Here is a 72,089-nt window from a genome sequence, read left to right on the forward strand (position 1 = left end):
GACCCTCTCGGTTGTAAATGCATTCAATGATGGAATTACGGGTTTTGTGGCTCCTTGCAATCCATTACTATGGAATTACTTTGTGTACCACTGAACGATGTAAAACAGTTATCATGTGTATTTCTGTATTCCCTTCAAGCACCTATGGTGGTGGGGGGGGGGGCCTTCGAAATTGCAATATGGTAAATCCAACACGGAATGCATTAGTGCTTTATAATTTATTGCCTTATAAAGTAATTGTTTTGAGCAGTGTCAGAAATAAGCAATTCTTAGGCATATTTAGGCTAAAAATTTCATTTCCCCTGAATGCCATGTACACACTAGGAGAGGAGGTAAGAACAGGATAATAAACAAGAACCACTAAGGATCACATGACAGCAAATGCAATGCTGATGCCCTACATCCACAAAAGTAAGACCCTGGTGGATGTGAAACAGCTCTGAAATTTATCACACAAAGACAACTTTACATTAAATTTTAGTTTTTCAGATGAGCTTTTGGTAATACGTGTGACTGCAGCTGTAATACATGCGTAGCAATGACAACACACCGATTGTCCCAACTACGAGCAATTCTGACAAGCTTCCATCTATTGTTGGGGCACATGTATTCGACGTACTGCTCGTAGCAACTTTAAACAGCTGGTTTCCGATTCCGAGTCACAACTGACTACAACTGTAATTATGTCGAGGACTGCATACTAAGTGCCTAGCCTCCATTATTTTTTATACCGATAGATGGCAGCACCATCACCGGATCGAACAGTTAATGAGAATTTAGAACTAGACCAGGAGCTAATAGCTACCTGGTGCTAGCACCCCTAGAGGTATCGTTTCACTTGGAGGACATTGAGACCACGAGCATATTTAACGTCGCCCAGTCCCCTTTAATGACGACGGTGGATCTTCGACCATCGAGGTTCGAACTCAGGACCCTCCGGTCCCGAATCCGACACTCTACTGATTGGGCTACCACGGCCCAAACAGCTGGTTTAAACCTTTTTTAAAAAACAAAATGTTGTGTAAAATTGTCTTTGTGTGATAAATTTCAGAGCTGTTTCAAATACGCCAGGGTCTTACTTTGTGTGCATGTAAGACGTCGGCATGGCGTTTACCACTATATGTTCTTAAGTAAGTCCTGCATCTTATTGTGCTCTCTACAAGTCTAGCTTTACGTACCACTGTACTAAAGGGGCCCCTGGAGCAGAAATCCAGTAGGCAGTTAGGGGCCCTGCTGGTTTTTTGCAGGGAGGCCCAAAATTTATAGATCCGAGCAGGGTCCTCTACCTCTCCTCCAAGTTTGTACACAGCATTCAGGGACATCCTGTATTTTAAATTCCGGGTGCCTGATTTACACCATAACCTACAATTGACATGGGGGAAGAAAAAAAATTTATTTTTCATTTTAACATCCAGAAAACCTTTTCAGTTATCATGATGTCTAGATTTAAATTGTTATATCTAACACTGGTTTTACATTTTCCCTTTAAGAATGTAAATAGATATTCTTTATCCCATTAAAATTCTACCAACAGTTTTTAATCTCTCAGCAAGTGCTATCTATCTGTAGGGTACATCTGGGAGCTACACTAATTGAGTTTTATATCAGAATGTATTTACACTGAATTTTTTCAAACAAAGTGTTTTTATTAATTTTGCACTAAAACAACAATTTTACCAATTAAGTATTTTCACAATAGCATATTTTAGATTAAGAGATAGCTGAACTAAATACAATGTCTAATATGTTTGTACTAGCAAAAATACCCGGCGTTGCCCAAGTTAGAAATCATTGTGAGAAACAATCGCTACTTTCATTTGTTTTCTTTTTAACTGAAAGAACTTAAAACACACTGCTTTGAGGTAATTAAAAATCCAGATTCTTCCTTACCCATAAAAGTAAAATAGCAATAAGTATAAAGAATGAAATAGTATTTAGTTAGAAACGAAAGCACAACATTTGAGCATATAAAAAAATGGAAGAATTTCCAAAATATGGACTAACAAAAACAAAGATCACTAAAAAAACCATGGGCTTTATTTATTTAATTAAATAGTACATACACACACACACACAAAAAAAAAGTCTCTACTATGTTTCCCAAAGAGTACAAAATGTAAAGTTTCCAAATATTTTAAATGACTTTAAATTTATGTTTGCTCCAGAGAAGCCCTGATTCAAAATTTTCATTATGAATACTATTAAAATTGCTGTCGTAAGGCAACGAATTTATGTAACAATGATTTTTATGGAATACACCGCCAGCTCAGTCATTTCCAGCCGAGGACTGCAATTCCGTGCTTATTAGCACTCATCAACCCGGCATAGGAAAGTGACTGAGCTGGAGATGGAAAACCTCTTAAGGAAGCCAAGAGTGCGAAACAAACTGGTAGCTAATACAGGATTAGCAGACCAGACGAGTGACCGAAGCATTGGTTTGGTTCAACTCGAAGATTGAATTTGAGCCATGTATTTCTGCTTTAGCCCTGGCTAATGGGCGGTAATTTACTGAATGGTTTTTGTATTTAATCATTTAATTGGGAAATTATATGAAATTTATTGTTTTCCATCATAACTTTTTTTAACTAAGATTTTTAGAAATAAATTATAGCCTATGTTGCTTCCTGATAATGTAGCTATCTGTGGTAAAAAAATGGTTAAAATCGGTCCAGTAGTTTTGAAGCTTACCCCGGACATCCTTACATACAGAAGTAGCCCTTTATGTATATAGATGACACATAGTGGCTGTTTCCATTATTCAAGTTCTTACTATCAAATCAGCTGTCCGTTCGTAATACTTGAGTTTGGCCTAACACTGCAAATGGACAACAATTTTCTGTGCCACATTGGTTAAAAGGAAAAACGTTGCAACAATGCAATGTGTATTTGTTTTACTTAAAATTACTCTTTGCAATGCTGAAATGCAGTGAAATTGCACTTGAAAACCTGGAAAAATCAGAGAACTTGATCAAAATAGTTAAGAGTTTTAAGCTAGTCTGTTTAACACAAAAAGCCTGTAGTTTCTATGTTTAGAAGGTAATCTTGTACAGGAGTCATTTCTTCATCCATGTTGATCAATTTGTGTAGTTAAGCAGAAGGCTTCGAAATTGACTGTGGTCTAAGGGTCTGAAACCACAAAAACATAATTTGAACCAGCAGAAGATTTAGTAGCCCTTAAGGCCAGGCGCGGGTACAGACAATTATTTTAGAAAGGGGGGGGGGCATGCGGTGGAATCTCCCCAACCTCTTTTCCTATGGTCAAACCTACTGTATTGCAATGCAAAAAATTTCTGAAACTGCTCGAGTGTCAATAGAAAGCACCAAATCGGCCAGGAATAATGCACCTAATGTGGCAAAAACAAAACTAAATAATTTCTTTACCAATAAAAAGAAGTTTTATTTCAAATGTTTACTTTTAAAAAAGTTAATAAACTAAAAAGATTACTGCAATTGTATAATTTTTTTCCCCATAAATTGTTTGAACACAATGTTGATGTATTTAATGTATCAATTGTTTAGGGGGGGGGGGGGCATAACTCTTCCCCTGTATTTGCCTCTACTTTTGACCAGTGAAGTTTTATTTCTTTTTTCCTTTTAAAAATTTTGAACATTAAAATTTTTAAAAAATTTTAACCTGCTAAAAGTTTTTGCAAGAAAGGACAGCTTAAGAAATTTCTACAGCATTATAATTTATTATTTTTACCTTCCTTCCAAACTAGCTAAAACAATAAAATTTCATTGGTCCAATTCCTTTATCAGCGCTGGTGAATAAAAAAGATGCCTGTTGTTTCCTTCTCTTCCCCAGTTGCTCAGATATGTCCATTGAAAACTGTTAATGGACTCTATTTGTCATACTACTGTATTTTGTTTTACCTATTTTTGTCTTTTTTAAAAATTTTTTTGTTATTTTAAATTGGGGTACAAGAACATATGGACCACTGAAATTTTGTAGTTACTGGTCCGTTGGAATGTGACTCTTAATCTGATATATTCCCCCTCCCTTTTTTTCTCTTTATTTTTCATTTTAAAATAAAATTATGTCATATTATTGAACTTTAACATTACTCATTAAATGACCTCTCAAAATGTAGAATATTGCCTCAAAAATCAGGACAGATGGCCGCCGTCGACTCCTCCTTCCAATTTGGAGTTCTATTTTTATGAAATGAGTATGAGAAAAGCCCATTTATTTAGAATGCTTAGTTTCTATTTTTGTGAACTCAATACGCTGTAAAAATATTTTTCATTCAACCTTTAATTTTTAGCTGTGAAAATGGAGGGGTCAAGGAACCTTTACTTTTGAATGTGGGAGGGCAGCTGCACCCCCCCTTGTACATCCATTGTCCAGCTACCTATGAGGAATAGAGTTGCTTTGGAAATGAAATTTGACCCCGTCATTTAAAAATGACAGAGTCAAATCTCTTCAGAATCTCTGCTGAATTAAATAAAATTTACTAAACAATTTTAGCTCTGATTTTTTGTTATTTTTAATCAATAATGTTATGGAATTTCTTTAGGTATAATTATTATCTTTAGCTTGTAATAACATTTTATAAGACATGTAACTAATTCAGGATAATTTTTAATCTTTGTGGGTCAAACTTCCCTTAAGTAGGGAGGTTTGACCCAGCTTGGGCACGCTGAAAAATCACTAATAAAAAGATAAATCTGTAATTTAAATTAAATATAACGTAAAAAGTTGCCAAGCATTATTAGCAATAGAATAATATCGACTCGGATCTTTTCTTGAAGTTAGAAAAAAAATAGATTTTTTTCTTTTTTTGTCGAAATCAGGTCAAACCTCCCTAGTTTCCGTTACAAAACTTCATTATAGTCTTTTCTTTACCAAAAAACCTATTTTGCACTAACTGATGGGCTAAACCATTGCATGAAAATTCAGGTAAATTTAATAATGTTTAAGTTTTTTGATTAAATTAAGAATTCTTTAAAAAAATGTGCAAAAATTTATAATTTATATTTTTCTAGAATTAATTTAAATTTAATCTCACTTAAAAAAAAATTAAATAGTTGGTCAGCACTTTGATGTAATAGAGCATTTACAGGTATATTAAAAGACACAAAATATTTGAATTTAGTTTAAAACTTAAGTTAAAATGACCTTAAAACAGATTATCATTATGTATGAAATAAGCTGAAAGGCAATTAATCTTTACATAAAAAAATCTTATTTTATTCTGTGAGTTCTCACAAGTTTTTTCCCCTTTGTCTTCTTAGTATGATCAGATTATGCTGCGAAGCTTTAAACTGTGAGAAGAGATATATTTGAGAAAAGTTATTTTCTAATTGATTGTACAATTATAATGTACAATTTAAATTGACACCGTATTGTTCACAAATCCTTCAATAGAAATTAAGTTAAAAAAAGTAAAATAAATAAATAAATAAATAAATAGATTGCTAACCCCCTATGTGCCCTATGACATATCCATGCTGAAATGTAATAAGAATTTAGTTTACTTTTGGGGAAAAAAAAGGATTTTAAAGAAGACAAAAACGTTTTTTAAATCTAAAAAGAATGTGAACTATGTGCTATAACACTTCTGCATACATTTAAAACGTGGTTAAAAATAATTGGACCCGAAAAAGTTATTTCTATGATTTATTTAGGTTGCATTGTACTTATATAAAAGAATCTTTAAAAAAATTCCAACCTTAGTAACAGAGCATATAAAAGCTACATTTTATATAAAAATGTATTACATATACATTTGAAATAAAATTTAACAATACCATATTCAGTATTTTTTAAACAAAATACTCATGGCAGTAAATTAAAAATGCTTTTATAGAAATAATTTTTTACTAAAAGTATTTAGTATATATAATTTTTGCAAACATGATTTTTGTTTATGATGTACAAAGTCAGTTACATATTTATAAGACAAATGCTATGATTTAGCTTTTGAAATTGCATCAAATTTGTAAATAATGATTCTTCCATAAAAATCTGTGCTGCTGCCGAACATGACCCGTATACAATCTGAGAGATTTTCTTCCAGTGTGAATACTTGCTGAAGTTAAGGTTCAATCTGTTTGGTCAGTTGAAAAAAAAATAGTTATGTTATTGTGATGAAACCTCATTCACACACAAACAAAACTGCATTCTTTTTCCAGGAGCAGAAATAGGAATTTATTTCAAGAGGGGGCCCAGGTCAAATATTATGAGAATTTTAAAAATTTAAGTTTGAAAATATTGAAATTCTTATTCACAATGAATAGCTTTAAATTTCTCTTGGAAGAGACCTAGACCCTTGCCCTCCAAGTATGCCTTTTGTTTTTACTAGTAATTTTCTTTAGTTAATAAAAGAAACAAAATATCTTTTTAAAAATTATTTCAACAAATGATTTAATACAGAGCTGCCAACCTTTGAAAATCAAAAATCCTAGCTGCATTTTGCGATGGGGGGGGGGGGGGGGGGGCGTGGCCACTGCTTCAGAATCAAACATTGATCAATTGACAACAGTATAATGAACAAAATAATGATACTCAATGAATTTTAAATATGATACAGAAAATATAAATACAGAATAAAAGATTTTATACTGAATATTATAAGATGATAAATTAGCTGTACCTTTTACCCGGTCGTCATGTCTTTTTGAAGTAACACGCTTGCAGCAATCATCGCAATCACCATGTTCAACTAAAAAATTGCTATTGCAAATAGTACATCTTACATAACCAGGGGTGCTCACTTTGGGGGGGGGGGGTCATGGTGCAGACTGCGGCATTGGAATTTTTAGGGGGTGGGGTGTTTTGAGAGGTTTTCTTTCTTTTTTTTGGAGGGGGGAGGGGTTGTCCCGATATTTAGGGGGGTGCGCCCTTGTTCTTTGGGAGGATGGGCACCCCCCTGACATAACCTGTCTTTAAAGATGAAATAAGGAATGGCCAAGTGCTTTTATATTCTTCACGATATTTTTGGAAGTTTTTCTGCTTTTCTGCCGAAGAATCCATAAACTGCATGAAAACTAAACCAGCAGCAGAAGTGTACAAGTTCGATTTTCTGAACTTACCGGTTTAGTGTTCACGCAGATTATGATTTTTTTTTCGTTCTTGAGATTAAATTAAAAAACAGAAAATCATAGTTTTCGGACCCACTTTTGTAGCGTCGTAGTTTAAAGCTGTAATTTGTAAAAACTACGATTTTTTCGTAGCAGTTGGCAGCTCTGGTTTAATACCATAATCCTCTATTTAACATGAAAAAAAAAAAAAAATAAATGAATAAAAACCTTCAGGCACTAATTCTTTTTTTTTTTTTCTCAAAGAATATTTAGTAAGATATTACAAAAGATCAAGAATATTTAGTTTGGTCAACAACAGCTTTACTTTCATTCGGAATGAAATTATTTCAGAGCAAAATATGATACAAAAATACTAAAAATAGTTGAAGCATAAAAAACAGATTTTACCATAAATAGTATCAGCTGATATAGAATTTGGCCATAAAAAATTTTCAGCATACATAATTTTCCTAAAATAACGTTAATCAAGAATCAACTTGAGCTTAAGATAATATGAACTAAGTTTTAGTTTGCCAGAATACTCAAGAAGTTCACTGTCCAACGAAAATACTAAGTACTGTAAATACATTGTGTACATTAATTAAAAATATATTTTCTAAAATCAATCAGCAAAGTTTGATTTTTGAACTTATTTTGATACTTTCTTTTCAAGCAAAATATATGATAAAGGATATTTGCAAAGAATTATTGTCCGATGGATAAAGTGAATGAAGTTTTTCCATTTTATCCTCTTTTTTAACTTCAACCCAACAATTTTTTCCAGCAAAGCCACCTTGAAATTGAATATGTAATTCAGCTATAGATGTAGGCTTGGAAAACCTTAGCTCTATCCACTGAGGAGACCCCTGAAAAAGTTAATAGAATGTTATAAAAATTTATAGAAAACGTATATTAATGCAAAAATTCTGTAACTATTTTAAAGAAAATGCTATGTCCCCTGACTTTTTTTCTTCTATCTACTATGAAATCATAATCAAAACAGTAATAAGATGACAAAAGTCCACTTTTCTTATTATCAGAGGCCGATCCAGGATTTTTTTCTCATTACCTATTTTTGTAAAAGTATTGCATCAACATACTATTTTTGTGAAAGTTTTTCCTTTTTATTAGCATTGTTTTTCTGATTTTTTAAAGGCATATACTATTTTTTGAAACGAAAATTAAAGCAATTTGAATTTTAGTTTGAAAAGTGCATATATAATCTACTATTATTTCTAACAGGTTATTTTCTGTGTGTGTGGGGGGGGGGAGGTAAAACATCACAGGTACGAAAGAAACTCTCTTGATTCATTTTAACAGGCTTAGCACTATGTATAATTCAGGAAATCATCAGAATAACGGCTCCCCGAAAACAGATGCTTGAAAATGAAAAGAAAGCGATAAAATTGCATAAATTCAATTTGGCAAAATGCAGCTAAAAATGAGTTAAAAGACTACGGAAAAGTAGTTACTTTAGCGACTGTTCATATAAATCAGGTTAGCATTTTTATTTTACTAGTAAATTTGCTTTAAACAGAGAAATAAATTTCCGCTTTTAAAATGCAGATTTTTGTGAAGCTGATGATTTTATTACTTGTTTTTATGAATGTCAATTTTAAAATATGATTTTTGTAAAAAGTACTGAAAGACGGTAGTAAAATCAGCCTGTAATGGGCCATGAAGGCATACCACCCATTTTAGAAACATTAACAGTAGATTTCTGCTGTGGGCAGGTAAACGGTAGTGTCTGAAAATATGATTTTTTCGAGATATTTGAAGAAGAGACATGCCATGTCACTGACTTAATTTTTCAAATCCTCCCCGCTTGAGTATCTCTGAATTAGACCAAATGTTACAGAGGTGTAGAGATGCCTTTGAAACTAATACATGCACATTTTCAGCTTGCGAGATTCAATTCCTGAGGATCTGGATCTCCCAAAATCAACACCCTATAGGTTACAATAGAGAGGCACCGATCATTCGGTTGGAATTCGGTATACTGTATATTCGGCAGGCAAACCGAATATTCAGTTCCGCCGAATACTTCAGTATTCTGCAACCAAATAGAAAACAAATTTAGTTGTTCAATAATTTGGTAAACCAACAATTTTTTTTATACATTGGATGAAAGTTACAATATGGTACCACAGTACAAAATTAATTCAAATTGTTACTTATTAATTTTGAAAGTTACTATATAGTACCACAATACAAAGTTAGTTCAAATTATTACTTATTAATTTTATCCCATTAAAAGTAATATTCTCTTTATCTTTACTAATAATAAAGCTGAAAGTCTCTCTGTCCGGAGCATGTCTGGATCTCTGTGACGCACATAGCACCTAGACCTATTAATTAACTAAAGATTAGTTAATTAATAGACGAGAGAAAATGAATGAATAAATAAGTGAATTATTAAATGAAGGACTGTAAATGAATTAATAAAAATAAATGAATGCCTAAGTGATTTAATAAATTAGTGAAAAAGTAAACAAAATGAACTATATTTCCCTATTAACTATTATATATTAACTATTATCCACTTTGCCCCCCATGCACTTGACTAATTTTGCAAATCATTTAAAATAGAAATAAGCTTCATCTTTACTAATAATAAAGCTGAAAGTCTCTCTGTCTGTCAGGATCTCTGTGACGTGCATAGTCCCTAGACAGTTCGGCCGATTTTCATGAATTTGGCACAAAGTTAGTTTGTAGCATGGGGGTGTGCACCTCGAAGCGGTTTTTCGAAAATTCGATGTGGTTCTTTTTCTATTCCAATTTTAAGAACAAAAATGTAAGATGGACGAGCAAATTGCGAAATTATCATAACGTGGAACCGTAACATGGGCACAAGTCAAATGGCGAGATACAAAATTATCATAACGTGGAACCGTAACATGGGTACAAGCCAATTGGTGAGAATATTCACCATATATTATTTGTAAATGTACAGGTGAACCAAAATACCTTTTAATTTTTCTATTACGGGCAAAGCCGTGGGGGTATCACTAGTAGTAAATAAAAGTAAGGTTTCAAAGAAATTTTGGAAGGAAGTCTGTGGCGGACATGAGACCAGGACACCCCATAACACCTACAGCCTTAAAATTTTGTACAAAATTACTTCGAGCCCCGGGGGTGGGCACCTGGGTATTTTTTTTAAATTCAAATTAGTTTTTTTGTAATTAACTTTTTAGCTCAAATATCACGTAAATTGCCTAATAAAGGGGTGAAAAATTACTTGCACATATTACAGTAGAAGACCGTTATAACGCACACCTTGGGACCAGAGCTTTTGCGTTATACAGGTTTTTGCGTTATATAGATCATTTCACAAATTTTGAAACTAATATTCTGAATATATTTATATACTAGTGATACCGGCATGGCTTTGCCAGTAATAGAAAAATCAAAAGGTCTTTTGGTTCGCCTGTATATTTACAAATAATGTATGGTGATTTTTCTCGCCAGTTGGCTTGTACCCATCTTACAGTTCCACGTTATGATAATTTTGTATCTCACCAATTGGCTTGTGCCCATGTTACGGTTCCACGTTACGATAATTTCATAATTTACTCGTCCATCTTATGATATTTTTTTCTTGAAATTAGAATAGAAAATGAACAACATCGAATTTTCGAAAAATCGCTTCGAGGTGCACACCCCCATGCTACATACTAACTTTGTGCCGAATTTCAAATACAAATACAAAAGTGACGACCAGCAACAGGCTCTGGGCCCAGCTAGACTGGTCCTAGTCAATTTACAATCCCCAGTGAAGATCAATGGCCCTCTTAAAACTGTCTACTCCTTTGCTCGTTACCACCTCTTCCGGTAAGCTGTTCCAAGGTTCCACTACCCTGCTAAAATAATAATTTTTCCTAATATCCATGTTAGCCTGAGATTTAAATAGCTTAAAACAATGACCCCTTGTCCTGTTTTCAGTGCTAAACTTTAACCCCGTAACATCTTTCGTTTTAATAAATTTAAACAGCTGAATCATGTCCCCTCGGTCTCTTCTTTGCTCAAGACTGTACATTTTTAGCCTTCTAAGCTTGGAATCATAATCTAAGTGGGAAAGTCCACTTATTAGCCTTGTAGCCCGCCTTTGAACCCTTTCCAATACATTAATGTCTTTCTCAAGATAAGGAGACCAAAACTGAACAGCATACTCCAAATGGGGTCTTACCAAACTTCTATATAATGGCAGAAGAACTTCTTTAGATTTATTTGAAATAGATCTATTGATAAACCCAAGCATCTTATTGGCTTTGTTGCTAGCAATGCTGCACTGTTGGCTAAACTTTAAATCCTGACTTATTAAGACCCCCAGATCAGTAACTTTGTCTGCCTGACTAATGGCTGAACCTTGCAAATAACTTGTACACTTATTTCCATGCCCTAAATGTAGCACTTGACATTTCCCAACATTAACAGCCATACCCCATTTATCAGCCCACTCTGTAATATGATCTAGATCCTCTTGCAGCTGATTTGCTTGTTCTTCATTTTCTACAGTCCCCATAACTTTGACATCATCAGCAAAACAATTCATGTTCCCAGAAATATTTTTGTGAATTTCGTTCATAAAGACAATGAACAAAACAGGCCCTAACACTGATCCTTGAGGAACCCCACTTAAGACCTCACTCCAATTAGAATAATTTCCCCTTACAACTACTCTTTGTTTCCTTCCGGTCAGCCAGTTTTTTACCCAAATGAAAGTTTTCCCTCCTATTCCTATATCAGTTAATTTGCTAAGTAGAGCAACATGCGGTACCTTATCGAAAGCTTTTTGAAAATCAATGTAAACAACATCTACAGGCTTCTTATTGTCCAAAGCCATGGTAACTTTGTCATAGAAATGTAATAAATTAGTTGCACAAGATTTACCTTTCCTGAAACCGTACTGAAAACTAGTCAATAGATTATTAGTCTCTAGAAAATTTACTATCTTAATTTTCATCAATGTTTCAAAAATTTTGCAAACCACCGAAGTTAGACTCACACGATTTCATGAAAATCGACCGAACGGTCAAGGCGCTATGCACGTCACAGACATCCAGACATCCTCCGGACAGAGAGACTTTCAGCTTTATTATTAGTAAAGATTAGCACTTCAGAATGAGTTTTATCTGCAATGAGTATTAAAGCACCAATATTAAAATTTGTTATTCACAAATAAATATGTTTCACAATCAAAATCCTGCACTTCTGCTAGCTTCATGGTTTGCATAACAGCTGCATTTTAAAGAGCCATCTGGTATTTTCTGTTTACAATGAGCACTCATTTTCAATTTAAAAGCTTTGAAATAAGATGGAAAGATGAAAAACTTTCAAAATTTAATTTGCCTAACAATTTTTATTTTTGCAAAGCAAAACAGAGGGATTTTTTAAACTTCTAAACCTATTGTTTACTTCTGAAAAGTAGTGCGGTTTATAGAGAATTGCGTTATACAGGTCGGCGTTATAACGGTCTTCTACTGTAGTATTATACATCGTTGAAAAGGGTAGAATTTACCACATTCTACACAATTTGTTTCAATGCTCTAACTTAAATACGGAGGGAGTTATTTGTGTTTTTAGCTCAAACTTTTTTAGGCTTAGCTAAAATTTAGGCACTACTTTCTTCATTAAATTTATCAGTAAAAAAGGAAGGAATTGTCCCACAATTTTTCTTTTTGACACCACTGAAATGAGTGCTTTTTTTACTCCAGATCTAACTCGACCTATAATTGAAAAACAAAGTTTCTATCTCCAAGCGAAAAAAAGTTAGAAGCCTTTACAGAAAAACTTAGACTCAATTCAAGCCCCGAGCTAAAAAGCAAAATTTATTACTAGAGACCATGAATATGAAAGCGACTTTTCAAACCTACAAAACTGCAGTCTTGCAATCTTCAGGAGCTCCTTAGTCCTTACAGCTCTGCAAGTTGGTACAAGTTGTTTTTAAACCCGGGGAAAGGGTGCTTTCTGATCCAAAGGGAGCTCATACTGAGTTTTTAATCTGTTTCTTTCTAATTGACGATTTAATTGTTTGCGAATCAAATAAGATTGTGAAGCAATCTTCAGGGGTTGGTGAGCATTAGCGAGCAGGGGGGCAGAAACCCCCTAGTATTGTAAAAGAAAACACTCAGATGTTAAATTTAAATTTTAATGTTTCTGAATTTCTCTTCGATCTTATGACACATTTCATTTGGCTTACTATTACAAACTCATTTAAATATGACACAGTAACCAGAAAAATAAAAACCTCATGCTGTTAAGTAGTAATAAATATATTAAGCCAATTTATTACTACTTAACATTAACTGCTTTTTTTTTATTTATTAAGAAAAAAGTAAAACACTTGGATATAAAATTTCCCAGTACTTTAATTTATAAAATTTTATACCCTATAAATTATTTAATTCTGCTTAAAAACAACCTAATTAAAATTAATCATAAACAAAGTTTAATAATTCTTTGCAATGCTTGAATTTCGTTTCTCATTTTTTTAAACGGTAATACAATTAATAATCAATTACCGAAGAGATTAACATAGCAGAAAACCACTTGGATAATTTGTACTAATATTTTGAGCAACTTGGTTTGTATTTGTATGCAAGGTGAATGGAAAGTTCTTTATTTATGATACAGCATGTTTCACCATGTTTATCAGTTATCAAATCATGCCTTAGGAAAAAAATTGTTTATGTATTTATACAGAATTTCAGACAAACATGAACCAAATTATTATATTTATTGTATTAATTTATTTTTGCTTTTGGAAAGATTTAATTTAAATTAATAACTATACATAATGTAGATAAAATTACAATGTTAAATGGAAAATGTATTTATATTTTGTAAAATAGATGAATATTTTCTGTTTTAAATTGGCATAAAAATCAAATATTAGTTTAGAAAAATTAAACAAGTATTTTATATTCGTCGTAATACTCGGTTTGAGTTTAACCGAATATTTGGTATTTGGTGCATCTCTAGGTTAAAGAGTCTTATAATTCTATATAGATCAATATAGGTTAAATTAAAGTAAGAAAAAACAACGTCAAAAAAAGCACAAATTGCCAGTTACAGCAGACACCTGTTTCGGCGTTACAGGGAACGTCTTTTTCAATGCGAAAAGTGATGAGCTTATGAATGAAAAAGACATCCGACAAAAGCTTTTGTCGGATGTCTCATTAATTTTCGCATTGAAAAAGGCGTTCCATGTAACGCTGAAACAGGTGTCTGCTGTAACTGGCAATTTGTGCTCTTTTTGATGTTGTTTTTCTTAATTTACTGTTCAGCACAAAGGTATTTATTTATCTTATAGGTTAAATTACTTGTGCAGAGTTCCAGCATGTTTCTTCACAGTTATCAATCATATTTTTCTTTCCATATTCTTTTTGGTTCTTATCTAACACTGAACTGACACTGAAAATAATACAAATAAAATTAACAATGGAGAATGCTAAAAGATAAATTTGAATCCATATTTCTGACTAAACTACACGGAACAAATTCTATTTGTAACCGAATCTTTAATTTTGTCCAGATCACTCAACAATTTGAAGTAAATATAAAACATTTGTAGCAAAAAATACAAAACTAATTTCAAAATCTTAATTTGTTAGCAGTAGTGTTATTTTAAAAAAGTGAATGAGAAAAGACTTTTGGTAAGAGTACAATTAATCATAATACATACTTAATATCTCAATTTTATTGTTTCAAAGCATTTATCATATTTTTAATAGTAGCATTATGTGACATAAAAAACAACTAGCTTTTAAATTAATTTTTTTTTATTAAGTCCTTCAAATAGTTAAAAGAATAAAACACATAGGGGACCATATAGGGGGGTAAGTGGAGGTTGAAGCCCCCTCCCTTAGAAATTCTTTGCTTATGGTACTGTTTTCTTTGCAAAAATGTAAAAACGTTTCTTCTCCAGCCATTAATGAATAAGTTTTTAAAAATGTCAAACTTTAATAACTTGAATCTGTACTGAAATCGGTTTCTATGGAGAAATTATCCTGCCAAACCATAAGGAAAATATCTGAGCCCCCCCTTACAATTTTGCTTATGGGCGCCCTTGGTAAAACATTTAACTACTTGCTCTTTCGAGCATACAAAGTCTTACACACAGTCCAGTATAAAAATGAAAAATCTCCAGGAGGGGAAAGCGTCTTAAAAAAAAGGAATTGCGTTCCTTACGGAGTGCTGGGCAGTCGAAGAGGTGCCCGCCGTTCATATCAACTCCTTCGTCACACAAATGCAGTTAGGAGAGTCCACCAGTTTAAAATGATGTAGATGAGCCTGAAGGAGGTCATGTCCTGTCAGCAGGCGGAAAGAAGAGACCCCTATAGCTCCAGGCAGGTTCCTGGAAATGCAAGATGACAAAAGACTATCCCACGATTTGACAATTTTTTCCTTACTGGAGCCAGTGTGGTGTTCATGAATTTTCTACTTTTAAATTTAAAAATGCCTCTATAATGTCAAAAAAGAAAAAAACTTCAAAAAACATATTAACAAGTAAGAAAATTTTGTTACTAATCATCAAAAGAGAGAGAAAGTACTGATAAGACTTGCACTAATGAGTCCCATTTTGACTGGCAAATAAAATCTAGGTGGGAGTGGGAGAGAGAAAATGAATAAATAAAAATTCAAATACTTTCCCTAAATTTCAATTTACAATTACTGAAGAAATCATTTGTCAACATTTATATAGAAACAGAGCTAATTGATTTTTTAGCAATGTATTACGTTACTTTTAAAATCATTAATCAGCTCACTTTCTTTAAAAAAAAGGGGGGGGGGGGGGCTAAAAGTGTTCCCGAAAATTTTAATTAACAATTACTGAAGAAACTACAGTACAACTTCAATTTAACAATACATCTCGCAGGTCCGGATCCAGCTACTTGTCTATGCTCCTTGATTTAACGATAACGTTTCTAGTCCCTTGACAATGGTTAAATCAGGGCTATACTGTAGTTATCAACATTTATGTAAAAAAGAGATCGAGTTTTTTTAAAGCAATATATTAACACTACTTTTAACTTCATTGATCAACTCATTTTCAGGAGTAGGGTTTCTTTAAGTTACCAAAGAAAAAATTATATGGACTGGATCAGGAAGGAGGAGGCATTGATCCCCTCTCGCTTTGAGCTATTAATGTACTTACATATATAACTGGGGTTTTTTGGTATTATTGGCATTGAGTATCGACCCATTTGACCCCCTGGAAAATGTCAAAATGACGGGCTTGGTTCCCTTAAAGCCAAAAAAAAAAAAAAAAAACACCAACAAATTAAAACAAGCTCTCAACTAAAAATTAATTAAAACAAAGTTCACAACTAAATTAAGCATTGACTATCACAAAATGGCCAGGCCATCACGTTACCTTAACCCACCTCAGAATATCAATAAGAAAATCAGTGCTTGTCAAAGAAAATTTAGAGTAGATTTTGAGTAGGTGCTTAAACAAATAAATACATTACGAATGTGACGACCAGCAACAGGCTCTGGGCCTAGCTAGGCTAATCCTAGTCAGTTTATTAGTCCGGATTGAAGATCAATAGCCCTCTAAAAGTTATTCTCCCTCTTGCTCATTACCCCCTTTTCCGGTAAGCAGTTCCAAATGCCCATGACCAAACTAAAGTAGTCATTTTTCCTAATTTCCAGGTTAGCTTGAGATTTGAATATCTTAAAACCTCCCTGCTTTCCATGCAAAAATTTAACACATTAACATCTTTCATTTTGATAAATTCAAACAATTGAATCATGTCCTCTATGAATCTTCTCTGCTCCAGGCTCCTACATATTAAGCGTTTTAAGTCTATAGTATCATAATCTAAATCTGAAAGTCCCCTTACTAGTGTAGTAGCCCTCCTGTGACCTCTTACCAATACAGAAATATCTTTACTGAGATAAGGAGACCAAAACGAACAGCATAGTCCAAATGAGGTCTTACTAAACTCCTATACAAAGGCAGGAGAACCTTAGATTTGTTTGAAATAGATCTATTCATAAACTCAATCATTCTGTTGGCTTTGTTACTTGAGATTATGAAGAAAGTTTTCCAGGTTATAAGGGCATTTTTTCCAGACATAGAATAAAATATTTTTTCTTTTTTTGAGAAATCCCTGTGATTTAACATTACAAATTTTCTGAATATTCCAGGTTTTCCCTGAGGTATATGAATCTTGTTATTAATCTGACTTTTAGCCAAATAACTAAACTTTTAACTTGATTCCTTTCATTCAGAACTACGAAGAAAATATGGTAATAAATTCTTTTCAACTATACCGTAGTTCACAATCTGTATTAATAAGAGAAACACACATTTTCATCTAGTATTTAGAAATTATTGAATACGATCTTGAAATTTCATGCGGCACAACAAAACACGTAACTGATGGATGACTGCTGACAGTGACAAGTGACAACCACCAAAAACATTTTTTCCTAGAAGAAGTTAAATTGAAAATTCCACATTATGAGAAAATACAGATTGAGATTAAAAAATGGCATAACTTTACTTGTTTTCAGAAAAATGCTTTATCCTGAATGACGAATTTATGATGTTAACGAATGTTAAATATATTTTCACTGTAACCGTAATGTTATGAATCTTGCCGATTCATTTTTGTGATTTGTGTATTTCATTGCAAATAATATAACTTTTGTTAGCTTTTTCAAAAAAAAAGATCAACTTCCAATGTAAGTGTCACCTATTTAAATGATCTTTTCAATGTTTACAGTAGTTTTTTTACATTGTCAATTGCTTTTTTTCAGAAGTATGGCGACTGAAGGGTTCACCGATTCGGGTAGAATTTTGAAGATGGAAGTAGATTATAGTGCTACTGTTGATGAAAAAATACCAGTCTGCCAAAAGTTATGCCAGGTTGGTTTTAGCAAATCTTAAACTAATTATTTTCTTCATTTAATTTCTTATTTATTCATCTTTAAAACCTTGATACTATTGATCGAACTAATGACATTTGTGTGTATGTAAATCACCAGTTAAAATTCCGCTATCTATAAGTTTTGTTTTTTGCATTGTATTCAGTAGCGTACCAATGGGGTCTAGTGCCCCTGACGAATTTTAGGGATTGTGCCTCCCCTCCCCCCGAACTAAATTTATAGAAATTCAATATAATCAATAACATTAGTAATTCATTAAGAAACATTAATAGTGTTCATTCTTGAACCAAAGACAGAGTACAATTTTCAGTGCTGTTTATAACAATGCACGTTTTGGGCATTAATTTAGAAATTTTTATTTTAAAACACCAGAAGAATAAGTGTACAATAAACACAATTTACACATTTTACTAAACAAAAAAGAAAATTAAATAAAAACTCAAATTTTACTAAGAGTCAATTACGATTAGAAAATTAAAACAAGTAAAATAAATTAAAACTTAGGACCCAATTTCATGTAGAGTCGTCACGAGGACAAAAGACTTGATGTGTGTGTGGGGGGGGGGATGTGAAATTCGGAAACACCTTAATTTTTTCCAAACACAAACAAAGAGATAGAGAATGGATTCAGCTTCTGGTGTAGGAGGGACAAGGGAGCATCACTACAACTAGATAATAATATAAAAATAATTGCAAATTAAATATTCACACAGAAATGGGGGACCCAAGGGAACAAAGTTTTCCAAATCGTAGTTTTAGATGATCTTTGATAATGTTTAGTGTTTTGGGCAGGAGAGGTTTGGAGGCTCTTCCCTAGCAATTTTTCGCAATTAAAACTATATAAATGGAATTGTCTATTATCTTCTGCCATTTTTGAAAATAAAATAGCTTGGCAAATTGCCGCCCCTGTTGCTCTTGCGCCCCTGGCTAGAGCCACTCCTGCCAACCTATAGGTGCACTACTGTATTACGATTATTTTTTTATGTGCTGTATTCTTTCATTATAAGATATGCTTAACGTATGAATTACTGTTCCTACAGGAAGGAAAATTGACTGAAGCGCTTGATATTTTAATGTCTCTGGAGAAACAAACTAGGACAGTAAGTATTTCATTAGTTAAAGAAACTATTCTTGTTGTTAAAACTATTTATATTCACATTTTGTTTTGTTCAAAGTGATTAATTTTGAATTTATCTGGGCCAAACCACTAAAATATGTTTGAAATGTACCCTCACAGCACTTTACTTCAACAAATTAAGAATTTGTTTAGTAAAAAATTTTTAGAATGGCAATTTAATAGGATTACACAATAAATATCATTATTGCAAAATTGCGGAAAATTTGAGGAAAGAAAGCATAATGAATCATTACCATTTTTATTGCATAACAAAATACAGGAAGTTAGTGTATAATAGGACACAAACATCCCTCCACTAAGTAGGGTTGGCAAGGTTTTCAACTCTACGGTAAATACCATGGTTTTTGATGTCCTGTTCAAAACTCTTGAATCCAAAACTGCCCTAAATTTTTTTAGAGAAACTATTTTGTGAGAAAATATCAAAAACAGAATAAAATGTTAAAGTGACATTTTAAATTGAATATTTATTCAATGTGAAGATTCAAGTACAAATATATATGTAACTTATTTATACCGCTGAGTCTAATCTAGTTACTTAGAACTTGAATTCTTCATTAAAATTTTCAATTTGTACTCATGAGGTATTTTTTCATCATAATCATAACCAAATTTTTTGATATTTGTGCACATGTGCAAATGAAAGTGTTCCAAATGTAGTGCAATAAATGACTGAAATGCAAAAAATGGCAATTTTTTACCTGAAGGAAAAAAAATAAATATTTGATTCTTTTACAGCTTTGTCAAGATTATTACCACCAAACCATTTTGGGAAAATACCAATAATTTGTTTCTAAAAATTGTCAAGCTACTATAGTTTTTTGTTTATTGCAGTTACAGAATGCATTATATTAAAAATATGAATTAAAAATAGATTAGAGGTAATAAATTTTAAACAGACTTTTAAACTAGAAGTGCATATATTTCATCATCAATTTATTGTTCTTTAATCTATAATTTAAAAAGAACTTTCTTTGAAACATCATGCAAAACTTATATGCAGAAACCATTAAAAAAACTAAGCTTTTTTCTATTCCTTGTAGTTACAAATGGAACTAAAATTAGTTGTGTTGGTAATGTTGTGAATTTCCTTTCATAACTCTAAAAACTGTTACATTAGAAAGTTGATAGTTATTGGTAATTTACTATAAGTAAGGTATTTTTAAATAAACATTTGAGAAAAATATTGTCAAATACTTATTAATTAAAAATTATTATTTTTGTATATATGCATTACAAATAATGCAGTAAATACAGGCCTCGGAACTAGTATCTTTTCTAGCTATTTGTCTCTTTTTTATTTGAGTGTCTCTTAAGTCCTCTATTTTCATGATTTAGTCTCTAAAATCTCTTTTTTTTTTCCCCGCGAGTGCTCTGAAAATCTTATTTTTGACGCTTGTTGAAACGATTTCAGTTCGCGGAATTTCGTTTAGCAAACGTACGCAGCTTGACCAATCAGATCGCTTCTAATGATCAGAAAAATGGCGGCTTCTTTTTTTGCTTTTGTGAACTTAATTTCAGGGGGAAGTATCAAATTTGAAAGGGATAAACATTTGCTTTTCAATTACTTCTGAATTAAAATAGAATATTTGTTGAAAACCTGTTAAAAAAATCGAAGATTAAAACAATAAAAAAAGTGCAAACATGGAGCCACGTGCTTCGCGGAGAATTCGTTGCTGTGCATAAGATTTCAATCTTTTTGCATCTTTCAAATATTTAAATTATTTTTCAGTTTGTAAGCTATTATATGCTAATGAATGATAGCTTTTGTTTTTGTTATAATTTATTTTATTTTTGTGAACTTAATTTCAGGGAAACATTTGATCAGAAAGGAATAAGCATTTGGTTTTTAATTTGTTGTAAGCTAAAATAGAACATTTATTGAAAATATGTTAAAAATAAATAAAGTAATGGAAGAATAAAAACATGCAAAAATGGAACCACGTGCTTCGCGGAGAATTGGTCGCTGTGTATGAGATTTCAATCTCTTTGCATCCTTCAAATATTTCAATTATTTTTCAGTTTGGAAGCTATTATATGGGAATGTAGGACAGCTTTTTTTATTTAAATAATTTATTTTATCTTTATTATTATTTTTTTCTTTTTGTGAACTTAATTTCGGGAAAATATCGAATCGGAAAGGCGTAAGCATTAGATTTTTAATTTGTTGTGAGCTAAAATAGATCATTTATTGAAAAGCTGTTTAAAATAAATAAAGTAATGGAAAAATAAAAGTTTGCGAACACGGAGCCTCGTGCTTCGCCGAAAATTGATCGCTGTGTATTAGATTTCGATCTTTTTGCATCCTTCAAATATTTCATGTATTTTTTACTTTCGAAGCTATCATATTGAAGTATAGGTTAGCTTCTTGTACTGCAATAATGTATTTTAATTTTATTTTTATTATCTTTTTTTTCTTTTTGCAAACTTAATTTCCATGTAATATTTCATTCTTTTTGCATCTTTCAAATATTTTTTAGTTTTGGAGCAATCATATGCCAGTGTAGGATAGCTTTTTTTTTTATTGCAATATAATGTATTTCAATTTTATTTATTTTTTTATTACTTTATTTTTTTATAAACTTAGTTTTAGGGTCGGAAGAAATAAGCATTTAATTTTTAATTTGTTTAAAATTTAAATAAAACATTTTTTGAAAAGCATTGAAAAAACAGAACTGAAAATTATAATAATACTATGCCAACCTAACGTTGTTATTTCTTATTTTACTTTTCATGTACAAAGGTATTTATTTAACCAAGGGTGCCGATCAAGGTGGGGGGGGGGGGGGGGGGGTCATGGCACAGACTGCGCCATTGAAATTTTTAAGAAGGGTTGTTTTGAGAGTTTTTTTTTTTTTTTTTTCATTTTTAGGAAGGGAGGCTCTTGTTTTTTTTTTTTTTTTGTGGGGGTGGGGGTCTTTGCAAAATTTAGCGGTGGTGCGCCCTTTTTCTAAGGGGTAGGGGGCACCCCTGATTTAACTTGAGCTTCACAGAGAACTTATTATTGTATTTTAGACTTCAATCCTTTTGCATCCGAAAATAATACAATTATTAAGTTTTAAAACTATCACATCCTTGTATGAAATGGCTTTTTCATTGCAATAAACTTACTTTAAGGAAAGTACCATATTTGAAACAAATTAACATTTGATTTATTGTTTGAAATTAATTTAAAAATTATGAAGTAATAAAAAGAAGTATGCAAACTTAGCAACATGTGTTGCAGAAAATTGTTTGCTGTATTTCATATTTCAATCCTTTTGCATAATTTATTATTATTTTTGTTAGATATTTTGAGGAACTTTTCTTTTCAGTTTTGTTTCAAAACTGAAGTGAAACTTAGCTAAAAAAGTTTTTTCTTCTCAAAATTGAAATTATAATCCTTTTCTATCCTGCGAGTATTTCAATTAATTTTAAATGTGGAAGTTATTTTTATCATATCAGCTTAGAATACCTTTTTATTTTAATCTATTCTTAATGAATTATTGATAAATCTTTTTTGCAGACTGAACTTGAATGAAATTAGCACTTTTGTTTGATCATCATTTGGAAAAAGAGAATAAATTAAAATTAAATAGTTATTTCAAAATTTCTAATGGGATATTTGGATGCCTCATTTGACAAATTGACTAACTCCATTAAACAAAAGTAGATAATAGTTATGAAGAAGATGGTGTTATCCATAAGAGTAAATAGGCCCTCGTGTTACATTTTCTGCCATCACATGCTCAGAAAGATACTGAACTCAAATTTAATATAAATTCACATACTAAGCATTGATAAAAGACTATTAAAGCAGAAATGAGGATTTTTTTTTAAAAGTGGAGTTAATCGATTTGGCATTTGAGGCATCCATTAAAAAATATATATAAATAAATGAAAGGCTTTCAACTTTGTATGCTTTGCAGAAAATTGTTCGCTGTGTTAGAAGTTGCATCCTGCAGAGTGTAGAAATCTTTTTTTTGAAGTATTTTATCAAAGCCTGCACTACAGATCTCTAATTGCTAGTCAACAATTAGCCAAATTTTAAAAGTTTTAGCCTTATTCCAAAACTTTTAATAACTAAATTTAATAAATTTTTAACGGTGGAATTTTTTTTTTTTCACTTCAGTCAGAAAACTGGAATAATTTTATAAAATATGCATTGTAAATGCTTATTATTTTCATTATGCAGTTTACACTTAAGTTTAATAAACACTTAATAACAATGCATTAGACATTGAGTTCCTAATTTATTATTTTTTTATTACAGAATTTCTAATAATAGTTTTGAGGATTGAGGAAAAATCTTACTTCTGTTTTTTGTGGAAATTTCTAAGAATTTTATGTTAGACAATATTTTTGCCCAATTGAAGTTTTTTCGCTTTAATAGTTTTATAGCATTTGGCGTGGTGACAAATGCTTTGCGCAGGCTCTGTTTTATCATACCAAACCACTGTAGAAATCATGTTGCTATATTCCTGGCTTAGAATGAATTATTTTTAATAACTTTTCTTGTTTTGCTTATTAATGCTCACAGTATTTTAGATTTGAAAGACCGAGTTATTTGGTTGTTATTTGTTTTTAAGATAGTATTTTGAAACACAACTTATTTGTATGATATTTATTATCGCTGTTTTTCAAATGGAGAAAAAAAGAATATTTAAGAACTTTAAAAGATAAAGCGAAAAAAAAAAAAAAGAAATTAATGGTTTGCTCTTGATCTTTGATACAATAAATAAATTAATTTTAGTTTTTTAACTATTAATGAAGAATTTTTTTTAAATACTAGATTTAAAGTAAAATTTCAATTTTATATGTTATCAATACATTATCTTTTGCTTTTTTTTTTGCATTTTTTGAGAGAGAGGGAGGGGAGAACCCAAATTTATTCAAATTGTCATCATTCAAGTTATTTCTAAGGTTGTCATTGGGTTATACTTTTTTAAATTCATGTTAATTCAGTGTTAATCCTGTCCAGTGTTAATCTTAATAAATGAACCTATGGGTTTTTATTGAGTGTTTATAAGTTGTATTTCATGTGGCAGGGTTTCAGCCAAATATATTCTCTTGGGCATGTTTTTTGGAAAAACATTAACTAGACTACATATATTGAGCAATTATACATTATAGCATTTATTGTATAGAATAATGTTAAAACTTGAATTTAACAGCAAGTGTTCCTTTTTGTTTCTGAATCCATTATGCAGTTAAGATTACATTGGTACCATTTACCCATTATGTTATCTATTCAGTAAATTACCGCCCAATAGCCAGAGCTAAAGCAGAAATACATGAATTACACCGCCAGCTCAGTCGTTTCCAGCGGAGGACTGCAATTTCGTGCTTATTAGCACTCATCAGCCCGGCATAGGAAAGTGACTGAGCTGGAGAATCTCCAGCTCAGTCACTTTCCTATGCCGGGCTGATGAGTGCTAATAAGCACGAAACTGCAGTCCTCGGCTGAAAACGACTGAGCTGGCAGTGTATTTCCCATTATGTTATAGTTTTGCTGTTTATGTGCCATGTTTATTTCCTTTTTCCTTATAAGTTCAAATAGCAGTCCTCAATTCAAATTTGCATCCTGAAATAAATGCTAAGCACACAGGCACACACTCACCTTGTCATCTTACTGATCTTATCAGAGAAACGTCGGTGAATGAATTGAAATATAAAATTATTAAAATGCGCCTTGAATCTGAAGTGAACTAGTTATAAAGCAAAATGTATTCTTTTGTACAGATTCGAATATCACTCTTTTGGCATATAACACACAGTCAGTGCCTCGGCTGCGATTGTTGAGCAAACTTTTTTTTTTTTCAAATATAGTTTGATTTTTATACAATACTTATAAAGTTTTTTTTTCTTTCATACTATTAAAATATTTAATGGATTAGTCAAATTTATTCTACCCGAAAAGATGGAAGACACATACCCCTGAGCTACTGCAAAACAGGCCTGAGCTTGTCTACTTTTAGTCTCTTTTTCATGGTTTAAAGTATCTTTTCTCTACTTTTTTGGGTGCTTATTTTGTTCCTAGGCCTGTAAATACTAATTAATTAAATTACACCCCCTTAACTTTAGAATACTTTTGGACAGTTTAAGATACTTTCAGACAGTTTTGGACAGTAAAAACCACCTGTCCTGTCCTAAACCAGTTTCGGACAGTTGTCCTGTAATAAACCAGTTTCGGACAGTTGTCCTGTCCTAAACCAGTTTCGGACAGTCTAAAACCCAACCCTGCCAGTAAGCCTGATTTAGGTATTGAAACTGCTGAAATTGAATCCTATGTTACAATTATTCCCCCTTTTTGTCAACTGCAGTAAAGTTCTGTTGAAACAAACTTCAAAGGACTGAAAATTTTGTTCATTGTAACAGGATTTTCATTGTAATGAAATTTAGGCAACTAAATCAGAACTGAAAATTAATAAGGTGTGATTCATCATCATTTGAAATGTCTTTGATTTTTTTTTTCATATTTTTGTCACAAATAGAAATAGGAAAGATGTGAGTAACATTAAAGCAAGATATATCGGACAGCAATTTTTGTGTACTATCTCAAGAAAGACAAAATATATTTTTAGACTTTATTCAACTTTACTTGCATTATGTGAATACATTTATATGAGGAGAATTTTTCTACTCAAAACTTCTTTTTTGCAATTGAAAGTCTTCTGAACATGTTCTGTTCTTGGTTTTACTAAAAAGGAGTCAAATTTTCTTTTAGACAGTTTAGTTTTTTCCTTTCTCTCTGTCTCTTCATCTTCTTTTTTTTTTCTTTTTTGTTAACATAAATCCCCGAAACTTTTTGTTTGATATTGAAAACTTTTCAGTTATAATTTTGTGAAATTTTGAACATTTAGGCAATCTTTTAAATTACTGTATATTCCTAGTTACAGTAAAAAATTATCATTCTCATGATCAGGGTCCAAGAAATTCTGGGCACCAGGCCGCCCGGGCGACTAAAAATTTGTCTTGATGCCTTTTTTTCATTAGCTATGTTTTACTGAATATTTCTTTTAGCTCTGAATAATAATTTGTTGGTATCTAAAGATTTTTCCTGTCTCCTAAGTTATAAAAATATTTATTGGTCTCTGCTCATTGTCATAGAGAAATTATGTAAATTAAACTTTCAACTTTAAATAAAAATTTCAATTTAGGTTTGCATTACAAATTAGGCATCGCCATACATTAAGTATACAGAAAGCAAGACAACTATCTTTACTTTATAATTTAATAGTTCTCCTGCCTTTAATATAAATTGTAAATTTTGTTCTCAGGTTTGAAAAATTCAAGACAAAAATTTTGAAAACGTTCAATTCTTAACGTAAATTACAAATTTAAAATTGGAGAACAAATAAATCTAAACTGACATCTTTAATATTCATAAAATTGCTGAGGAATATTGTAAGAACTGCATCGGTAGATTGATATTTCGAATTCCATTTTTGCCACTTTGGTAAAAATTGGTAAAATCCTAGTTTTGCTGAGTGGGAAAAAGCCGTGATTTTTTATAGTTTTCTGTACCCACTGCAAAAACTCACCAACCCTGTACTAAACTAAAAGTGTTTACTGACTACTGGGGACTAACCAAAAATTAGAATTTCCAGATCTTTTTTCATATTTATTTTTATGAAAAAAGACCTGGCTTATTTACCCAACTTACAACATTTGTGTAAAACAGAAATGTACATTTCCATTTTTTCTATTACAGGGTGCAGATACTCATTCATGTGGCAGAGTTTTAGTAGCCATTGTTAAATTATGTTTTGAAACTAAAAACTATCCAGCTTTGAATGAACACATTGTTTTGTTAACAAAGAGACGCAGCCAAATCAAACAAGCAGTCACCAAGATGATTCAAGAATGCTGTACTTATGTTGATCAAATGCCAGATAAGAAAACAAAGCTGGAACTGATTGACACCCTTCGCACAGTCACTGCTGGAAAGGTAGTTATTATAATTTTTAATACTTACATTTTATCTAGTATTTATAAATATTCTAAATTTTTTTTTCTTTTCATTCACTTTTTGATATTTGATTAAATATTTTAGTGAGCAATAGTATCACTTTGTAGTGGTAGTTTACTGTTTCAGTTGATGTGGGGGGGGGGGGGAGGAGGAGATTTGAGACCCACCTCTCTGTCTCTCATCAATCACTGCAATTATCAAAATTCATGTCTCCTGAGAATTCTGCTCAACTTGCATCAGGAAATCTGCAGCAAATAATTCAGTCTCTGGTAATCCACAATGGAAGATAGAATTTTTTTTTTTGAAGCAAATTACAATGCTTTAATTTCTTTACAAAAAGGCTGAACATATGGGCATTGATAAAATACAAAAAGATAAATCTTTTTGTGAGAGAAAATTACAGTTTTTAATTGTAAAATTTTTCAGCGATTAGGTCAGAAATTTTGTTTGTCTAAACTTAAAACTTTCAGTTGAATGCCCACTGCACATATATTATACATGAGATTTTAATATAGTTAAATAGCAAATCAAATTAACAACAAGATGTTTGTTTCAGTCATAATTTTATATTAAACATGGTCCTATTAAGTGTTCATCTGTTCAATGGTGCAGTTAAATGATTTTATAATTGTTTCAAGAAAATTTGTACCTCAAATCAAGGGTCTCCAACTTACAGCTAGCCAAGAGATTTTGTCTGGTTCATGAGAAGCTTACAAACTGAAGAAAAATATCTTTTTATTTGATAATACCTTTCTTTTTAAGCCTATTTTAAGAAAACAACCCAGAAAATATAGCAAAACCATGTTTCATTAAAAAAAAAAAAAGTGGGTGTGTGTGTGGGGGGGGGGTGAACTCAATATTTTCAAACCATACCAGCAGTGGATTTTATGATACTTGAAGTTAGCCAAAAGTTTCTTTAAAGTTTTTGGTGCTATTTAATGGGGTAAACCAGTTTAATAGGCAGAACTTTTAGTGTTTTTCGTGAATTTTTTCAACAGGGAAGGAATAATCAGAATTTGTTCAAACCTGAAGGATATTTTATTCATATTTCGAAGTACAGTTTGTAATTTTTTCAAGTCATTTCTGCCAGAAATAGAGGAGTTAGAAGCTGATGTCCATGGAGGGTCGCCATCAGAGCTTGTTGCTGTTGTGCATTCCTGATGTCAATTTTATCTGTAACCATTACCATTTTTTTTTATCGTTAACAACATATTTTCAAAGAATATGAACCTAATTCTGGTTAAAAAAATAAAATATTTCATGCATTTGAGGTGTTTGATCACAAAATTCATGTTTTTTTTACCATTTTTGTTCACCTTTTTCTCATTAAAAAATATTTTTAATAATAATATCATCCTAGAATTAGGTTCATATAGAGTGTAATTGAATAAAGAATATTCACAAAAAATTTCAGAAAGATTGGCCTATAACATTTTGTGCTAGAATGCACACCAGTCGAAAAAAAGTAGTTTCGAGAAAAACTCGATTGAAAAAAACTGCTGTGAACATTTTTGAATCTTCAGTTTTTAAGTGCTCATAGCATTTGAACTAAACGGAATTTTGAATTGAAATTTTGGCAGCATATTCTAGAATAGTTTTACTAACATTTTATAATATTAAAAAAAAAAAAATTAATTTGAATTTTGATCCTTTGAATACAAATTATGTTTTTTCGCAATCGTGTGTGTGTGTATGTAGGCGTGTGTGTTTATGTGTGTGTGTGGAGGGGGATGTGTTTGTGTGTAGGGGGTATGTTTATGTGTGTATAGGCATGTGTGTTTATGTCTGTGTGCAGGTATGGGTGTGTGGGTAGTTGTGTGTATGAGTGTTTGTGTGTGTGGGGGGGGAGGAATGTGTATGTTTGTGTAGGCATATGTGTTTGTGTCTGTGTGCAAGCATGAGTGTGGATAGGTGTGTGTATGTGTAGGTGTCTGTATGCGTGTGTATGTGCGTGTGTGTAGACGTATGTATGTGTGTGTTTGTGTATGTGTGTGTACGCACACGTATGTATGCGTGTAAGTGTAGGATATTGACACAACCTGGAGACGATTTTCGCTAGAGGAGCAGCATCGTGAGGCGGGCCGCCGGTCGACGGTGATGCTGCAGAGGATGCTGGCGGGAAAATAAAATGATAGGACCTCAAAACAGTCAAAAGCAATAAGCAATCATGATTGCTTAAAAAAAGGGGTTTTTTGATCCGTCTAAACTCACTGGTTTCCATTAAGGCATAATTTTTATTACAGTCAATCTGTAATACAAATTATCCTTTATCGTGAAATACTTGTATGTTCCCATGAATTAACAATCAGTTAAAAATTTATCGAATTAAATGAAATCCGACTAACATGAAATAATTATAATGGTCTCTTGAATTTCAGCATTAACAAGGTTTGACTGTTTCTCTAAGCAAATGAAAACATAAAATTCACACAAAATCTATATCTAAGCAAATGAAAATGTACTTAGTAGTTTTTTTTTGTTCATTACTCTTTTGTAGTATTTTTTGGCTCTGCTTATAGTAGTATAATGATTTTGAAAGTTTTTCATGGCAGACTTATGCTATTGAGCATTTTCAGTGTTGTCAGTATTTTGAACAAATTTAACTTTGTTACTTCAAGGTTTCCTAAACTTTGTTTGACATTCTACACTTGTTGACATTGTAATTCTACACTTAATTAAATCACAGTGCATATTTTAATTCCCATATTACTATCGAGCATAATGCAAAAATAAAAATTAAAAACCCTTACAAAATGAATTTTCATAGTAATTAAATTATTTTGAAATATGTCGTAACCTAACAAACAATTCTTTGCAATTATTTGTTTCTTAAATAGCTTGGGTAAAGTTTCATAAACTGATGTGACAGTAGTTGAGAAATGTGTGCTCCCTTCATTTATTGTCCAAACTAGCACTTCAAATTGTAATTATATCTACCAGCATTAGGGTTGCACATCTGGTCAGGACCTAACAAGCATTTGGTATCTTTTATCGAAAAATTAAAACTTATAATGTTCCACTTCAACTAATATTAGTTGTAATAATAATATTCATTATGTCTAGATTTATGTTGAAGTGGAAAGAGCAAGATTAACTCATAAATTAGCAAGAATGAAAGAAGAAGAAATTAAAATTGATGAGGCTGCTAAAATCCTTCAAGAACTTCAGGTAAGCAAATATTATTTTCTTGCAAAATTTTTATTGATACTTCTGCGTGTACCAACAGTACTTTATGAACTATGTAAGATTGCTTTGGGCAAGGGAGGTTTGAGGCAAGGGGATTCTCTTGCATGTATCCTTTTCAACCTTGCCCTTGAGAAAGTCATTAGATCTTCTGGTATCAGCACTCGAGGCACTATTTTTTAACAAACAGTACAGATTCTTGCATATGCTGATAACATCGACATAATTGGAAGATCCAAAAAAGCTGTCACAGATGCCTTCATCGCTATTGAGGCTGCTTCTAAAGAAATGGGCCTTAGCATTAATGCTGACAAAACCAAATATATGGAAATAAACCATAAATCATTTGATTCTACCCCATTCTTTGTTAATGGCTACTCATTTGAATCCGTTAAGGAGTTTAATTATATAGGAAGTGTCATCACTAGAAACTGATATTAGCGTTGAAATCAATTGCAGCCTAACTATGGCAAACAAATGCTACTTTGGTTTGAAAAGCCAATTAAAAAGTAAACTTCTTCGCCAAAGTACAAAAATAAACCTATACAAGACCCTTTTAAGACTAGTCCTAACTTATGGAAGTGAGTGTTAGGCTTTAACTAAAGCAGAAGAAGAGAGATTGATGGTTTTTGAAAGGAAAATTTTAAGAATTTTTGGTGCTGTCCAGGAAAACAACAGATGGCGCACTCTCTATAATTTTGAGATATATAAAAAATTCTATAAGCAGCCAGATATTATCCACTTTATTAAAGCCAATCGCATCAGATGGCTGAGGCCCTTCTTTAGACTAGGTAGTAGGGACCCAACCCATAAAGTCACCTTCACAATTCCAGATGGTGCGCGCAAGAGGGGCTGCCCAACAACCAGATGGCTCGACTGTGCCGAAAAAGACTTAAAAAATGTTGGCCTCAGTGGATGGAGGAAATCTGTTTCTGACAGAGCGGGATGGAGGAAACTGATTGAAACGGTCTTGACCTGCCCTAGGCTGTCGTGCAGAAAAAGAAGAAGATCACTTTGAGGATTATTAGCCTTTTTATTTCGAATTGTGAGATTGTTGCCCTTTATTTTTCATTAACTGACAATACAGTTGATCAAGGAACTGAGAAAGATTTAAATAGGCCTGTCAATGTAACATCTATTTTGAATACTTTTGAGTGTAAAGACAGGTCTAACAAGATCGTGTCGTTAATATCCTCGAGCCTCAGTGCTATGGAAAGATATCAGGGTTCGTACGCCCTTGAAAAACCTTGAAAAGTGCTTGAAAAAAAAAAGTTCATTTTCAAGTGCTTGAAAACCTTGAAAAAGTTTTAAAAACTTGAAAACCTTGAAAAAGTTTTAAAACCTTGAAAAAGTTTTAAAACCTTGAAAAAGTTTCTTGGTGCTTAAATTCTTTCAAAAATCATCGGATTGTGCTTAAAACTTTTAATAAAGTATTTTACTAATGCTATTTTTTGAACATGCGTTCGATTTGCACCATCGCGAAAAATCGCTTCCCTGTTTGGGATTTCAATCCTTTTCCATCTTGTAAATATTTTGAAGTTTTTTACAATCGGAAGCTATTTTGACGTATAGTACCTCAGATTAGTTTATTTTTTGTTTAATTTCTATGTCTAAAAAAGGAATTATTTTGTAAACCATAACAACATTGAATTTTCCCGAATTTCGCGAAAAATTTCTCTGTTTTTTGAAATTTCAATCTTTTTACATCCTGCTAATATTTAAATATTTTGGCTAATCGATTGTGATTTTCGCATATACTACCTCAGATTAGCATATTTTATGTTTAATTTTAGTAAAATATTAACAAATTTATTTTATGGAAAACATGCCAACGTTGAACTAACTTAGACTTCGCGGAAAATTGCTTCTCGTGTTTGAAATTTGAATCTTTTTGCATCTTTGCAAATATTTAAATATTTTGGCTAATCAGATGTTATTTTCATACATGCTACCTTAGATTATGTTTAATTTCATGATGTATTTTATGTTTAATTTTAGTAAAAAATTAATGAATTTATTTTATGGAAAACATGCCAGCATTGAGTTTAATTCATGACAATTTGCTTCTCTTGTTTGAGGTTTCAACCCTTTTGCATCTTGTAAATATTTTTATATTTTTTGGCAACTAGAAATTATTTTGACACATGCTACATAAGATTAGCTTGTTTATATTATTTTTAATAAGTAAAAAGTTAATTATTTTTGTTTTGTTTAATTACATATATACTTGCTTAATTTTGCAATTTTGATTTTAATTTTATCATTAGCTAATTCTTGGTTATTTCAGATTTTTTTGAAAAAAATTTTAATTTAAGCGATTGAGCACTTAACATTTTGACTTAAAAGTTTTTATTTTAATGATAAAGTTGAGTTATACAATTTTGTAAAATTGAATTTATAAGTACATCATATTTTTTATGTCTACTAAAATAATTAAGGTATATAACATGGGTGATTGTGTTTTGGTTATTCACTGGAAATCCAGTAGAGTTTGTTATGTTTTCACCTCCCTACTTCCAATTTTCCTTCTTTACCTCAAATATTCAAAATTACTACTTTTGTTGGGTTGTGGGGCATTTGGAACAGCTTACCAGAAGAGGCTGTGATTAGCAAAGGGGTAGATAGCTTAAGGAAGGTCATTGATATTCATTGGGGTCAAATAAATTGACTAGGACCAACCTAGTTAGGCCCTTTGCTTGTTGCTGGTTATCAACAGGCAAAGGGCATATCTGTGCAATATTTTAACTTCATAAATTATTTTAACATAAGAAATGAATTCTATATGTTTCAAAAGCAGTTGCTGTACACATGTATATTTAAGTAATAGGGGTCTTAGTTTTAAAAATTATCCTCCCCCCCTCCCCGATTAGCTCGGTGGAACGTACAGGTGATTTTGTATAAAATTGATTGATTGATTTATGCTTTGATACCCATAAATAATTATCAAAAGTCTAATACAATTAAACTTTGCAACCGGAAATTACCTTCTGGGTTGTGTTTTTGATCCTAACCGCCCTTATATGTGTATGAACCACTATCAATCAAAACCTCCTCTAGCAGTTCCATTGAATTTAGGCATTGTGGTTTCTTCTGATAAAAATTAATATTACTCAGGAAAGGTTCTTTTTTTTAATTTATTTTTTTTAAATAAATATTAACTTGCATATTCTATAAAATATACTTCTTTGAATGTTAAGATTTCAAAATTAAACCTCGTAGGACCTGCTCCTCTTTATGACCAAGTTTTTCAGACATTTGCAGAAAAACTTTCAACACAGTGGATCTTTTTTTTATCAGAGTCTGTTGTTGTAGAAAAGGCAATTTTGTTTTCTTTACTTTTTTATATTATTACCTATTATTTATATGTTTGCATTGAATGAAATCTTCATACAATATTTTTAGTACAAATTTATGATATTGCCTTGAAAAAATTTTTTTTTGCCTTGAAAAGTACTTGAAAAGTGCTTGAATTTTTTTCTCCCTTAAGGGTATGAACCCTGGATATTTTTTCCTGCTTCAAAGTTCTAATTTGTTTGTGTCATCAGTTGGTTATGTTATGCAAATAGTTATTCCCTGAATATATATATAAATTATCTTCAGCAGTTATTTGTACAGTAAAACCTCGCTATAACGATATTTTGGGAACCAAAGAAATATATTGTGGTAGAGGGATATATTGTTATATCAAGGGCCTATATATTTTGATAATACAATAGGTTTTTTTTATTTAAATGTTATAGTATATGCATTACCTAGGTATAAATGTTTTTATATATAGTACATTTGTAATACATTTATTGGCAAGGTGTTAATTATGATTAAATATTACTATCAATTGAAATAAATTCCGAAAATAAGCTCGTAAACATACCTCAAATCCGTTTTTATTGAAAAAATCCAATATTTTTGTTTGTTTGGCCGCTTTTTTGACTGTTAAGTCAACCAACAAGGTATACATTGAGTCCAAAGTACAAAAATGATCCTCGTTTGTGGATGGAAGACTTGAAAAAAATGTCCGCAGAGATTTGACTGATTGAAGTGCTTCCTGGGTCGACAATAAGGATTGTGATGAACGTATCATCATCATCATCATCATCATCATCTTCCTCCTCATCGTCTTCTTCTCCACTATGTCCCATCTCACCAGTAATTTCAGAGAGAATTTCTTCATCAGTAACTCCTGCGAAAACATTAAGATCGTCATCCGCTGTCACATAATCCTCCACGTTCACTCCATATTTTTTGCCCGTTTTTTCCTCGAGTTGGGACACAGATGTTTGGCGATTCAAAACTATTTCCTGATCATATAAAATATCACAGTCTGAGGAATTTTCATCACAATCAGATAACATTTTATCTTCTAAGACACCTAAACCGGCCTTTTTCCAACAATTCAGCATGGTTTTCTCTGTTACTGCCCATCAACTTCCAGCAATAAAGTCACATGCGTCCTTAACATTTACAGCTTTAAAAGGGTCTTCCACTTTATTTTCAATCCCCAGAAGTATCGATTCTACCAAAAGTTTCCTATAGTATCCTTTAAAACATTTAATTATGCCCATGTCGAGTGGCTGCAATATGGAAGTGCAGTTGGCCGGAAAAAAAAAACAATTTCAAGGCATTGTAGTTTTGGAATTGAGGTGGAGCGGAGCAATTATCAATCAACAATGTAATTTTTTTCTTCCTCATTTCCTTATCTAACTTCAGCAACCATTCAGAAAAAAATTTAGACGTCGTCCAAGCCTTTTTATTGGCTTTATATTCTTCTCACATTCTTGAAGCACCTTGGCTTCAAAGATTTGCCGATAACAAGAGGTTGAATTTTATGTGTTCCTGTACTATTGGCACACAGAAGAACAGTCAATCTTTGTTTTGATTTCTTCCCGCCGTGACACTTCTCACCCTTAAACGCCAATGTTCTATCAGGGAGGAGTTGAAGAAACAGCCCAGCTTCATCAGCATTATAAATGTCTTCTGGTGCATACTTTTGAAGAACATCTTTCATCTTCTCTTGTCTCCAGGCATTTGTCTCATTCATCGGAGCAGATTTTTTCTCTCCTTGAATTTCCTGGCGATCCCGAAAACGCATTAGCCAACCATTGCTAGCTTTAAAAGTTTCGTTCCCTAGCATTGCTGCATATTTCCGTGCTTGTGCACATAACAATGGTCCATTTATTGGGATATTTGTTGCCCTCATCTCTTGAAACCACTTCAGGACGGCAGCATCAATGTTTTCATTAGTCGCGACTTTTAGTCGTTTTCGCTTGGGATTAACTGAACTTGATCTCACAGCATCTTCAATATGTTTCCTCTTCTTGAGGAACATTGCAACTGTAGATTGAGATAATCCATATTTCTTAGCTGCATCAACCTGCTTCATTCCGTCATCAATATCGCTGATGACGTTGAGTTTATCTTGAAATGAAATTTGCTTTCTCCCTGCCATCTTAGGGAAAAATACACTAGTGAATAAAATCAAATCTTTCATTTTCATCGATCATGTGACAGTGATGAAGCAATCAGATGGGAATGTTACACCTTTTCGGATCATCTTCATTTGCCACTCACTCACTCAAAAAAAAAAAAAAAAAATGAACATTTTCTGTTTTTTTACTTGGCAAGCATTTTTAGATGTTTAGTTTCCCTCTCCATGTGCAGTTTTCTTTTCTCAAAAAATAAAAAAAAAATACTGTGGTTTAAACAAAATAAAAGAACAATCTCCGGGGGGGGGGGGGAGGACGGTTTCAGCTCTTTATTCCTTTAGTCTAGACGCCTTTTGATACAAGGACGCCTTTTCTTTTTGTTCATATGTGTTGCAAAAGAAATTTATACGATTGTACTGCTTTTTTATTTATTTTGGAAGGTGCATTTTTGTTTTGACTTGTGAAAGTAAACTATCTCCAGCGCGACGCCATTTTGGAAACGCATTGTTTAAAATGTAGCACGAAAGTTAGAGCTAACCATTTTTAAAGAAAAAATAAAGTTTTAAGTTTTTTTTTTTTGAAAATAGGAGGGGTTACTTTCAGGATTTTACTGTACTTGAATTGAAAACCAAATTATCGTAATAAAGAGGGGTTGAAAACTTTAAAAAACATCGCTTTACAGGGGTTTATTGCTGTAGAGAATATTGCAATATTGAGAGGAGGATAACATTAATTCCTATGCGAGTTCACCGGGACCACGAAATATTATCGTTGTAGAGGGATTTATCGTTGTATCGGATAGCGTTGTAGTGAGGTTTTACTGTATATCATAGAAGGAAAAAAAAGTATCTACCTAGTACTGCAATCAGGGCTTTATATTGGATGATTAAATACAAGAGTTTTATACCCTCCCCCCCTCCTATTTTTTTCACCCTCCTCATCCTCTAAAAAAAATAAAATCTTGATTGGAATAAAAAGTTATGCTATCAGGTATGAGATTCTTCCTTAGTTTTGCAATTTTATGCTTTTTTGACAATTTCCTCTTTTTTTTTTTCAAAATTTTTTACTTTCCAATTGTTTTGCCGAGTACTTTTCCTTCATATATTTTTCATTTTGCGTATCTAATCCTGTGTTAAAGCAGACTGATGGAAATATGTTTTCAAGAAATAAATTTATTAAGAAAAAAATAAATCAGCAGGAAAAAAAAAAAAAAACAAGTGGTGCAGAGATAGATGTTTTTGGAGTTGATTACTTTTTCTCCTCTTTTCGTAATAACTCTCTTAGCTAATATAACTCTTAATTTAAAAAAATCTTAAAAATTAAAAGTAAAGAAATATTTAATGCTCATGACTGATACAAAGATTTTATGACTGACATAACATAAAATTCCTGGAGGTATAATGTATTTCTCCTTGAAAATTAAATTCACATTTATCTTTTGAATAAAATTCTAAGAATTTACTCTGAAAGTTAACTTATATATATATATATATATATATATAATTACTATGATTATTTCATGATATGATAAGTAATCTCTAAGTAATCTCTTGTATTTGCTACATCAAGTGTGCTAAAGTTTGGTATTACTTTTTCTTGCAAATAATAAGTTTCATCCACACTGTCAGGCCATTTCATTGTTTTCCAGAAATTTTAATTGCTTACAATTTCTTTTACATGCATTCCCTTATTCTTTTATATTACTTAATATTTGTTATTTATTCATTTAATTTTTGCAGCTGTATTTCATGATTTTTTAGAAATTTATAAAACTAAATATAGGGCAGTGTGTGAGATGCAAAAGGATGTGTCAAAATAAAAATAAAAATTTTAGAAATAACCAGTGCAAGTAGTAGGAGAACCTTCCTTCTGTTTTGGGGCAAAAAATGGTACTAGTAGCCTTGGTAAGTGCTGATAAAGAGCATTATTTAGAAAAACTTTTCAATGAAAGCCCACCAATGACCAGAACTTTAAAAATATTTTACTCAAAATTTGAAAATGTCCACTTACATTCCTTTGTTTCTCACGGTCTCATATGTGTTCTGAATAAAAATTATTATGAACTTTTTCCCCCTCTGAAAGTGTAAATTAAAAATTTGATTTTTTGATTTGAAGAACAAGAGAATATTAAGCGTTTGAAAGAAAAAACCAATGGTTTTCTTTAAAATAAAAAAGTGTCGGACTCCAATAATGTAGTCCGATGAAAATTATCTGAATGTGTAATTCTAGCTAAAATATGTATTTTATAGAAGTTGTATGTTTCTAGTAATATTTTAAATGAGTTTTTCCCTTATATTTTAACAATTGTCTATCAGCTTCATTTATTTAAAGGTGTCAGTTATCTGAAACAACATAATTTTCAATGTTTCATGTACTGTTTTTTACACATGATGTTCTTTCTTCAATTTATTTATTTAAAAATGTAGATAAATGAATGCTCTTTTCAATTTCGTAGGTTGAGACATTTGGCTCCATGGATCGGCGAGAAAAAGTTGAATTGATACTTGAGCAAATGAGATTGTGTCTTGCAATAAAGGATTATGTTCGTACCCAAATCATCAGTAAAAAGATAAGCACAAAAGTTTTTGATGATGCCTCTTTTCAAGTAAGTCTTGAAGATTTTTCGCTCATACATTTCTTCAGATCATGGAAAATTGTCAAGCTTCCACACAGCCTACAACAAATACCAGAAATTATTCAGTTTTATGGCTATATATGGTTTAAATTCTTATTAAATTTACCACAAAATTAATATTAGACTAATATTAATAATTTATTCAATGATTCAAATTTATTGCAGTAATCTGTTGCTCTTTCTAGTTCCTGAGTGCCCTCCTGCTTTTTTAAAGCACCCTGCACCCTTATTGAAACTCTTGTTCCTCCAGTTTTGTGTCAGGCAAAATTCACTCTATTGTGACAAAGATTTCCTTTCTCTTAGAAAAACACTCCTGTAATAAAAAATATATGTGGAATGGTAACTTATGGTGTGGTTGGGTTGTGGTTTTCAAACCCTCCAATATGGAATGTAAACTGCATTGGCTAAAAAAACAACCAGTTAAATTATCATTCCTTAAAGATAAATTTCTACTAGATTGCTGTAAATAATAAGTACTACAATCACTAGAGAAATATAAGATGCATAAATACTTTAAAAATATTTAATATTGGATTTAAATTCATTCATATAACTATTTGATTTAATTACTCTCTAATTTCGTTGATACAATACAAGACATTCATGAGAATATGAAAATACACCTTATATATTAATTAGCACCAATTTAAAAAAAAATTGATTTTCTTTTACTCACAATACTGGAGCGGGCCAGCGGTAACTATGAGAAACCGTAAAAATTTCATCTTGGAACACTTATTGATTACTGAAGAAATTGTCCAATGTTTCTTATTGTGGGATGATCAATGTGGAACTGGCAGGTCTATTAATTTGGTTGATGTAGTATGTAGTGATGTTCCGGATATCCGTATCCGCATCCACGGATATCCAAGGAAAGATAAAGATCTGTGTCCGTACCCGTTACTTTTTTGACGGATCTTAAACGGATCTTTTCTATTCTGAAAATTCTTAAATATTTGAGTAAAATACTCTTAAATTCCATTTAAATTAGGTTTTATTTCCTATTTAAATTATAAGGTATCATTTCAGAAGCCAGTTTATACTCCCCGTCGCAAAAAGGAAAGGGTAATACGTTTCAAAAGTGTGCTTCTGTGTTTCTATTTGTGGAATCGTAGCTCCTAAACGGATGAACCGATTATGATAGTTCTTTTTTCGCTCAAAAAGTGACTTGATCGAAAATGTTCTTAGCTTGGCCTCGTTTTTGTAGAACTTTAATTACTGCAGATATTAATTAAAAACCAACTTAATGTTTTTCACAATTATGGTAGTAAAAGCTTACCCGTACGTGAAAAATGTTGGAACTAATTGTAAGAACGAAGTTTTCTGCGTTTGATATTTATTTGGAACTTCCAAGTTATATACAGTTATATACGCGTGATTTGTAGCGATTTCATAATAAAATAAGGAGAAAAAGCTCAATGATTTAAAACTTCTATCTGCTATCAGTTAATATTTGTTAACAATGTGTGTTCTGACCCGCGAAATTCATCTTGATATGAAGTTGGCCCTTTGGGACATGTTTTTTTTTTTTTTAAATTCAATATTAGTTTTTAATATTGATTTGGGGTGTCTGTTACTCTTCATTTTGGTTTTTCTTGGCATTCTTCAAAAAAAGTGAGACTAAATTCTCTATTTACTGTTTGTAAAGGTGTTCCCGACTGTGTTATTTCGTCGGTCAGAGTAAGCTGGGTGGAATGGGTCAGCGCTGCATTTATGCTGAAATAAAATTTAAAAAATTATTTCTAGCCTGTCCAGTAGCAACTTTACACTCTTGCTCCTGTATCCTACATCTACCGAGCAAACTAGAAATAATTTTTCATTCTATTGAAGCATTAATGCAGCGCTGACTCATACCTTCCAACTCTCTCTCAATTTTAATGGAGATTTCTTTAAAAAGTAAATCATTGTCATGATTATATTTTCGCCATAGATGACAATTCATAACCAACAAGTGCTTCCATCATTGGCTATGGCAGATAATTGCAGATCTTTGCAGAATTCCTAGATTCGTTTAGTATTCATTGTCATTGCAGATCTTTGCAGAATTTCTAGATTTGTTTAGTATTCATTGTCGTTGCAGGATCCTTGCAGATAATTGCAGATCTTTGCAGAATTTCTAGATTTGTTAGTATTCATTATCCTTGCAGGGTTCTCATAATAATAGAAAAAAAGATAACGGATTTTTATTTTATACTCCGGGCATGGACAGTCCAGTCCAGCCCGGAGCTCCTTGAATCCTTCAACACCTCCCTACATGTTCACACTGCAACTGCTAATATCATACTAAGAGTTCGTCAACACCCTATGGGGCAAACACTGCTAAAAAACAGCCTAGGCCCGCAAACCAGGCTTTGAACTCATTAACAAGTCACATTGGAATTCCTGACATGCTCCCCGTCAAGTTCAACTGCACTGAGATCCTTACTCGTTGGAAAAGAGTTCCTGATTCTTTAGGATCTAGTTAATTTATAACACTGCCATCCATGAGAAAACCATTGCCAAAGTTAACTAGTATGTTGTGGCCATCACGAAACTTTCTTCTATATCTTTCTTGTGAATTCTGATCAATCCCTATGCTTGAAAAGAATGCAATATTCCCAGCAAAAAAAAAAAAAAACTTGACGACCGTCCGAATTCCTGAATTCCCGCAAAAGCAAAGCAAAGAACGACTTGAAAGTTATTTTAAAAGCCTTGCTTGAATTAATTAGATGTTTTATTTGTTAACAAACATAAAATGGCAACAGTTATTAATTTTAAATCATTGCGATAACATTTCCGATTATCTCCCGAAAATTAAAATCACGTGAAATAAGCAGACGAGAGTATTGTAATTTATCTTTCTTATTGTTGCATTTATAAAGCTATTTTTATTAACACAAAAAAAAAAAAAATCAGACCCCCATGGAGCGATTGGCGCCAAAATTGAAACAACGCCTATTTACAAATAGATTCACATTTATTCCAAATTTCATCCAGAACGTAGCATTACTTCTTGAGAAATGGCACTCACAATGAAAAAAAAGAACATTCGATTGCGCCACCCCCTTTTCAGCTTTTGACACCAAAATAAAATCAGCTCTTATACCCACTAAGGTCTACTTGCCGATAAATTTTTCTTTCATTCCGTTCATTATTTCTTGAGATACAGCAGTCACAATTCACGACAAAAAACGTTCTATAGCTCAACCCCCGTTTGAGTTATTGCCACCAAAATTGAATCAGCACCTGTTCCTGTTAATGGCAACATATGGTCCAAATTTTGTTTGATTCCGCCAGTTACTTCCTGAGGAATAGCAAGCACGCGTAACTCAAAAAACGTCCCATTGCTCCATACCCCTTGGAGGAATTCGCGCCAAAAACCAATGGGCACAAGTTCACATAGGGGCACATATGTGCACCAAATTTCGTTCGATTTCATGCGGTAGTTTTTGCTGTAGAGCGGCCACAAAAAACTGGTCACACACAGACGTGACACACACACACACATACATACATACACACACACAGACAGACAGACATTTTCCAAAAATAGTCGAAATGGACTCGGAACACCTCAAAACGTTCGAATCTGTCAAAATTCGAAATTCGAAAATTTGCACGAATCCAATACTTTCTTCTATATATTAGATATAGAAGAAAGTAAAAATCGATAAAATTATGCTTATTGTGTGTGAAATATCCAGCAAGAGATGTACAAGAACTGCTACAAATCTTTGGTACATAAATCATAAGTCGAAAATCCATTTTAAACCATGGGGTACATAACTAAAATACAATTTTGTAACAATTTTCAGTTATTTATTAATTACAAAAAATCCTTATTTTTGCACTAAAATAGCCAACACAAAAGAGTTAAAACTGCATTGTTATATGTTACGAATTTTATGCTTGTACTGTTGATGTTTTATACTTTAATATGATCTTTGTTTTCAACCAAAAATATATTTACATATATGTGTTCAGATGATGAAGTTGGGCGTTAGTTAAATAGTAAAACAATTTGGTATTTTTATGAGTAGTTTGAATGTACAGTATACTCTCGATATCTCAAACTTCAATATTTCGAAAACCTTGGTATGACAAAAAATTATTTTTCCTTTTGATTTTGTGTATTTATCTAATGTAATTTTTCATTCTTATGGAGAAGAGTTTTTGATTAAAACCTGTTATGTCAAATACTTTTCAAAGTCAAATATAATTTTTTATAAAAAAAAACTGCAGTCTTGAAGCAACTTGAGCAATGTTTCCAAACACATTCTCACACCCTTCATTATTTCTCTCAAGGGTTAGGAATGATTCCCAAAAGCTTATCTGCTGTCACTTTCATTCTATAGCCCGGTTGTGTCCAAAAACCTACCTAAAACTTTTCGCCCCCTTCTCATGTCATTTCGTTGAACCTTTTGACCCATCTCCAACTCCTTAAAAAGGGTAGATAAACAAAAACCCCTTTAGATACACAGGTTTGTCCTGCTTCTTTTGTCCCGGCTTGCTCGAAACTCGTTTGAAACTGTTCTGCAACTTTGGTAATCCAAATCTTTGATAAGTTTAGTTTAGGTAAACCATTACATTTTGCTACTTCACAAGAGCGTTCTTTTTTATTCTTTTTTCTTTTATGTTTGGTTCATTTTAAAAATAAATTTTTTGTTATTATATTAAGACTTTTTTTTCAACTATCAGTACATGTTTCCTTTTATTTTTAACTATCGTGACATCTTTTTAGAATAATTTTTTATTATGATTATGACCTTGTTATCTCGAAAACTCGATATCTCGAAATTTTTTTGGCATCCTTTCAACTTCATGATATTGAATGTATACTGTAATTGCTAGCACTATGTTATGCATAAGTTATCATAAACTGATTTATTTTTTGTTTTGGTTGCTAATTTTTATTTATTTTGTAGGATTTGAAATTGAAGTTCTACCGGTTAATGATTGAGCTAGATCAGCAAGAGGGTTCGTATTTGGCCATATGCAAACATTTTAGAGCTGTTTATAATACACCTCAAATTCAAGATGATGTTGCAAAGAAGCATGTTGCTTTAAAAAAAGTAGTCATGTATCTAGTACTTTCACCATATGATAATGAACAGTCAGATCTCATTCACCGAGTTAAGGAGGATAAAACACTTGATGAAATGCCTAAATACAAGTAAGTTATATTCATTGACAAATATCTATTATACTCCATTTGGTCAATAATTTTATGTACAATTCATATTATATACTAATAATTTGCTATATCAACTTAATCAGTTTGCATTTATTTGTGATATTTTTGTGAATATACCATAAACAAGGGCTACTTTGGCCCAAATTTTGGAACTGTTCTCATACTACACCCAAACCTGTTTTTATGTGGTGTATAGGAACCACATAAAGAAATTGCATAAAAAAATTGTTTGAAACTTTACGAGTAGCTATAAAAAATTGTTTTCTCAACACAGTTAAAAAATATCTTTTTTATGCGGTAGATAGGAACCACATAAAAAAAGTCTCACGTAGAAAATAACATATTTAAACAAAATTAAAATAAACCAAGTGATGATAATTTTGCCGATTCCTGAAAAATTTCCGGAGTAAGGAAATTTTTTGGGAGGTCACAGTGACTTCCCATCGGGATGCCCCTGTCATCACTTGAAGATACTACCTTTCACTCGTTTAATAAATCACGTGTTTTATAAATAATTTTCATGTACTGCACAAAAAAGATTGCACAAAAACAGGTTTGGGTGTATTCATATTTCCAAGCTGTGAAAACTTTTTTTACACATCTAGAGTTCTCTGAATTTAATTTTTGAATACTGATAGCTTTGTTTCAAAGTATTATTTCCCTTTTTAACTAATTTTAATTGGACCAATCTTACCCTTACGTTTGGGTTACTATAGCCCAAAGCGGTTTTCCTTATTTAAAATCATTGTAGAACCAACTAGAGCCAAAGAAAAATGGGTGTTCATAGGGAAAACTTTGTTTGTAAGAAAAATACATTGTACAAGAAGTTTGAGTCACACATATTTGTTTTAAGGAAAATACAATTTTTAAAAAAAATGAGTGTGCACTCCAAGTTATGGTCTCAAAAATTACCGATAGAAAACACTCATGTTTTCATTAGTTTTAGAGGTTGAAAAATTTTAGATAACACCATTCGTAAAACAAAGGATCCTAAATTTCCGCCACTTGATGCCTTCCATGCCCTCAACATTGCTGTCTCTCACTGAACAGCTATTCTTGGAAACCTGAGCTCATTCCTTTCTACAATAACATAATTCAGTAACTTTCCAACAAGTTTGTAAGGAATTTGTAAGAAGTAAATGCAATTGGGGGAACTGGGTCAACTTTTTCTGTACCTCCTACAACTTAAAGTTCCTTTTCATCTTCCATAATAAAAACCATGTAACTGAGCCCTGATGATTTGAGTCTGTAATCACTCTTTATCCGTTGTTGATAATTCATGGTTTTTCCTGTTTACAGTTTTACTTTTAGCTTTTCTTTTCCTCTCCAAATCTTTCTAACGAATTTTTTCCAAAATTTTGTGCTAGGCTAAAGTAGGTCATAATTTTTAGGTTAGGAGATATGTTTTTGTGAAATTTTTAAGTAAAAAACTTAACAGAAATGAGAAACAACTATGCTACTTCATAAAGTATTGAATAGTCTTCTTAAACAGGTATTTTACAAACTCTTAGCTGATATAGAACCTCTTTGACATGTTAGAGTCTGAGAGGTTAAAAAGACGCATGTTAGCACTAGGAACGCAAAACCACTATTGTTGCTCCTTGTGAAGAGATATCAAACTGTTTGGTATACATTACTGAGGACTTGAGGCTGCTCTCTAACAGATTCTGTCATAATATGTTTAAAAATTACTTCCTAAGGGTTTACAGAAAACACTCTTTTCCTCAATTTGGGTCAAAGAAAGACCCTAGGGCCAAAATTGCCAGCGTTTACAGTAGTTGAAGTTTATATTTCCTTTTTAAATTCTGACCATTGGTGTGTTCTCTTTTAAAAGACCTTGAAAACTGCTTAAAATAAAAAGTTTCATTTTTAAGTGCCAGAAAAAACCTTGAAACTGTTATACTGTATCTTTAGTCCTTGAATTTTGTGATTTATTCTAGATAAGGTAAATTAAAAAAAACTCATAAAAATATTTTTGGAAGAGTTTCTCAGAGTTTTTTTAATACTCCAACCTTTCTTTTTCCAGAAAAATTTAGGCACTTTCAGAAAGTAACGTCACAGAAAAGTTTAAAAGTGAATTTTAAACTTATTTTTGAAAGTTTTTGTCTTAGTTTTTTAATTATCCAGTTTTTAGTGTTTTAGGTTAGTATAAATTATTAAATAATTTTCAACCTTCTTAAAAAGTTGATGAAAGTATTTTGCTGAGTTTAATTTTTTAATGCGCATTTCAAAAAAGCATTACAATTAAGTATTCTTTTCAATAACATTGCTTTTAAAATGATTCTTTCCAACCAATTCCCTTTTCCCAATTTCCCTCCCCCCTCCCAAGGAACCAATTTCCTTTTTTTAAATCGTTTTTTCTTTCAAACTGATGGATGTACTCTACTATTTGGGGTAAATGAAAAAAAAGCATTAAAAAGACATTTTACTTAATTTTTATTTTTGTAAAAAAATTACAAAATCTTTTAGAGAATTTTTTTCTTGCTTCTTTACTTGTTTTTCTTCATTGTTGTATAATATAGTCATTTGTCATTTTTCAGCAATTCTGATGTTGATGCATTATGATCATTGAGTTCAATCTTATTTCTGATGTGCTTGAATTCGTATCTGGAATTTATAAAATATAATAACTTTAAAATCATAAAATAAAATTTTGCAATCTTACATGAAGCCATTCGAAATGTTAGAAAAAAATGAAAGACATTTGTTTTGCCTTGTGACAATAAGTTGCAACTCTGCTGTCCCATTTCTTGTCTCGTAAAAGCTTTAATCCTCTAGATAAATGAAATAGTGATTCAAAATCTAACTTCACTAAGCACTAGTACTGTTTTCAAAGCAAATTTAGCAATGATCTGCCACAATCTCAGCATATTTTTTTCTTAAAGTAATAATTTTGAACCTTGATTGGTTAAAGTTAATCAAAAGCTGTTTTGATGTACTTTTACCAAAATGAAAAAATCAATTAGCTAAGCTACAGCAAAAATCTCCATTGAAAATATTTTCCTTTTCTTCTAAGTGATATAATTTCCATAGGTTTTCTATTATTTGATCTTAATGTATGTGCTATTATTATTACAGAGAAGAATAAGGCAATAATAAAATCCATTTTAAGTTTTAGAAAAAAACGTAAAATATATATTTTTTGTTTTTTTAAATGGCCTGTAGGGTAACCATACCAATAACAGACATGCTTAAGACATCGCTCTCAGGTTAACTCAATTTTCTGAACCTTTTAATATACTTAGACTTTTCAAACTATTTTTCTCTCATGCAACTACGTATCATCCAACGTTTAGCTGCTGCTGGATCCTCTGAATTAGTTAATTCTAGTTTTATTTGCTCAATTTCGAAAAAAGGTCCAACCCCCCTAGTAACACACTGAAAAATCTGATGATGCCCAGTAACAGGCAAGATGAGAAAAGGATGAGTAATAGACAAAATTTCCTTTTTCTCTTCAAAATGTGCAAAAGTTTTTTTTATTTTTAGAACTAAATCCTTGTTAAATTTAAATAAACATGAAACACCATCTGATCTCATGGTGGCTGTTCATAACCGTTCACCGCTGCTCTGTAAATACCAGATGGCTCATAAAATTCATTCTGATAACACTAGATGTCTTGACCATATTCATTGGTCACAGCAACATCAGTTTTACCTGCCTAAAAGGCTTATTATTTAAATGCATTCTTATGACTATCTGTTACTGGACCCCTGTCTGTTACTAGTGCCCTTACCCTATTTTATTTCTGCCATTTTTTTCTGTTTATAATTTAAAAAAACATATAAATTTAATTAAAAAAATTACATCCATGTATTTTTATTTTGAGGCCTAGAAATCTTATTGTGACTGTCAATAAAATATCCAGTTTAAAAAATTCTTGTTTCAAAAATTCTTATTTCCAACACCGACTTTTTTTTCAAAAGATGGGCCGTGGCTCTTGAATAAATGCTTCCAAAAGCATTCTAAATGATATTTTTAAAAAAAAAGTCTGTGAAAAATTATTTTTAGAGAGATCCAATATTGTTTGGTTAGGTATTTAAAATATTAAAAAAAAAAAAAAGAGTTGAATAGTATATGTTCAGCAATAAAATTCTTTTTTTTTTTGCTGAAAAAATAATATAAAATATGTTTTGGGTAAAATCTCTCATGTTGCTGGTTTTTTAAATTTTTAGTTAAATACATATGATTTTCAGACTACTTTTATTTACTGCCAAATTTTATTTTGTTATTAATAAAAAACATCTTGCATATAATAAAAAAAAGTCTACATATTCTGTTTGAGTAGCATCTTTTGAAACAGTACTCTGGAAATTTTTTTTATTTTTCTTTCTGAACTATGCAAATACTAAGTATGAAGCAAAACATAAACAGTATTTTATGACCTTCTTTTTAGAGAGTTACTGCAACTTTTCACAACTCCTGAGTTGATAAATTGGAAAGCTTTGCATGGTAAATATGAGCAAGATTTAAGAGAAGCCACCTCAGACATTACTGCTGCCGAAGTATTTGGTCATGATGAAATTGGAAAAAAATGTTGGCAAGATTTAAAAAATCGAGTTGTTGAGCATGTAAGTATTTTGTTTATTTTGTAAATATTTTTGCTTATTTTGAAAAACAGTATGTGCCTGCTCAATTTTTAAAATTTTTTTTTTTTGTATATTTCCATGTATATTAAATTATTACTAAGATAAAATTGGATAATAAAAGTTGAAATATCATTTCAGAATTCATTTATATGAGTAGTGTTTCAAACTATTAACGTATTTGGTTAACTTTATGTCCATTCTAGATCACTCAAAAACATTGATTAAACACATTGTTATCCTCAAATGGATATCTGTTTAAAAGTATTTTATGTAGTGCAGTAGTTTTGTTAATTATATTGACATCTATTTTATTCTTAAGTCATTAAAATACTATAATATATATATATATATATATATATATATATATATATATATATATATATATATATATATATATATATATATATGGGGTATTTTGGTCATTTTAAAATTAATGAATGTTATCTTAATATTTTTAAATTAAGTGAAAACTGTTGTATCCATATGTATTGGCATTAAGTGTTCTGCAAAAACAGTTCTCCACTTCTGAAATATAGAGTTCAAAATAACAGTATAAATAATGATGAAAGGTTGTTGCAGACATAATATACTTGCTCATGTCACTTAGGTAAATAAATGTATAATTATGTCCTACAGAAAATTTAAAAGTTGGTCTATATGTATGTGTGGGCCATACTGCAGTGCTAAGCACTAAAGTCATATCTGCTGCCGAATTCAAAATGAGAGATTGCTGTTTAAAGTTTTGCGTTTTTAATTAAACAAGAGTACATTATTTTTCTCATAATGGAAAAGGATTTCTTCTATGCACCAACTCTAGCAGACTCTTGAAGAAGCTATTATAATGAACTGTTTTGTACTATACAAGTTGACTACAGCAAGATTTGCATTACAGTCTCATTTTTTGCAAATTGTTAAAATACTATCTAAATTACAAAAGTAAAGCTATGCACTTACACTTCACTTTTTTGCTCACATAATAATGAAAAAAAAAAAAAAAAGATGTATAGTTTGAGAGATGAAGCAGTTATATGGATTGCATCTTAATTTTGTTGTTATAAATCTTGCCTAAGATGTTTTAATCATGACAAATTATATATATATATATATATATATATATATATATATATATATATATATATATATATATATATATATATAAAAGCTTCTGTGTCGTTCCACGCCAACAGAAACCACAACATGGTTTTTTGAAGTTAAAGCAATACCCTTGTGTTTGATATTATTTTGAAGGAAATTTATTGAAATTTCTGGATTGAATGTCTGTTTTTGGCAGGTATGCATAGGTACTATGTTTAACATTTGAGATAAATAGAGACATTTCTGATTTTGATTTTTCAGTTTAAAAATGTTGCTTTTTAAAATAACTGTTTAAAATATAGTAATTTTTCAGACAGTTTTATTTTACACATGAAGGTTTCTCACTATATGTGTGCAGTAATTTTCTTTACTCAACAAATACTTTTATTTTTTAAAATTAAAAAGCTTTCCAGAAATTAATTCGTCCCACCTTTTACAAAATTTTAAATAATACTTTACGCAAAATATTAAAAGGTTTCAAAATTAAAAATAGGTATACACAATAAAATTTAATAGTTTAATCATATGTTGTTATAATTTAAAAAAGTTTTTCCTAATTAGTAGAAATATAGCCATAACAGAAGGGATGCAGCTGGAATGTCCTCTCTGTTTCAGCTTGACATTGGATTTTTAATAAAATCTCACTTGCTGACAGTGTTCATAAGGGATTCTGGGAATGTATAAATGGGTAGTAACATCTTGTTTAAACCAGTTTCCTCAATGTTTAATCACATCAGGGTTCGTATGCTCCTTACAATTTGTAAGGAGCAGGATTGGTGTGCTCCTTCAATGCTTTTTTAAGAAAATAATATAAGGGCCCTTAAATTCCTGAAATTTTACTACTATCTCCTTACAAGCTCCTTATTATTATTATTTTTTTAAAGCGGCCTTAATGTTATTCTTCTTTACCTTAAAGTTATCTTTCCTTAAAGTTCAGATAATCCCGAGGACAGTGGAACAAATGAATCTATTTTGCTCGAGGGGATTTGAGCAGAAAAACTGAATTCTCATTCTAACTGCTTATTATCCCCTTTTCACCGTTGGGATTTAATGTAAAATCTGATTTTAAAAAAACCTTGAATTTTGCTAACTAAATTTGATATTTGAAAATTCAGCCTACTGTTTTATCTTATTTTAAGAAAAGTTTTTGGAGACTAATCTCATCATTTTACAATAATGAGCTTTGGTATTTTGCTATGCAAGTACATAATGTTCGAGTCCTCTTACCCATGCATCGGTTACTGTATTAATCATAATTCTTATTTTATTAAATTTCTTTTCAATTTGAACTGTAAAATCTGAGGCAAGTGTGGTAGTTTAAAAAAATTCTCAATTACTTAAAAAAAACTGCACATCATAGTTTTTGATTCCCTGTTGCTTTTTATATCATCCAACTGTAGAATGAATGCAGAAATGAAATGCTTTTGCTTTGTAAAGCAACTTTGAATGAATTAAACATGTATTTTTCCTAGAATTTTATTGCCTTACTAATATTTTTTGGTCTCCAATTTTGATCTATTTTGAAGATTAAATTACTTTCATGTTTTTTTCTCAAAGATCCCTAATATTTAGCCAGAATTTCCTCTAGTCCTATCTCATATAAGTAAAACTATATTTATAAACTTGCCAAAATTAACATGAGCTTAGCCAATAATTTTTTTTGGTTTGCTGCTAAGTACTTACTATACTACACAAGGGGTTCACCAATTTCATTCTGATGTTGGGCGAGTTTTGCAGGGGAAAAAAACGGTTGGGAACCGCTGCCTTAGACTATAGTTTGTAGATTACCATGCCCTCCATCTGCTATCAATCTTGTTGCTATGAAAATTTAGTAAAATTAAAATAAATAAGTGTTTAAACTAATTTAAAGTTACCAACACTAAAATGATTTCAAAAATTTTATGATATCCATATTTTTAAATAATCTTTTTCTAAGATGTTGGTCATAACAAGGTAAGTGCTACAAATGACTGGGGGGGGGGGGCTTTGATGGAGGGCATGTGTTAACACTATACCTTGGGGTTTACTGCTGCTTTAAAAAAAAAGTTATTTATAGCTTATGGCTTGTTTTTTATGCAAGTCTTCAATTTATTTATGGAAGAAAAGGAAAACTTTTATAAGTTTTTTTTTCATTCTGCAATTGCTTTTGATATTAAAAAAATATATTTGAGTTTGTTGATCATTTAGTACTTAAAAAAAGTCACTTTGTACCTTTTCAGAACATCCGAATTATGGCAAAATATTATACACGCATTACGTTGCAACGCATGGCTGAATTGTTGGATCTCAATGAGACGGTTAGTACTTATTTGTTTAATAGTATTGTAAAAGTTACTAACTTTGATGACTACTATGTTTTACTTGCAACTAACTTTTGAGTGAATATAAATACAAAAAATTAGCAAACTCTATAAGTAGGAGAGAAGTTACAATTATTTGTAAGAACACCCTTTTCATTTTTTTCTACACATTTTAAGTTTTTTTACAGGCTTATATTTTGAACAACTTTCAAAATGAAAAACTAAAACTTGGCAGGATTACTTATCCTGTCATATGTGTCTTTCATGCCAAATTTTATTGAAATCGGAAATGGTGAGGTAGAATAGTTGATATATCTCACATGGAATTTGCTCATATGCAAATAGCCGCAACTATCCAATATTTAGGGGTAAAATTTCACCCCATTAAAAGTTCACCCCCCTCAAATCATTACTACTAGTAAAAATTATCATTCAGTTTCACTAGTGTTTATCTTAAATGTATGAAATTTTTTAAAAGTTAATTAAGGAACTTTAAGATGTTGATAGAATATAAAAATCATGGATTTTTCAATATTAAATTTTGTAGAATTCAGGAAATGTTGCAAATTACTCAAATTTGAGAGTTTTTTCATTATTTGTATGTAGCTTTTCTTAAATGTTTGGGCATCTTATCATGTAAATTAATTAATCTATTTTCTTATTAATGTAGAAATAAAGTGCCAAGAAGCAACATTTTTCAAATGATTTTGATATTTCAATATTTTTACATCCTGCTAATATTTTAATCATTTTCTACTGAGGCATTGTTTTTTTTTTTTTCTTTTTTTGAAAGGACAAATTTTATTATTTATTCTGATACTTATTGATACTTTTTGTTTTTGATAAAAGATTTATTGAAAAAATCTGTTAAAGTAATATATATAATACAATGCATTTCAGTAGAACCTCTTTTATCCTTCCCCCATTTATCAAAATCTCTGGTTAATCCAAATCAAATGTGCTGTCTTTAAAAAGTTTTGTATTTGCTTAAATAATAATTTTAGATTATGATAGCTAAACAAAAAGTATGCAAACATTTTTTTCTCCTCTGATTAAATGTACAACTCCTGTATGAATCATGCAATAAAGTCTAGTAATCTAACAAAAATCATGGCGTACTTAGAGTGTCAGTAGTTCACCACTGCAGCTGAACTGTAAATGATTAAGTGTAGTAGTGAAAGAACCCTATGTAATTTTAGTCTCAAAATAAGTTTTGTTTTCACTGTATGTGATGCATGGCAAATTGCATTGTGCCAGGACCAGTTTTCCTGGAATTACCCATAAATATTGTAAGGTTTTTTTTTTGCAATTTCAGATGTATGTGAGTGGTGTCTAGGGAGTGGGGGGAGGGGGGTAAGAGTTATTTAATTATTATAACAGGGTTCGAACGCTCCTTCAAAACTCCTCCAATACTCCTTTATTTTGGAAAAATTTTTGAAGAGCCCTTCAAACTCCTTCTTTTTTAGTTCAAGACTGTATAATCTTCCTCTATGACAGTAACTTAAAATATTTCGATCGACAACTTTCTTCATCACGAGGGGGATTGTAATATGGGCAATTTTAATGTGGTAATTTCGTACATTTATTTTTTTTCATAAAGATTTGATTTACAAACGAATCATAGTTGATTCCTAAAAGTTGAAGGTGAAAATATTATTAGATGACTAATACATTTAATAAGTGAAGTAAAACATGCTTAAATGGTACTTGGCTATTTTTTTTCAAGTTTTATGATTATTGTTTTTTCCTCCACCACACTCTCAGTAGCAGGAGTCAGGCTATCTAATTATTATTTAAATATTTAAAAATACATAAGTAGATGTACTATATTAAGAGATTGTTAAAATAACACTTGTTTAGTAAATCACATTTATGATATTGTAAAAAAGGTCATCCACAAGTGATGTCATGCCTTGAGGGGGAGAGGGGTTCTTGAAATCGTAACAAGAAGAGAGAGGATGACAAAAAGTAACATCACACAGTTAATGTAACAATATGTTTATAAAAAATATGACATGTGACAAGAATTGTAACACTTATGATCAAGAGGGAAGGGGTCAAATAAAAAAAGTGACATCATTTAATGCCAGCCCATTAGTACTCCTTCAAAATCTCATTTTACGCCTTTAAAACCCCTTCATTTTATTTCTGAAATTGAGGATGAACCCTGTATAAGGGATGTGAATTATTTGATTACATTACTTTAATCACTCATGAGTTCTTCGCTGAGACTGTCTGATGAATTAGATTCCAATTCAAAACCGTTTAGAGTCGCTTATTATTAAACTTTTTCTAAACAGCTTACAGAAAATTTACCAAAAATTAATTTGTGATTAACTGTTTATACTTTTATGACAGTTAACGCAAGAGAAATGGCTACATTATCTTTAGCACAGCAACAACTGCTTTTTAATAAAGAATTCCTAACAAACTTATAGCTAATCATCAAAAATGTGGTTTACACAAGAATAATGCTGCATAAAAATACCATCTATCGTAAGTAAATTTATTTATAACTAGAACGGATCTCAGGAGGCATTACAATTAATGCAAGATACAAGATCCCTTGTGCGATATACGGCATGTAAACTTGCCGGAACTTTTGCCTGTGTCAGACATAGGGAAATGCATTTAGCGGTTTAGGCAGTGGTTGCGGATGGAATGTTTAACTCAATCAACAAGTTGTGTACATCAGCAGTTTCATTACTCCACTCAACCTTTTTTTTTCTTGAAGCATCTAGTATTTTACTGGTTATCAGTCTCTTGCCAAAACGTTATCTGTATAATAGGGCATATATTGTATGAATAGGAGCAAGCTTTACTGCAGTCGAATTAGTCTTTTTGCTACTTACAGCATGGTGTACAAAATTTAAAGTTATGTTGCATTAAACTTGTTTATCAATTTTCCGTTAGCAAATATAATTACAGCTTAGTAAAAAGTAAAATTTGCTACAGGTAACTAACTGAATTGGAATCTGAAAAAACTTTATTATGCGATTTTCATGTAAGGTAAACTGTATTCTAATTGTATAGTGTGAGTAGAATTGGGAGGAAAAAAAATTTTTTTTTCATTGTATCTAAACACCATTTTTCATTTGCGATTTGCTTCACTTCAAAAAAATGTGCTACTAGAGATGTTCTGTTCAGCTACAAATCCAGAGAGGGGTCATAATTCCCTTGCTTTAAGTGCGTAAAATAGTCTAAAGCTGTATTTTGGGACTTACAAGTTAAAAATTTGCTCCTGACCTACTATTTATGTCCAAAAGTGACACTTCTTCAGACGTTGGATCCACCCTTAATTATGATATCGCCTACTTTCTGAGACTTATTTTCAAGAGAATTTTTAAAAAGAAAAATAAACAAAGCCTTCTGAGGGAAAAGTTCAGTTCAAAAAACCCTGGCGTTAATGTAGGGAATTCTGTAATTTTGATATTGCAATGTATTTTTTGTTTCAAACTAAACTGATAAAATGTTAACTCCCACTTTTTTTGTGTAGGAAACTGAAGATATCTTATCAAACCTTGTTGTAAATAAAACAGTGTGGGCTAAAGTGGACAGGCTAGCTGGAGTCATCTCTTTCTCCCAAATCAAAGATCCGAGTGAAGTACTTAATGACTGGTCTCATGATTTAAATAGCTTAATGCAGCTGCTAAGCAAAACCACTCACCTCATCAACAAGGAAGAAATGGTGCACAAGCATCTACTTTCCGAAGAACTGGCCGGTGTGAGCTACTTGAAAAAAGCATAAATATTACAACATTTTTTCATGATAAAGAGTGATGATATCATTGTTGCTCAGATTGTTAAAAGAAAAGCTATTTTCATCGTTTTGTATTTATTTGTCCCTTTTTTTCTAATAAAATGTAAATAAAGTTGTTTTACTAGTAAATTGAGTTTTATTGTTTGATTATCGAGTTCGTGCAGACTACAAAGGTCAATTTAACTCTTCACATTGAAAATATACTCCTTGTTGATTATTAGTGAATTTATACAATTAACAACTTCAGGTGGGAAAACTTAATCCATAGTTTAGTAGCTGATAGAAAACAATTGAAAATCAGTTTCCAAAATAAAATTTCTGATTGTGTCGTGTGACATAATTTTATAAATTACCCTTTTAAAGGTAAAATGATCCTTCTTTTGATTCATCCCAATTATTGTGATTAGAAAAAGGAGAAAAAAAAATATTTTTGCTGAACTTTGATGTAATATGTGACAGATGTTTAAATTTGATTTTGAAGCAAAAAGGATTTTTTGTATCACAAACCTTATCCATTCCCGATATAATGCTTTATTGTTTTCCTGTAAAACTCTGATCTCTCTCTCAAATTTTGATGCATTAATTCATCAATTATTCAAATCAAAGTATAGGTAAAGAGAATGAAAAAAAAAAAAAAGATTAAGCAGAAAAAAATTAAATTTTAAAACTTTAATACTGAAAATAATTCGGAATAGTTACACAATGAATGTGTGTGCAATTTATTTGCTGTCATAAATAGTACAGTACTTGGTGACGGATTTACAAGTTCAAAGCCTCACTGAGCAAAACATTTTTTCATACACGTTTTTGAAACCTCTTTGAAACCCTTGAATGTTGTGGGTCCATCAGCAATTGTAACATGGTAAATGTACTATTACCATGGTTAATTTTAGATTTCTTTTTAAATTCTTGGGCACAAGAGTCGCAACTCATTAACATATCTTGCATAGTGTAAATTTTTCTGATATTTGGAGTCCTAACTGTAGTTCTTTTTTAACGAAAAAGCATGGGTAGAAACATGTTAACCTTAGAAGAGAATGAAATACATTTTTCCTTGTGTTTACAAAAGGAATGTTTAACTTACTGGAGTCAGATTTAAATGCCTAGGCGTGTACGAGATGCCGACAGAATTTTTTTATCTTATTCCAATGGGTTAAGTGATTCCTAGAGAAAAATGAGCTGGTAATTAATTGTACTCTTCTGCGAAATTCAGTATTTATTTGGTCTATCTGTAAGTTGTTTATTTATGACTGATGCAGGTTTTAATGAATTTTACAACTTATTTTTAATTTTTGATGCAGTTTCATTTTTGGAGACCATCTCGTTAGAGAGAAAATTCAAAAAAGTGCTGTTTTGCCATCTTCGTTTGATTTTTTTTTTTTCCAATAGCAAAAAAATTTTGTTTTGAGAAAAGAATAACTGGGGAGAATCAAAGGATGTGTGGTTAAGGGCAGTGGTTGGGACCTAAATTAGCTGATCTATTTTCTTATTTCAGCAAACACCAAGATAGACTTGAGGGGGGGGGGATCAATGCATATACGACTGAGACTACAGTCTGACTTCAAATTGCTGTATCAAAGCACTTAGATGCTGATTATAACTTGAAATTGCTAATATAAAGTGAACAATGTCAGCTCACATCAAAACAATTTCAGATGCTAATGCATCACATATTTTGGATTGATAAAATACAGCTAGGTTTTTATAATAATAAACTCATTAGAAGATCCGATAGATATTTTAAACTCACCTGCAACACTGTTAATGAAACCATTGACGCTTCAAGTTCTCAAATTTTCTAATCAGCCCCAAACATGCAATAGCTCTAAAAATTAAAAATAAAAAATAAATTTTGTATGTACTGTTATCAAAATGATAACTGCAAAGGTAAATGCTAAAGTTTCTTATTTGTGACAAAGTGCAATTAATACCCAAGTTCTGAGAAGGGGTGGGTGAGAAAAGTTGTGCTCCTATTCTAAACTTATTTTATACATTTTTTTTTTCCAAGAAAGTTGAAATAACTTTTTTTTTCATTTGCAAATTTAACACTTTTAAAGGAACACTTTTTGTATCATTTTCTTGAAATAATGATTCACTAAACTTTGGATTTATTTACATTAAGAGAAAAACTTTAATATGAGGTGTTAAAAATTTTTCCATAAAATTTTTTTTTTTAAATCTTTCAAAACAATGCTTTTTTACCTAAACAAAACTATAAAAGAGACATTCCATGTCAAGTGACCTAGTGGTCCCTGCTCAACATTTCTGATTTAGATGAAATTTTATAGCGGTGTAGAGATACTTTTGAAAATAACCAATGCAAATTTTAAGCCTCCAGGATCCAAATCCTAAGGATCTAGGATCTTCCAAAATGGCAGATGAGCTTTCTGTGACTAATTGCCGTCTTTAGCCTAAGGATGCCGAAAGATTTATCCCAATTTAAGGAGCTTGGCTGTTAATACATTCGAGTATTTTTGTGAATTTGAGCTCATTTAATTTTGTATAGCACGCATGTAAACTCGTGAAAAAGCGCGTTGGGGGAAATTTTTTCCTGAATTTTAGGTTGTCATAACATCAGAACAAAAATAATTCAGAAGCTCGTTCTTCATGGCATAATTGTAAAAATACTTGTTTTTAATGGGTTACTGTTGCAAAGCTGAAATATTTATTTTCTAAAAGATAGTCATCCAAATTCGCCATCAAAACCATTCAAGTGAAAAATTGCCTATTTTCAAAGAGCTGTAGCTCAAATCTGTTACCTTGCATCTTCATTTCGTTTAAACCACTAGAACAGATTTATCCCATCAAAAAACGTTTTCTTCGATGATGTTCTTTCAAATAATGATAAAAAAAAAGAGCTTGAATTTCTGTTTCTCGTAATGAATTGCAATGTTTAAGCTCGGGTTCTGGAAATTTCATCACACAAAGCCTGAAATTTTAGGAGCTTAAAGCACATTTGGTCGTCAATATGTTCTAGTATTTTAGTAAATTTGAGTTCATTAACGTTTGTGCAGCACCCATGCAAATTTTTGTCAGAACGCAGAGGAGAAAATTTTTCCTGGATTTTAGAACGTCGTCAATTCCGAGCAAAAACAATTCAAAAGATCATACTTAGTAATTCTAGTTCTTAGTAAACACAGCTTTGATGCGTTAAAAGTTTCAGACCGTAAATATTGATTTTCTAAAAGATACTGCCACCCAAAGTGACTATCAAAATCGTTCACAAGAAAAGTAGCCTACTTTCAATGAACTGTAGCTCAAGTTTGTTACCTTGCATCCTCTTTTCCTTGGTCCATTAGAAAAAACATATTATTTTTGTACAAAAATAGTTTTTTTTCCTGAAGGTGTTCTTTCAAATAAGCATAAAAAACTGAGCTTGAAACACTAGGTGTTGTTCACGAGAGAATCTCGTTCTACAATAAATAATGAATAGTTATTGCCATGGAAAACCGCTTTTGTGATTTTGCAACTGTAATTGGTCAGAAATAGATTTTTTATTTCTCTTTTAAAAAATTATTTTGCAAATGAAATATGGTAGAAGCAGAAAAACATCTTGTTCTGTCTGATGTATCAGTTTGTTTCCAGAACAGGATGTTTTTCTGTTTCTATCATATTTAATTTGCAAGAGAACTTTTTAAAAGAGAGTTAAAAAAAACATTTCTGACTAATAACAGTTGCAAAATCACAAAAGCAGGTTTCCATGGCAATCACTATTGATAATTCATTGTAGAAGGAGATTTTCTAGTAAACAACACATAGTACTTCAAGCTCATTTTCTCATGTTTATCTGAAAGAACACCATCCGAAATAAAGGCTTTTTTGCAGGAAAAAATATGTTCTTTCTAATGGTACCAACGGAAAGAAGATGCAAGGTGACAAACTTGAGCTACAGCGCGTTGAAAATATGCTATTTTTCACATGAACGATTTTGATAGTCACTTAGTATGGTATAGTATATATTTTAGGAAATCAATATTTATGATCTGCAACTTGAATCCATCAAAATCATGTGCATTGACAGTATAATTACTAAGCACGATCTTTTGAATTATTTTTGTTCAGAATTTATGACACTTTGAAATCCAGGAAAAAGTTTTTTCACTGGCTTTCGACAAGACTTTGCATGCGTGCTACACCAAAGTTAAAGAACTGAAACCCACAAAAGTCTAAAAGGTATTGACGACCAAAAGTTCTTAGAGCTCCTAAATTTTCAGGCGTCCAGTGTGACAAAATTTTATACAATCTCAGCTTAAACATGGCAAATTTTTTCGACGCACAGAATTTCAAGCTGATTTTTTAATCCTTATTCGAAAGAACACCATCAAAGAAAAAAGTTATTTTTGTAGGAAAAAATACGTTCTTTCTAACAGTACAAGGGTCATTCCATATCAAGTGATCCAAAATTTGAGAAGTTTTTTCACTCACATTTTTGTATTTTTTTGAAATTTGGCTCATTGATTGTACCCTTCAAGGCATCAAAGTCCAAATTTTTTGATTTTTATCTCTTATTTCTTTATTTATGAGACTTTGATTTTTGAAAAACCTCTTTTTTTCATGGATGCTTGAACATAAAATGGACGATAACTCAGCACCAAATATAGATATTACGATTTGGTAAAAAGCATTTTAAAATACATTAGTTGCTGTTTGATATGATATGCAACATAACTAATTTTGTAAAAAATTTCATTTTTAAAAATTTAAATTTAAATTTTTCAGAAAACATACAACAAATGTTTTTTAAAAAAATCCCAAAAATGTTTGTGTATTTTATCTTTATTTGTGCAAAATTTCAAGTTGTGATCTCAATGGGATCATATTTTTATGAATTTTTGAATAAAATTTGACTTAAGAAATAATGATATTTTCCAGATTCTATTTAGTTAAACATGGGATTATCTTAATGGTGATGGTCAAATGAGTAGTAAGTAAACATGACTATGCTTAAAATGAACTGGTATAAACTTGTAGATTGGTAAGCCCGCCTCCCCCCCCCCCCTCCCTGGCGCCACACTTTTAATTTTTTTGTTTTTTTAAGTTTTTAAAATTTAAAAAAATAAAATTAAAAAAAAAACTGAATAGTAAACTTATTTATTGTGGTAAATGTTCTTCTTTAAAAGAAAAAGATGTACAACCCCCCATACCCCCCACCCATACATACGATTAACACTATACTAGTATCACGCCTTACATGGGGATTGAATTGAGAATTATTTTTACCCCGTATGTTCTTTTTTTTTCAGACCAAGTGTTTCTTTTAGATCATAACTTCACAAAGTGTACTTGATTAATTCAATATCTGATAAGGAAAGTCATGATTCATTTCGTTCCCTACCCCAACACCAACCCTCAATTTCCGAAGGAGGAAAGAAATAGTTTGCCCCAAGATCATAGCAAAATCGGGTTTCCCCCACTTGTTTTAATGTTCTTCCATTCTTTTCACACGAAACTACAAATAAATCAAAGTATCAGATCGTATGTTTGTCCACACATAACTTTCTTCAACATCTGGAGTGCAGCTGTATTTTCTTTTCTTTATTGCTTGCTTACTTTTTAATTTCTGTTGTGAAGGAGAGTAATGCAACGAGATCTATCTATACATATATTAAAAGCAGTTATAGATCAATCAAACTTTGATCTTTTGAGCATAACTTTCCATATTGTTAATCTTCATTCCTGATTGCTCCCCCCCCTCACTCTACCATCCAAGGGGGGAAAAAAGCTTTAAATGAGTGTGATTCCATTCAGTGATGTTCCCAACAATTTTTCTGAGCGTATACTCCCAGTAATCCATTATGGACAATATGTGTATGCATCAAAAACTCAAAAATATAATATGTCTAAAAAATGTTTGAGAGCATACGATGTATCCAGAGTATTCCCCTGGTTATTTTTGTCTGTTAAAGTTTTCCCAACTTTCAGTGTTTGTGATCCCCCCCCCCCCCAATTTACAAGCCTCAGTCACTTCTGATGTTTAGCAGCGTTTGTTTTGATTATTAACTCTTACGTACTATTTTTTTTTTTTTTAAACAGTTTTGAAAAAAAAAAAAAAAGATAAAAGTGTTGGTGCGGGGGAGGGGGAGGGCGGGATTACGAATCTACAAATTCATCCCGGCTCATATCAAGCATAATCATGTTATCATGTTTACTTACTACTCACTGGACTATCACTAGTAAGAGAGCCTCATATTTAACTAAATAGAATCTGGAAAATATCATTATTTCTTAAGTCAAATTTTATTCAAAAATTCATACGAATATGATCCCATTGAGATCCCAACTTGAAATTTTGCACAAATGAAGATAAAATACACAAAAATTTTTTGGAATTAAAAAAAAATCATTATATGTTATCTGAGAAATTTAAAATTTAAATTTAAATTTAAATTTTTGAAAATGAACTTTTTTACAAAATTAGTCATGTTGCATATCATATTAAACAGCAACTAATGTACTTTAAAATGCTTTTTAACAAATCTTAATATCTATATTTGATGCTGAGTTATCGTCCGTTTTATGTTCAAGCATCCACGAAAAAAAGAGGGTTTTTCCAAAAATAAAAGTCTCATAATAAAAAAAATAAAAGAGATAAAAAAAAAATTAGGACTTTTGATTACCTTGAAGGGTACAATCGATGAGCCAAATTTCAAAAAAATACAAAAATGTGATGAAAAAACTTTGGATCACTTGACATGGAATGTAAGACCCACAAACGAAAAAGAAGATGCGAGGTGACAAACTTGAGCTACAGTGCTTTGAAAAGTCTAATTTTCACTTTTGAACGGTTTTGATAAACCACTTTGGGTGACAATATCTTTTAGAAAATAGATCTTTGAACTCTGAAACTGTAGCCCATTAAAAACAAGTATTTTTTTTCTATGTAATCACGAAGAGCTTTTGGATTATTTTGTTCAGCTTTATGACAACCTAAAATCCAACTCGCTTTTTCACGAGTTTACATGCGTGCTATACAGAATATAATGAGCTCAAATTCACAAAAATATTTGAATGTATTAACAGCCAATTGTACTTTAAGCTCCTACAGTTTCAGGCTTCCTGTGTGATAAATTTTTCTGCAACCTTCGGCTTAAAGATGGTAATTTGTCACAAAAAGTTCATCCGCCATTTTGGATCACTTTTTCGAGCGATCCTAGATCCTCAGGGTTTGGACCTCAGAAGCTGAAAATTTGCACAATTTAGTTTCAGAGGCATCTCTACACATCTTTAAAATTTCATCCAAATCGGAGATTGTAGAGTTGAGACGATTTAAAAGAATAGCTCAGTTCACGTGGAATGACTCAATTTTGAAAATTTTCAAAAAACTTATGATTTAGGAGATGAACCTAATTGTTTTCCAGAAGATAACGTTTATTAATGGTAATCTGACAATAAAAATAAAGAAAATGTTGCAAGGATGAGTGGAAATGGGTTCGAGATCAAACGGTCGACGGTTTACCGACCGCTAGTCAATGGTGTGCTCAGAAATTTTGGGGAATTTGCCGTCTTCTACGGGCTTTTCTCCATATTGTTTACCCCTACTTTTTCTTCTTTTTCGGCACTACAGCCTAGGGCAGGCCAAGACCGTCTCAATCAGTTTCCTCCATTCCGCTCTGTCAGAAGCAGATTTCCTCTATCCACTGAGGCCAACAGTTTTTAAGCCTTTTTCGGCACAGTCGAGCCATCTGGTTGGTGGACGGCCCCTCTTGCGCGCACCATCTGGAATTGTGAAGGGGACTTTATGGGTTGGGTCCCTACTACCTAGTCTAAAGAGATGCCCCAGCCATCTAATGCGATTCGCTGTAATAAAGTGGATAATATCTGGCTGTTTATAGAATTTTTTATATATCTCAAAATTATAGAGAGTGCGCCATCTGTTGTTTTCCTGGACAGCACCAAAAATTCTTCTCAAAATTTTTCTTTCAAAAAACCACCAATCTATCTTCTTCTGCTTTAGTTAAAGCCCAACATTCACTTCCATAAGTTAGGACTGGTCTTAAAAGGGGGGTCTTGTATATATTTATTTTTGTACTTTTTAATTGGCTTTTCAAACCAAAGTAGCATTATTCAGTAAATTACCGCCCATTAGCCAGGGCTAAAGCAGAAATACGTGAAATACTGCTAATTCTATATTAGCTACCAGTTTGTTTCGCACTCTTGGCTTCCTTAAGAGGTTTTCCATCTCCAGCTCAATCACTTTCCTATGCCGGGCTGATGAGTGCTAATAAGCACGAAACTGCAGTCCTCGGCTGGAAATGACTGAGCTGGCGGTGTATTTCACAAAGTAGCATTGTTACCCTACATCCCTACATATATTTCACCCATCATTTAAAATATCTCGGGGCCCCTTTCAGGCCCGGGCCAACACATATCCCTTCTCCCCCCCTGTCACTGGTCTAGGGTAAGAGGCCCGTTGTTTTTCCAGTTTGTGAAAATAAAGGGAAAGTTTGGCTGAACCTCGCTAGCGTAGGGCAGGAAACAAGTCATATATTGCTTCACGATTTTCCCAGATCACATGTAGATTTGGTGGACTCGTCACAAAATTGCAAAGCTTAGCTGGAAAGTTCTTTTGAATCAACTCTTTAGACCTTGCACTCACCGATTTCTAGTCATTCATTTATTTCAAAAAAAAAAAAAAAAAAAAAAAATGCGGGAAGAAAGCTCAAAAATGAATGTCAAAACAGTACTACTTGAATTCTTCGATTTCAATAACATGATGTTCTTCAAAAGTGGAATTTTCAAATTGCCATCAATTACTCTCAGTGGCGGTACTAGTTCTTGCTGGGGCCCTGGACTGTTTTCGAGGCCCTTTTTGTATATATTTATTGAAATTGGTTTCAGATCGATGAAATGCAATTAGACGCAACATAAACCAAAACTAATATCGATTATATTCTAAAAGTGGCAGAGTTTAACGAAGTGTTGCACCTTGAGGTCTCACCCACAAATCTTTACTGGTATTCTTCTAGAATTTAATTTTCTACTCGTGTTTTATTCGTGGTGGAAAAAAACCTGTTGAACTTTTTTCACATCGCAGTATGTATTTCTTCCTTTGTAATCCAGTTATATTTTTTTTTCTATAAATGTACACTATGCAGTTCTTTGTTGGAAATGCAATTATATTTTGTTACATTAACAACCCAGAATCCACCACAAGGAGGTGGTTGCATTTCGTGATCCACATCCTGCTCTTCCCATATACCCAGCCAAGTTATTTATTTATTAACAATTACTATATGACTTTAAACACGTTTCTACTTTAAAATACAGGTTTGAAGTTGTGCTATGAATCAATTTTAGCACTGATGATCAGGAGTATAACGTTTTCCTTATAAATCCATATCTTTCCTCTTCCCTAAAATACCAATGTACCCACTCACTAACCAGCTTCAACAGCCGGAGTGTGAAAGGGGAACATGTGCCGAATTATCAGTAAAGCTTCAACTGTTTTTCGGCTTATCATCCAGTTTACTTGATGTATATTGTCAATGTAATACTGGAAGAAAATGTGACCCTGATCTTGCTGTCAAAAATCCATGACATTTCGCTCATTAGCGTTCTTTAACGCTAAATTATTGAGTTACTGAGCTCTACATGTTCTATCTGAACTAATAACGAAATGAAGATATTCTGAAGTCATACCTTAAAAAGGAAGTCTTCTTATCGTTCCATAAAAAAAAAAAAAAAAAAAAAAAAAAAAAAATAATAATAATATAACTTTCGTGAAACATGAAATTGTACACTTTTTGAAAGTTACACAATCTATAAGTCATTTGTTTAAACAGTGGATCTGGTGATCCAAAGAAATTGCTACGTTGCCGATTTTGAGAACTTGTTATTGGTCATGGCAGTGGACGACAGTCAAAATGCAAAGGAGTTAAATCAGAGAAGGGCATACGAGGAAAAAGATCAGATAGACGCAAGAGATGGATTTATAAGAACAACTTTATACTTATGATCGTAATGCCAAAACTGAATCATGAGTCCAACTTCAAACCTTTATTCAAACGTAAAAAAATTGTTTAAAATCATATGTAGTAAGTGTAAAGGTAAATTATATTACACACTCATATACAGGGTGTTCCGTTTTAACCTGCAAGACCTATATTTTTGCAATCGTTAGATTTAGTTGTATACTTCCTATTTCAAAAATGTTCAAAATCAGATGCAGAGTTAAGATATTGAAAGTTTGAAGCAAAAATAAAAATAAATCGAAAAATACAAAATTTAACTTTTTATACAGGCCCCAGGTCCCCTTACTTATGCTTAGGGAAATTTTCACCATTGAAAAATTATTCCAACACAAAAAGTTTGACACTAGTACGACCAATATTCACCGAGCTATGAAACGCATCGCTTTGTGACTTACACCACAACGATGAATATTGGTCGTACTAGTGTCAAACTTTTTGTGTTCGAATAATTTTTCAATGGAGAAAATTTCCCTAAACATAAGTAAAGGGACCTGAGGCCTGCATAAAAAGTTAAATATTGTATTTTTTGGCTCATTTTGATTTTTGCTTCAAACTTTCAATATCTTAACTCTGCATCTGATTTCGAACATTTTTGCAATTGGAAGTATACATCTAGGACTAACGGTTGCGAAAATAAAGGTCTTGCAGGTTAAAACGGAACACCCTGTATATATATATATATATATATATATATATATATATATATAATTTTGATTCAATATAATTTCTTCAAAGTATGTTAAAATGAAAGTTCTGTGAAACATGCAGCAACCTTTTGAAAAATACAGTATGTTTATTTTTATACTTCAAGTTAAATGTAAAAATGTATTCGAAACATGTTGTGAAATTTTATTCTTTTAAAAGTAATGCTTGTTTGTTTGATAAATCAATTAATTTGTTTCAGCCATTTTCATAGGACGGGATATATGTGCTGTTTCCACAGCACTTACCCGTATTCGTTTTGAGGACATTGAAAATTAAATTGTCTTGAAGCGATATTGTAATGGAACTTCTCACCGAAAACTCTATGGTGTAAGAAATTATCATTAGTACAGAGAATAATATTCGATACTCTTATTTTCTCCGCAAGTAATTCCGAAAATTGATAATTACTTTCGTGATCCTAACGATACTTTATATTAGTGCTTTATGCTTGGGGAAAATAACAACAACAGTGAAAATCTAAACGGCAATCGAAACTTGTTTATAAAATTAATTTTAGCAATCCCCAGCAGAAAGTCATATCCTCCCTTTATCTTCTGAAACGCAAAAGAAAAATCCTTTAGTGAAGACTGAAGGCAAAACACGCAAACCCTGAATTCCCTCAAGCGTTCATGTTCAAAACTTCTCAGCGCTCAAGACTACGCGGTTAATTTAATTGTGTTAATTGCCATTAAGAGCGGAGTCAACGTGTCCGCCAAACTGTCTAATTGAAAAGCCCTTAAGTCGAGTCTGAGACCTTTTCCTAGTGAAAACACTAGAAGTTTGATTAAGTAGTAACATACCAACCGATGAGAAGAAGCAGGAAGAAAACTACTAAACCGGAAAGGGAAACAAACGGCCTTCTGAGGCGTGAAATCCAGTGGATTGTCTATCTCCCCTAACCCCTGTCTCTGCGGCTATTCGATTCTTGCACCGAACAGTTTCCTGAGTTCGGATGCTTTCGTTTTCTACGAAGATAGCCCGAGGGATTTTGTCATGCTGGGGGAGGGGGGGATTTCTTGAATTTCCTTTCTTGCACTTTTCTAGAGAGCCGTAAATGGAATAAGTTCTCTTCACTTCAGTTTTGTTGTTTGCCTTTTTTATAGAATCTTTGTTCGGCAACTTTCTAATGATGAACTTGCATCGAAAAGAATAGCTTGTTATAAATTTTTGATATACAGCCCCAAATTTTACTCTTTCTTATTAGTTCAAAAGTAAAAATTGTCAATTTAATAAGAAGCAGTCGTTTTCCTTTCTCTCTTTTAAAGAAAATAACTGACCAATCATTCATGTTTTTGTTGGATTGTTGCGACCTAACTCTAGCATTCTGAAGTTTTGGTTTTTGTTGAATGCTAGAGAATGAGCTTTGATGTTCCTTGATTTTCGGTGAGTTTGCTAAATGATAGCGACTGTGATAACTACTTGTAACTATTGTTGCTGACATTTTTGCAAAGGTTACGAAATTGAGTTTTTGCTAAGTAATGGCAGTTGATATTTAATATTTTGATTTAATTGATCGTTTTTGCCGGTCTACGAAATATATTTTTAAATTAATAGAGTTGTGTCATTCTATAATCTACATGAAAATAAGTTTTTTCCTCGCGGTCTTTCTTAAAGTCAGTATTCAATGCTTCTCTTGAAACTTTTGTTTCGTGATTTCGTTTAACAAGTTATAGTTCACGTATGTGAACAAACGAGAGAGCATAGTTGCTGGAATGAACAATTATACCAAGCTTTGACGAATGTTGGTACAAATGCTTGGGAGAGCATTTTAGTCCATGTAAACTACTATCGAACAAGAGCTCAGTTTTGCCTCTTCGAAAAATGATCTATCTGTGGGCAAGAAAGATATAGATATCCATCACTTTATTTTGTTTACACAATTACTGAACTCTTAAATAGGTTTTTAATCTTCAGTCAAAAATCGTCAAATATTTTCTATATTTCTGAAGCCTAGTAGCGATTTCTTTGCACAAGCACAAGTTTTTTTCACTTCTTGATATCAACCAAGAACACTCATGTTACAATAGATTTTCAATCTAGGTTGTACACGTGAGAAAATAGTTTGGATTGCTTGGATACGGACGTTAAATTTCCGAGAGAATTTGTTCAATATTCCTCCATCATTGCGAACTAGCAGACGATGATTTTAGTCCTCTACACCAAGAGGGCACGTGGCCATAAACTTAATGGTTTCTATCGGAAAAGAAATACTCATTTTTTACAATGGTCTGAAAATCCAGTTTTCGCAGGATTTCCGAGCTACAGTGACCTGTTTAATTCAAATAGTTTGCTTGTATCTAATGCTTTTAGATTACTCATTTTATCCTTATTGCATTTTATTATTGACTAGAAAATCGCCCGTCAAGGTATGACGGGTGAAAATTGCTTCTCTTCTTCTACATTTTAACAAAGCAATTGCCTGTTTGATGATAGTTGAAATTTTAACCCTAACTCCAGTGGATTAACCCTAAACTCCAGTAGATAGCGTTCATTGTTGACCGCTGTTTCATTTCTTCATTCCCCTTAAATGATACAGTATTACCAGTAAAACTCTTAAGTTAACGAATCGAGTTCAGCCTTGTCACAACAAAGCCTTTCCCTGCAAGTTAAACATTACCGAAACACATTATCAAATCATCATGCCGTAGCGTGAGTTTCATTGTTGAAACACGCGCGTTACTTGATCACTGGCTATTATATACATATGAGGATATCGTAAGCAAACCTTATTGCATTGCTACATTAAATCAACTGAGAATACTTTAAAACTTAATAAATACCTTATGGTTTAAGATAATCCACAAGGTGGTTATACCTAATTTTCGATGCAGATATTTTTTTTTTCATTTCATTAATGTGTGTCGAACGTTTATGAAAAGGTAAGTATTCATTAAAACTTACTGTATCTCTACAAAGATTGTTTTCATGATGACTTTTAATTAGAGAAAACAAATTTCAACAAAACCGTGTCTTTTATACGAGTACTTTGACTCGCTACCATTACGTTGATGTATGGATACTTTGTGTTCTAATATGTCCGTAGCCTACTCTTACAGAGGTTTTTAGGAATTAGATGTAGGTTAGTGAAATAAAACGTATTTAACTAAAAACTTCACACGATAAAAGCACCGAGTTTTATAAACCTGTAGTGACCTGCGATGGAATTTACAGAGATAGTGTCTTTTGATGAATTTACACAGTTCTCTACCAGAAACAAAAAATAAAGAGGGAGTTTCCTCCCTGAAAATCGCATTTCTTTTATAGGCCGGAGGCAAGGGAATATAAGTTTGTGTTTAAGTTTTCTTTTGTTGTAACTTAATTATGGTGAAATTTTCTGTTGCTCAACCATAGCATGCAGGCTTGTGAGATACAATTGCTCGAGTAAAATATTTTTCATTATTTAATTAAATATCTTTCAAAATTTCATTGCAGCGATTACAACTTTTGTTAATTGAGCGCATAACTTATTTGTTGCGTCTCCAAGCAGAGTAAATTACAATTGAGTCAAAAGTTAAGTAAACTGTTCAAGTTAAAAAGCACCGCAAAGGTCCCAAAACTTACAATGGTCGCTTTCATTGTTTCTAACTAAATCGTAAATGGTACGTAAAATTTTCGTTAAAAAAATGTAAAAAACCTCCCGATATTTACTTTTAAAACTTTATCAAATAAAAGCGTCAAGACCTCTAAAGGAAAAAAAAGTGCAAATATGAGCTCTTAGCTTTTATTGTAAGATGTTCAAGGCTAGAATAGGGCTTCGAGCAAAGTTTATCTTTGGTGGATAGTCTAAGCCGAAAATAGCTTCCCGTTAATCTGTGCCGGAACAGAAAATACGCCCCATGAGATAATCTCTTTCACTTACTGGAGAGGAAAACTAGGAAAATAGAATGTTTTACCATTAAGAACGACAACCGAGTAGTGTGCAGAGGGTCTATTTTCTCACAAGATAATCGCTTGGGAATGCATGACGAATAAAGAAGAGCAGACAATCACCTTAAAGAGAAAACGAAACAATGAAACGTAATGCATAAAAATAGGAGATAACCTATGATATTAAGTTTTGACAGCATAATTCCAAACGTCTTTATCCATGACAACCACACACACAAATATATATACTTATATATACATATAACGTATTGAAAGTTACGAACATGCCAAAATACTACTGGATGGATGTTCCACTGCTTATGAGATAGGCTCCATCAATTTAGTGTTAATTTTTACATTTGTATTGCTGTTATTATGTTAATATTTTACTATTTGCACTTTTATTGTTTCTTTATCACACTATATATATATATATATATATATATAACTATGAGTGACATTTTTGAATGCGCTTTGTAAGTAATACAGGATAAAATTAGATATCTGTTTTTTTTTTTTTTTTTTTTTTTTTTTTTTTTTAATGTATAGCAATGTACGTATTCTGGTACTATTTGGTGGTTTAACTGAAGTTCTGGAAATGTTGGATTTTTTTTCAAGCACGTGAAATGTCGGACCTCTCAAATTTTTAAAGAGGCCAAATTGTTGGAGCGCGTCTAGCTGAAGCAAGTGTAACTGAAACATTTCAACTTTTTGGCACATCTAAAAGTACAGTATCTAAAGTCATAACAGCATACACACAGCGCGGTAAGACAAGCTCGGCAAAGCAAAATAGTGAGCGGAAAGAAGCTCAGTGAAATAAACCGACGGGTATTGAAGTGGATTGTAATATCTAAAAAGCGAACAACAGCAGCAAAAGTGACCACATAACTCAATCACCATATAGAGTCACCAGTGTGAGCGATTAAAGTTAGAAGGGCACCTTAATAAACAGAACATTTCCGGCAGAGTAGCGATTCAAAAATTTTTTTCCCAAGTGTTTCCATTATTTTGATAACTACCTGTATATACACGTATAAAAAATGAGATACATTATAAGAACATTTTAAACATAAATTCAAATAAAATGAAAGAAATATGAAAGAATAAACGCTAAAGTGAAACTTGTGAACTTAGGGACCGGTCCTGCCCTTGAGAAAGTATCGGTCTCTGGTTCACCTTTTGCATTTTGGTGTTTCCGTGTTTTTGCTTTTTGCAATTTACAATTTATTTTGATTGTTTATTCATATATATATATATATATATATATATATCAATACAAACGAAGTCTTTGACTCACCAATGATTATAAAATCACTATTTGGTAACATAATTTTAGTCAATTTATGCGAAAAGGATTGATGAATTTAACTCAGATGAGAAGGGTTGGGAAATCAATGCTAATAATAGGAATTTTATTAAACACTTTGGTTTTTGAAAATAATATAGTTACCAAAATATGCAATTTGACTCTCCCTTATCACATAGACACACACACTCGGGCTCTCACGCACATGCATACATACTCTACAGTATAGATACTTTATTTTCTCGTACTAATAAACTACACTTTTTATTCGAATGTTATTTCTGCGAAAGATGTCCCAAATTTAGTCTAAACATTTGATGAATAGGTACAGTCAGAGATTTTTTAAAAAGATCCAATTCAGCAGGCTCAGAGACAACTATCCTTGGTCGAAACACATAACAAATTACACAAAGCAAAACACAGTATTAAAAGTAAGTAGGCAGCTGTTCAAAAAGGTACAAAATCTGTTAATTGATAAATAACCTAGTGATAAAGCGTTGCCCCGGTTGCGTCATGTGAAGGCAAGTCTATTCCCATACTCCACACGCAGAGATATTGCTAGGAATTATTTTCAATGCATGAAAATAATCCTTAACATTTTTTGGAGGAGTGAAATATTCGAAATCAGTGAAGGGCATAATAATGATCAACTGCATGAAAGAGCTGAACTTCTTTAAATGAAATGGAAGATGACCGAAAAATAAGACAGGAGTACTTCCCAGATTGCACACACAACGTTTAAACGTTTCTAAACGCTTTGAACTGGTTGTCACAACGTTACGAACCGTTTTATGACGTTTATGAAACTAAGAGTGCAACCTGGATATTTTGACTTTTGACTTTCAATATGTTGTACAACACTTTGTGTTATAAAAATACAAAATTCAAATGTAATATTTTTCTGTTCTAATTGACTTTTTTCCCCCCCATTTCCTTGGACGCTAGACTTTTACCAAAAATACAAAGAGCGAAGATATTTTTGATTTAAATTTGAATCGTATTTCTGAATTTCAATGCGTGAAATACGCTTGTAGAGTCTTTAAAATATCTCTGGCTACAATGTACATATAACATGA

General features: G+C 31.8%; 2 protein-coding genes across 2 annotated transcripts; one reads left to right on the forward strand and one right to left on the reverse strand.

Annotated features, from left to right (window-relative positions):
- Nucleotides 1-7,450: 7,450 nt before the first annotated feature.
- On the reverse strand, nt 7,451-17,429 carry LOC129224614 (nuclear receptor 2C2-associated protein-like). Its single transcript, XM_054859099.1, has 3 exons — nt 17,305-17,429; nt 14,346-14,436; nt 7,451-7,889 (listed from the first exon to the last, which is right to left on the reverse strand). Exons 1-3 carry the CDS (start codon nt 17,346-17,348, stop codon nt 7,692-7,694), a joined length of 333 nt encoding a protein of 110 aa, XP_054715074.1. The 5' UTR covers nt 17,349-17,429; the 3' UTR covers nt 7,451-7,691.
- Nucleotides 17,430-17,618: 189 nt separating this feature from the next.
- Nucleotides 17,619-55,280, forward strand: LOC129225258 (26S proteasome non-ATPase regulatory subunit 12-like). The gene is made up of 10 exons (XM_054859842.1): nt 17,619-17,718; nt 17,794-17,902; nt 18,963-19,022; nt 26,751-26,987; nt 30,072-30,176; nt 38,070-38,219; nt 43,154-43,401; nt 47,817-47,991; nt 51,324-51,401; nt 54,901-55,280. The coding sequence occupies exons 2-10, from the start codon at nt 17,798-17,800 to the stop codon at nt 55,150-55,152; spliced, it is 1,410 nt and encodes a 469-aa protein (XP_054715817.1). The 5' UTR covers nt 17,619-17,718; nt 17,794-17,797; the 3' UTR covers nt 55,153-55,280.
- The last annotated feature ends 16,809 nt before the right edge of the window (nt 55,281-72,089 follow it).

This window comes from Uloborus diversus, chromosome 6 (genome assembly GCF_026930045.1).
Source record: "Uloborus diversus isolate 005 chromosome 6, Udiv.v.3.1, whole genome shotgun sequence".
In the NCBI taxonomy this organism is placed as follows: domain Eukaryota; kingdom Metazoa; phylum Arthropoda; class Arachnida; order Araneae; family Uloboridae; genus Uloborus; species Uloborus diversus.

What these genes read in the sequence shown, in the direction of transcription:
- LOC129224614 (XM_054859099.1), bottom strand. Translation starts at nt 17,348, where the DNA reads ATGAAAATGTGTGTTTCTCTTATTAATACAGATTGTGAACTACG. An exon ending in AATACAGATTGTGAACTACG is followed by an intron (nt 14,437 to 17,304) that starts GTATAGTTGAAA and finishes TATTATTTTCAG; the next exon opens with TGTCAGTTCAGTGTTAGATA. An exon ending in CATGCTGGAACTCTGCACAA is followed by an intron (nt 7,890 to 14,345) that starts GTAATTTAACCT and finishes TAACTTTTTCAG; the next exon opens with GGGTCTCCTCAGTGGATAGA.
- LOC129225258 (XM_054859842.1), top strand. Translation starts at nt 17,798, where the DNA reads ATGGCGACTGAAGGGTTCACCGATTCGGGTAGAATTTTGAAGATGGAA. An exon ending in GCACAGTCACTGCTGGAAAG is followed by an intron (nt 26,988 to 30,071) that starts GTAGTTATTATA and finishes CATTATGTCTAG; the next exon opens with ATTTATGTTGAAGTGGAAAG. An exon ending in TGTTGGATCTCAATGAGACG is followed by an intron (nt 51,402 to 54,900) that starts GTTAGTACTTAT and finishes TTTTTTGTGTAG; the next exon opens with GAAACTGAAGATATCTTATC.